Source organism: Lutjanus erythropterus, chromosome 3, assembly GCF_056507025.1.
Source record: "Lutjanus erythropterus isolate fLutEry1 chromosome 3, fLutEry1.hap2, whole genome shotgun sequence".
Classification (NCBI taxonomy): Eukaryota; Metazoa; Chordata; class Actinopteri; order Lutjaniformes; family Lutjanidae; genus Lutjanus; species Lutjanus erythropterus.
The window spans coordinates 12527997-12600085 of NC_139319.1; positions in this window are offsets into that span (position 1 = coordinate 12527997).

A 72089-nucleotide genomic window follows, 5' to 3' on the forward strand; every position below is an offset into this window, starting at 1 on the left:
CTGCCAACTGTAGGTGCCATTAGCTAGTTAGCGCAGTTAGCAATCCTATTAGACTGGGATACAGCCTGCAAGACCAACAGAGGCTGCATTTGATGAGTGGGAATACAGTAAGATAACGTGCAGGACTCTGACACCAGGATGATAAAGACATGGCAGATTTAGGGTGGGAATTGGAAGCAAAAAGCAGTTTAGGAGCAAATTTATAGTGAGTTAATTTGTAATACATCATCCATTGTGTTGTTAAGTTTGAAGTCACGTGTGAAGTCATACTGTGCCGAAATAAAGTAACAAAATGTTCAGTCTCCTCAGAATCAGTACCACTTTTGCTGTTAACATTTAACAAGCGGCTCGCTTCATGTCATTTGCATTTGCATTACCACTGTTTTTGTGCCAAGCCACGCCCGAGATGGACCTACTCTGGAGTGGGGCCAAAGTGAGCGCGCCCTGCCTCCAAGCGGGCTGCAGTGACATCTCACTGACCGTGGCTAACGTGCTGTGACAGTACTCAGTACTTTCAGTACTTCTGTAGCTTCAAACTGAATCTCTGCTTTGAAATGTAGTTCATCTCCTGTGTCGCTGTTTGTACTTTCAGGAATCTGCATTATTTTACTATTTCATATTCGCTTTCAGCTGTGTCGGGGTTCTGGTTAAGTTACTGCTGATGAACCCCAAAATGAAAACGTTACCTGTTAGTGCAGCTTCATAATAAAAGCATTTAAATAACGAAACACCACATGACTTTTATTGTGTAGAAATTGAGGAAACAGTGTTTATCCAAGAGATGCATAAGAACACTTTTTCCACTGCTATACAGCCGTTCGATTCGAGCCTCCTCGACCTCATATTCATTTAGAAGGCACACTTTCAAGTGGATAGCCATGTTGTAATGGAAATGCAAATCTCCGCCATGCTGGGCTGATGAACTGAGTCAAACCGGATCAAGACAGGCTAGCTCTGTGTATGGAAAAGGACCAAAAGCGTCACCGTGCAATTTATCTGTATGTCTTCATCGTATGTAATTGTTGCCTAGTTGGTAAACTACTGTAGCTGAGAGTTAGCCTGCCAGGCAAAATGCTAGCGCTTGTCAGTCACAAACACTAATGGTCAAAATGGCTCTCTGAGCTTATCTCTGTTTTCTGCTTCTGTCAGTTAGCTCATCCACAGTGAGAAAAATTCATGGTACCTGACTGCTTGTCAGTTAGAAAGTTTTCTTGGCTTGATTGATTACCATACAGTTCAAGAGATATTATTTATGGACTATCATCAGGATAAACAGATAGAATTGTGTGTTAAAGTTTATCAAACTCGAACCCCCAAAAAATAGGAAAAGAAAAGAAAAGAAAACAGTGTGCATTTCCATGGAAATAAATTGATTTCAACTCAAAGATTAGACTGATTCAAATGCTGGTGTCACCAAACCATAAAGATGCTCCAAGGAACTGCGATATTATGTCGATTTTGGAGGCCCCTGTGGACAGAGGTGGTAAAAAAAATAAAATGAAAAATAAAATTCTGAAGAAAAATCTCCTTCTGTCCCTTTTGCACTTTGGCAGGGAAAATTTAAACAGTCTCCTCTGGTCTGCATGCTGTAAATCATTTAATCTGATGACAGTCATTAAGAATAAATATACAGAATGAGCCAATCTTGTCACTGATGTTCTTGCTTATGTACGACATACAGACGTTTCAGTATTAAATTGTGACTGTAAAAAATAACCAGTTAAAAACTCTTTGTAGTACGTTTAATTTAATGTGAAAATTTACTGCTTACATTACAGTTGATGCTTCACCTGCATAGTGTTGCAATACATACCATGGTCTGGTTATGATGCATGTTTTCAGTACAGTGGGAAAAACAAAATATTTTTTCATTTATTTTGAAAAATGGGAAAACAAACAATGGCTTATGGGACCATAATTCTTTCTTAGGGTACTGTGTTTATTTTAGACTATATAAGATTAATATCCTGTACCATTACAGCCTAACTTTTTATACGAGGTACCTTTACTGGAATTTGTTACCGTGTTTATGTCCATATAAACAAACTCAACAGTCAAAAGATTGTTTTCTCTTTCGGCTGACACGCTCAAGGCTGTAACTGTGTGCTGTGGCACAGTCCTATACATTTCAGTTCAGACCACAGAATAAACAAAACAAACATACTGAGGGCAACATGCTAAAATGTGTGTGGTAAGTGATACAGGTGCTCAAGAATAGTTTCTCTCCTTGAGTGTCATCCAACTGAACTCTGCCATCTGCTGAACTCTGCCTCTGCCTACACACACTGACACTTAGTAATCACACACACACACACACACACCTATACCTGTTCTAACTCACTCTTAACCTTTATTATTCCTATTACTGTGCAGTCGATACCTGCTAGTCTGCATTTCAGTGTATTTGTTCTGCTGCTATTTTTGTATTCTCTACTCATTTACACCACTGCTGTGCACTGGCTCAGGTTATTATATTGCCTTTCTCAGGAACATATACTATTATTATACTGTATACAGTCAGTTTAACATCATTATAGTCCTATAATAGGCCATTTCCACATGTCACCACATAATAACTTTGAGAATTATGGAAAGTAACCTTATAGTAATTCAGAAAATATAAATAGCTACATTGTACAGCTGATATCATTATTAAAAAGACGTCAAATGCCTGTAACCATATTACAAAGTCTACATAACCTCCTTAGTTCTTTCTGTTATCATAGTCAAATCCTGAATGCTAAATCCACATAAAAAAACAGACCTTTGTAGCCTTTTTTTAGGGCATCAACTCTATTGTGGTTTAACTATGTGCTCAGTGATTGTGATCATGAAAATTAAACTAAAATTATAATTAATAGTGGGGAATTTGTTGTTATTAACCCTAAGCCTAGCCTATCTAAAGTTAAAGTGTAATATTCTGCATTTAAATGTCTAAAAACACTAGACATTTGTGATATATTTTCTTGAGTTGTGTACATTCAGAATTCCAACTAGGGATATTTTTAATTGCAGAATGTAACCAATTAAAAAATATATTAATCAGTAAGTAGTTGATGGTCTAGAAATGAGTAATTGTAGCTGCTCCTCATTTGACACCGTTTTGTGTCATTTTGTGTCATTTTTGGAATAAAGAAGAGAAAAAGGAGAAGGAAGGAAGAAAAAAATTGAAGAGAATTGTGCATTTTAGTTCTTATTCTTATTAGTTATTAATGACGAATCGGTTGTTTGTATTAGCATTTTCAACTATCATTGAAGAAAAAATACTCAAAATTAGCAAGCCTGATCCCAACAGTTTGCAAAAATGTTCAAATGCAGAAAAATCCATAATCTATTTAAGGTAATGGTGTATTTCCTGCTAGCGTTTGCTAACTCGTTGCTAGCTGCTATAACTTTGGGGCAAATACGTCCAGATATGTTAGAGAGTGAGGAAGGAAGCTGATGCACGTGACATAATCTGAGTAAAACTGTAATACTATGTCATCCATGGTTTCTGCCTGAGTCACATCAGATAGATCTTCATCAGCCATGGTTTATGTCTAAAAGTGAAGATAACAACTCCCATGATCCCATGCTACCTCACAATGTCATCATTGTGAGGTAGCATTATTATTGTTTTAACGTGAGAGAGACCCCTAGTGGCAGAGTTTACATGGTACATTACGCTGTTTTACATTGTGCATTTAAACAGTTATGAAATATCTGATGCAGATTAAGTAGCATTTAGCAGTGACAATGTAAGACATTTCCTAAACATGTAAAAGATCTGGCTAGTTTTGCTTTTCCCTGGACATGCTAATGTTTGTCTGCTGAGCTTTTGAATGTCCCAAATTTTTAAATTCTTCTTATTTTCCCTTTTAAACTAATGATATTTTGCAGCAATCTTCCTGTAAAAGCAATAACCTTTTTTTTTCTAGTTCCTGTTTGCTTTTCAGGTTCAGTCTGAGATGCTCATAAAACTAGCGTCATCGTGCTGCCTTCTGTTCAGTTGCTAGAAATACACATCTCTTCCACATTCCTGTCACAGATGGATTTGGAAAATTCTAATTTAGAAAGTGGGTTGTAGACACACACACACACACACACACACACACACACACACACACACACACACGTCCATGTGGGCTTAAATGCATGCATGCCTGTGTGTGTAGTGACTTCCACTATTGCTTGGTTTCAGGTTACCAGGCCTCCCTCTCTCGTCTCTCCTGTATTTCAGTCTGTCTTTTTCTTTGCCGGCTCCAGGAGTCTGGCTGTCTGCTCCCTAAATAGAGTTGACCTCAGTGCAAACTCGATGCTGCTACTGTCTTTAACTCTGCATGAGAGGACCATGCATATGTGAGACGTGTGTGTGTTTATGTGAGAGCCTGTGTTTGTCTACTTGTGAGTGAGTGTCCACTGTTATCTGTTTAATTTTATCTATTGTAGTCTATTCTAGCCTAAAAGACTCATATAGACATAACTCACTGCTTCACTTTGTGAAATGGGATCTGGTGTGTGCAAAAAACATACAATTGTACTAAAACAGAGCCAAACTATTCTTCCCTGCTGAGGTTTTCCAATGATGCAACAAAATGTAAACTTAGTCATCCTTACCACAACACGATTGTGCATCCTGACATGCATAATACTCACATCAAGTGACTCTGGATAAGCATCCAAACCACGGAAACCAACAGACAACATGCATATAAATCATATTTAGCATGTTTTACTGTTGTGTATACACACACGCCGAAAAATGGAGCAGAGAAAAACCAGAAGACCAGAGATAATTCAGAGTTACTGACATAATAATGTGAACAACCTGTAATTGTACTGGAGAATTCTGTCTCTTAAGAGTGAGACATTGCACTTTTCTTGCCAAGGAAAATAGCAGATGGAGACAGACGACTTTAACATTCAGTAAACTGTATGGATACATATTTTTCATGAGGCATTCAGAAGTCATTATGAGCTAAGTCATTTGACTTGGCATGTAAGAACTATTCCCAAAAGTGAAGCATGTGATAATTTAACATTAATACACAGTATTACATACATTTTAGGGTAATAACTCACTCCTGCCATCATCACCTCTACAGTTACAGGAGATTTTGCCCGGTCTGGAATAAAAAGGATTAAAGGGACAGTTCACCAAGTGCACCAAAATGCATATTTTCCCCTGGCCTGTGGTGCAATTTATCCATCTAGATGTTTTGATCTGAGTTGAAGGATTTTGGAGATATCGGCCATAAAGATGTCTGCCTACTGGCCAATATAATGGGACTAAATGGCACTTGGCTTGTGGTTCTCTAAGCACCAAAAAAAAAAATACATATTAAAATTTCAACACCAGTGTCTCTTTCCAAAAACCATGACCCGGTTACTCAAGATAATCCACAGATCTTGTTGTGAGCAGTTTCTTGTCAGAACTACTTTCCCTCTGCAGTAGAATCTACCAAACCACTTTTTTCTCTAAAAGTAAAGCTATCTTTCCATCAGGACACTCCTCGGTATTGGAGGCTATGTACAGTCCTGCTCCGGCCGTGTTCCCTGGAAGGCTGCCGAGCCCGGTTCTGTTGACCCAGAGTTGAAGCTGAAAAAAACAGAAAGCATTTCCTCCATAAAATGTGATCCATTCACCCAAATTAGTGAATAATATTCTAAACTTGGGCTTTGTTTTTTTCACAGTACAGTGTGGTGAGACCTCTGCAGCCCCCTGTCCATTGTATGCTCCATGTAGCTAACGTTAGCTAGCTACTGAAGCAGTCCACTGTACAATGCTTTGCACACAATCTGCTGTGATAGATATCACTTTCCCCAGAGCAAAAAATTGTGAATCATAATGACAGGAAAACAGAACAAGGTTTAAGGTTGTGAACACCAGTGCACACCGATGTACCAAGGTGTTGCTAGCTAGCTAGCCCATAAATCTAGCTCTGCACTGGTAAAAGCTGAAGATTGATTGACAGGTAGATGTCACGATATTATTGGTTGAAAATGGCTACTTCTAGCTTTCATAAGCACATGTCACATTTTGTTTTACAGGACAAAAGCATGATTGGATTTTCCATGATTTTTATGTTGTACTGTGAAATTGTCTTGTATTTTTTAGCATATCATGTTTAACAGGTGCACAATAAGGCTGGGGATGGGATTTAAAATGGTTAAAAAGGCATTTTTCATTTCATCTCAAGTGTGGATCAAAAGATGAAGGCAGGTGAGTGAAGAACTGTCAGGAGGATAAGATTGTTTTGTAAATATTAGATTAGTATTGATGGTATAGAACAACCTTTACTGAGTTCACTGCTTCATGTTTTGATCAACTGCCCTTTAAACCAAACTTTGTGTCCCTGAAAATTTGGTCATGCTTGAAAAATGTCAGATCATGCAAGATGCTCTCCAGCCTTTAGACTGTTTTCACTGTGGAAGGTAGCTTGACCTGCCAAGGCTGCAAACACTCCATCGCAAGTAAAGTCTAATCTATACAGCTGACGTTTGTAGGGCAAATGAAACAAGAAAGACAGCACACCATCCTCAGCCCATGTGAGTTCAGGGAAAAGGGGTTAATTAGGTTTAATTCAGAGGTGTTATTCTCCCCCTACCTTGGGAGGTGCTTATTCAGCACAACAAAGAGGAGAGGTGACTTTAAAACAGCTCTTGGAGGTGGTGGCTTTTAACAGCTGAGGACAGACAATAGATTGTCCTCTTTCAGTTCATATTACATGACTTTCAGAAGACAGACACATACATTTAGAGCAGACATGGATGAAATGTCATATTATCCTCAGATACGTTTTCAGGTGTAAAGACCTACTTAGCAGTGTGCTACATTTAGAAGTGTTATGGTTGCCATTAAGTTATACAAGCCTGTCATCATGTCACGGACAGGAAAAACTGATGACTGTGACTGGATTTAGACAGAAACAAAGACACTGAAATACCATCTGCAATGCATCTTACTGGTATGTTATATTACCATTTTCTATTTGACAGGCTGTCTAACTGTTACATCCCAAAAAAATTGTTAAAACAAAATCTATATTACCTATTACACCCCTCACTATATTCTAAAGCAGCACATGGACAATTCTGCCATCTTGACCCTTGAAAAGGGGCTGCAAAGGGCCAACAGCTGGTGCGACGGAGGGGTCACGGAGAAAGATCAGCCTCCCGTGGCTTCAGGAGTTCATAATTAACACATTTCCACCTGGTACATTCTCCATCCTTTATACCGTCAGACCACGAGGCTTTGAAAGCTCCGCCGAGCTTTGGCAGATCAAAGCTGTGGAAACAGGCTCCCTCAGAGTGAAAGACATTAACCCAATTACCTTTTAAATATTCACTCTACACATGTTACCAATTAGCACAGGCTGGAGTTGCTCCAGGTGTATTAAAATAAAGAAGGAATAAGCTTAAAACGCTCTATTTAAGTAGATGCACTGATAACTGTATTTTATAATTCATGACTTTTTTTGAATTAATGTTCCTACAGTACAGTCACACACGAAATTTAAATGAGTAGTTGAGAAATAAGCCTAATCACTGTCTTGTTGACAGTTAGATGAGAAGCGTGATACAACTTTCATACCTGTTTGTCAAATACTGGAGCTCGCGCCAGCAGCTTGTTAGCTTAGCTTTGCATAAACAGAATCACAGCAGGTTGTTTTTGTAGTACCGCTTATGTAAGGATTAAAAAAGAGGTGTTAAGTGTTAATTAGTGAGTTTGGTCAGTGTTTGCAGGTGAAAACACCTCTGGGCATTGGCAAGCTGTTTCTGCTTCAGTATTTATGCTAAGCTAAGCTAATTGGCCAGATATGTGAGCAAATAAGCGCATCTCCCACAATGTCAGACTAGGGGTAACACGTTAATTAGTGAGTTTTAGAAAGGTTTTTAGGTGGATTTGAGGATTGATTACCTTTGGGCAGAGGTATGCAACCTGTTTCCCCGTGCGTCAGTCTTTATGTTCAGCTAAGCCGATCAGCTGCTGGCTGTTTCATGTTTAAAGGACCAGTTTGCAGGATTTAGTGGCATCTAGTGGTGAGTTTGCAGATTTCAAACACGTTGTGTATGAAGTGCGTAGGAGAAACTAAGGTGGCTGCAAGACTCGTGAAAAAGCGTGAAATAGAGCCATTGTTTGGTTTGTCTGTTGTGGGTGATCTCTGCAGGAGAGGACCCACGACTCTTATCTTCAGGTGATTACATGCTATTGAAAATGTACTGAATAGAATATTTCATTTCTGCCACACTTTGCCAATAAATCCCTGTAAATCTTACACACTGCACCTATAATCATGCTCTCGCTGCCAGTTGGATGATTAAGACTGATTCCATTTTCATACCTGTGTGTAAAATACTGTGTAAAGCTGCAGTCAGCAGCCTTTTGGCTTAGCTGGTATAAATAAAACCACACTATATCATTTTTACACTACTGTTTGTGCAAGGATTAAACAAGCAAGGTGTAACTTGCTAATTAGTGAGTTTCAGAAGTGTAGTAGTAGGTGGATTTGATTACTCTTGGGCATATTTGTTAAGCTAAGGTTAAGCTAATCAGCAATATATGCACATCTCCCCAAATGTCTAACTATTCCTTTAAACTGTAATATTTAAATGTGTATAGTGCCAAGGATGGCACACTAGACTATACATATTGTCAAAAAGCTACAGCAGATTGTTTATTTTTCACAAAAACAGAAAGAATATTCAGCTTTTTTAGTCAACTTGTCATCTGAGAACAAATTGTTTTCCATTTCAATTTCTGTCCAAAAAATAAGAACCGCAAATGACAGTGTGTTTGTGGGTGTAAAAATGTTAACAATAACAGTGCAGTGAATGGAAAACAAAACGAGATGCAGCAATAGACAACGGGAGGAAACAGACGACAGAGGGAGGCATTTTTGGGGGGGAAATATAAGTTGTGCCGCTGAGGCATGTTGACATTCTGTCTGTGATCACGGATGATTAGCAGGACTCTGTCCCTGAGGAGCTAAGCCCACATAAAGCCCTTCACTCTCACTCCTCCTCCCTCCTGTACTGAGCCTCTCTGGGGCAGGAGAAATCACTCAGTGTGCGAGAGATGTGCCAGCGTGCGATCTGTGTGTGAGAAATGGATTTTGAATATTTGGATCAGAAGAGGCTTCTGGGTGGAGTAATGCCTGATAACACTGTCACTAAGGTAATCACCCGTGACAAATTCTTCCTCGGCGGAGAAGGGGGCAGCCACAGATGCCGAGGAAAAGAAAAGTTTTTTTGGCTGATTCTGGGAAACCTGTCAAACCAGCAGTTACCAGTGGTGAGCTTGGCTCCAGCGAGATGCGGACCATACAGACAGACTGTCTCTGGAACCTTCTGGTGCCAATTGGTCACTGTCAAAGCAGAAAACCCAGCAAGATTTTATTGGCTTCCTTTTGTTCTCTTCCAGCTATTAGCTGCCTTAGTCTGTCATTTACTGTTCTGATTTTTTATTTATTCCTCTCACAATACACACGCATCTTGAATATAATTGACAGTGAGTTATTAAATTAGCTTAATTAAATAAGGCTAAAGGGGTTAAAATAATAAAGGCTAAAAGTCTGCTGCCATGATTGGTGAGGCTGTAGTTACACTGATTGTAAAGCCCCATAAGGCAAATTTGTATACTATATACTATATACTATATATTATATATAGTATACTACTTATACTATATATAATATGGCCCAAAAAGTTACGATGTGGCCACTAAATATTCCATGTAGGTGGCTCCCTTCGGCCACCAATTTAATCCATATCGTGAGCATTCACCAGCACTTCACCAGCTACTGAAGTGTGTGTTTTACTAAGCCTGCTCAAACTGCAGTCATGATTTTTACAGAAGAACCAGGAACACAAAAGGCAGATTAATTAAAATATTGAAATGATGAATATGACACATTTCAGGATGTAATGTACTGTGATGAGTGCTGCCAGTTTCATGAACTAGCTGAGAAGTCTAGCTTGTTTTTCCACTGAAAGCATCGCCTCTGGAAAACACCACGTCGCAATTTATGGGAAAAGCGTCACAGTTAAGGAAGGCTGTGTAAGGTGGTGTTAAATTGTCAGCAAATTAGGTAGCTAGCTCCATAGCTAAACGAGCTAACTAGCTAATGCCAGCTACAGATAACAGGAGACATAGGAGGTTAGCCTATTTTAGCAATACGTACATTAGCTATCCATCAGGTCACTCTAAATGACAATGACAAGTCTAAATGGTACCAATAATCATGACACCATTACAAAAGCATTTGACAGTGTAATAAAAAAACTTTATTCCAAAATGTACCACTTTGCTTGTGTTCAAGGAAAAAATCATGACACATTAAATATAACTGTATAATGTGATGTTAAAACATAAAGCTAAGCAGTCAAGTTGTCAGACATCTCATACAATGTCAACTTTGCATTAAAGATGACTTAATTGACTGACACTTAATGACAGCGATGACAACAGTCATAAACACTCAAACACTGTCACTGGATGATAATGACAGGTGTCGTGACATGGTCTTATGCACAACTCTTCAAATAAAGTGTCACCAAATTGTCTTTTCTGTATTGTTTTTACACAAGTTTACATTTGGGCCACCAAAAGGTACTTGACAACCAAATATAGGGTTTTTGGTGACCGATGGAGCCAGTGCTTAAAAATATTAGCATCCATTCCCAAATATTATTGCAATCCATCCAATAGTTCACACTTTAAAAACACAATTGTAGCTAGGGGAAGAAAAGGGGGCTCACCAGTGTCATTAGGACTCAGGGAAAAAATTGACTGGCAGCATCCTTATTCTGGCATGCTGTTTTTCTATTAATTTCTCAAGATACGTGTGCCTCTTGACTTAATTCCCCCATAGGGCAGAGGAGTATTACAGTGATTAATTAAATTAGCTTATATTTTAATAAAAATCACCAGAAGCAGCGCTGCATGGAGCGCAGAGCTATTCAGTCTCTGAATTTGTGCTGTGCTTCATGCATCAGACACGTTGAAGGTTACCACTGAAATTCACTGCAATATAATAAACTTTTATTTGAACATGGGAATAAGATTTAGATTTAAGTGTGGGTGAAAAAGCAAAAATCCATTTCAGAGAAATATTTTTAATTAAGCTCAATTAACAAAGCAAATGTCATCAGCGGTTTGACATTTACCTCGGTTTACAACTCTGTGGTTTCTGTCAGAAAAGAACTTTCTTGAATGAAAACAGAAATCTGGTCTAATTTACCAGAAATGAGAGTGTACAGCACACTCTTAGAAAACAAAAAAAGGTTTTTCACAAAGGGCTGAGGTTCCACCCAGAAACATGTGCTTCTAAAGAACCTTTTTCTGAAGAAAAGGTTCCTCAAGAGGTTCTTTGTAAGGACTAAGTACTCCATTAAGAATCATTTTCATCCAGAGAACACTTCTTGGAATAAAGAGTTCCTCAAGGATTGTTGAAAGAGTTCTTACCTTCTGTCTTAGTGGAGCCCCCAAACAGATTCTCGATAAAAGCCAGGGAATATGAAAGGGTTCTAGGCAGATACCATAGATATGTTCTAGATAACACCCCTGGAATATAAAAGAGTTCTCAGTAGGACTTGTTGTTTCTATTCTAGATAAAACTCTTGGAATTTACTGTAAAAGGGTTCTCGGTAGAACCCCTGGGTGTGTTCTAGACAAAACCTTTGGAACATGAAAAGTTTCTTGGCATAACCCTCAGGTGGGTTCTAGATAAAATCCATGGAATATAACAGAATTCTTGGTAGAACCAGTGGATGGGTTCTAGATACCACTCTTGGAATAAAAGAGGATTCTTGGTAGAACCCTCAGGTGGGTCCTAGATAAAACCTTTATATATAAAAGGTTTCGTGGTAGAACCCCCAAGCAGATTCTAGATAAAAGTCTTGGAATCTTTAAAGGTTTTATGTAGAACCCACTCAGGGGTTCTGCCAAAAATCCCTTAAGTATAAAAGGACTCTCGGTAGAATCTTGTGGTGGGTTCTAGATAAAACCTATGGAATATAAAAGGCTTCTTGGTAGGACCCTCAGGTGGGTTCCAGATAAAACCTGTAGAATATAAAAGGGTTCTTGGGTCTGCTCAGAGTTTGATGTAAGTGTTGTATTTTATGGTTATAACTGTTTGTCATAGTTTTATCCATTTTTTTCTTCCCTTTACTCGTGTCGTGTAAATGAAATTGATAGTTTCCCTACTAAAGAGTGTAATTGTGAGAAGTGGATGTTTGAGCAGAGTGCTTCATTATAACTACACTGTTTAATAGAAAGAAAAAGAAAGGCAAAGCTCCACCAGAAGGACTTGAGTTAAGTGTCTAGACTTTTGTATTTGTGCTTCCACCAGGGAGACCTTTCGCCAACTTTATATTATATGCTTCTAAACCCTCAATAAGGAAGGGATTTCGTTCTTTTCTCGACACAGATTCATCATTTTGTTGGAAAAGCAGTTGGGGTATAAAGTCAGATAACAACCACATCTCTAAAACATCTTTCTTTGTTGTGGCATCTTATTTATTTCTCAGTAGGTTTCTCTCCACATTTACAAATTCTATATTTAATTACACCTTGTCTCACACATCTGCTTTTACTCGCGCCACCCTCTGACACTGAGCCTCCGAGGCAGAGCACAAACAACTCATGCATTAATTGAGACGTTACAAAGGAGACGCTGCAAGTGACATAATTTATCAAGTTTGGGTTTGATGGAGAGTGTAGCTGCCTGTTTCAGTTTAGTTTAAATGGTGCAGCAGGAGAATAGATGGCAGCATAAAAGTGCTGCTTTGATTATATTGGTTATTTTGGATAACAACTTTCTCGCGTATCATTCGGCTCCAAAACTTTCGGCTTCTTTTAAACTTGCTGTCTGTCAAAACATACACAAATCTGGCATAGACAGATGCATGATCAGCCTTGTGAAACAAACAAACACTCTTCAATAAAAAGGAATCAATTTAACAAACATTGCAAACATGTTGGCGTTTCAGAGTTTGACTTGGAGGCAACGCGCCGCTGCGACCTACGTGTATTGATAGCAAGTTCGGTTTACTTTTGAACAGTGTTTTCTGTTTGTAGATAATCCAAAATTCAAGCAAATACTCACTCACTTTTTGTAAACTGCTGAGGTACAATTGACTGCTAAAATCCTCACTTGAACAGCCATTGTATGATCATAGCTTACCAACTCTGAATGGGCCTCAGGCACGTCGAAGTTTGAATTTCTGCACATGCTGAAGTGATATGTATTGAGCTGTGGTAAGAGCAGTACCTGGTGTCCAAAGAGTTTTATGGTAATTTAGGTGCCTTTCCAAAACCAAAATCACATGAGCAAAACTGGAAAAAAAAGATTAAACAGTATTTTTTACTGCCTTAATGTAACCTGCTAATGGTAGCATGTCCATCATACTTATGACTAGTCAAAGAGCATATAGCTAGCCAATTATTTAATTGCAGATTACACCAGAAAAGGCTCTGTTTGGATCAAAGTAGGATGATCACAGGGTAACATAAGCAGTTCTTTTTATTTTAGGGGGCATTTTAAGCCTTTACAGAAGAAAGAGGATAGGAATGAGGGAGACAAAGATGCATTTGGTCCATAGACTATAGTCCATAGTCCCTTTCTGGCATCTTGAAGGGGCCTTCACATGACAAGTAATTTGCTCTTTGCTCACCGCCAGGTAGGGCGCAGAGGTGCTGAGTGGACGCGGTGGAGCTCAGGTATATGTCATCAACAAGTGCGAGCTATTCACCATTGCTAGGCAACACCCAACAGTACTTGTCACTCCGGAAAGAAAAAGGACGAGGAGGAAAAAGCACACTCCTCTTTTGCAAAGACAAACCACAGCTCTATGTAATGACATGATGGAATTTACTATTGCTGAGTTTAACGACAGTTTATAGCTACGAAGTACTGATCCTGTCACTGTGTCTGCCTGGAATAGTGAACGTATGCAAACAGCTAAACTAACGTTAGCATTGTATTTAGCTTAACGGTAGTTCGAAAACTCTGGTTCTCATACGTGGTATGATTTTAATGTGGTGTTATACAGTTCAGGGAACTTGGAAACACAGAGATTGAGTTTTTCTTCTATTTTCTCTCCCTCTTCTGTTTGTATGTGTCACTTCTGGCTACGTCACATAGAGCTGTTATCTAATTGGTTGTGCTTCGAAAGGTCAGCGGCAAACAAGGTCAAAGTTCAAATAATTTGAACTTCGGGCGCTGCGGTGAGCAGCAGATCCAAGCGGTGTGCCATGCCAAGGGTAGCGGTGCCGCTTGGTTTTACCGCTGATCATGTGTAGATGCCTTAAGGCACACTACAATATTGGCATTTCTGTCCTGCTCTTTAGTTGATTTTAAGAATTTTGCACTCCAGGAAACCAAGCCTTTTGCTAAACTCATCAGTTAGTTGTCAACTTTAGCCTTTTGTCTTAAATGAAAAATATTTGAAAATACAAAGCAGAATATTTTATAACATTGTTTCAAACAAATCAGAATCTTAAGCCAGTCATCTCACAGCTAGCTAGTTACAGCTGATAAAATCAGCTTGCAGTAAGTTAGTTAGGCTTGTCCCCTCTGTCAGTAACCTCTGCTGTTACTGTTTTGCTCCTTTTAAATACAAACTTGACTCAGTTTGACTTGGCATGTCAGCCCAGCACAGTGGAGTCTGCACCCACTTGAAGGGGTTTAATTGATCACACGCTTGTCTTAAGTCAAGCATCTGTAAAATGGCGGATGTTTCATTCCTTATCAATTCAATAAAAGTCCCCTGCACTTGACTCCTTTTTGTTGAAAGCAGTAAAACAAGGCTGATATCTTAAAGAACAAACAGTGATGCCGGGCAGAAACTAAACTTCAAACCACAGAGATTTAGTTAGAAGCAACAAAAGTACTGAGACTTTGCCTGCCCTCCTGCATAAACACAAGCTGAGTCTCTGCTTTCCAGTGCACATTAGAAAAGAAAAATACTACGGAAAGTTTGTCTACTGGCAATGGGAAAATTGTCTTTTTTTTTTTTGGCAGGTTTAGCCACATTTTAAAAACCTGCATACGTGTTAATTTTGGTGTAAACTGGTGTAAGCAACATTATGTGGCATGCTAGGATGGAAAGCTTAATTGGCGTAGCTGAGGGAAGGTCAGTTAGGCTCTGTGATCCCAGCTGTATGTGGGTGTCATGTCCACAGTGGGCCAAAAGCCGGTGTAATGTAATTATCATCACAGGTGCCACCAACGGCCATGTGCCAGATGAAAGTGGTGAATACAAAAACTTCACTTATGTTACATAAACAGAACTTTTATCAAGCTTAGGGCAAGGTTTTTGCCACGGTTAAATATAAAACTTCACTCGCAGTGGAAAATGTCAGGTCACTCAGTGCATCACAGATGAGAGAAACTGTTCCCTGCCCATCCATCACTTCAATTCCAATAACCTCACTTTTTTTTTTTACTGCTGTTTCAATATGGAAACGCTGCCCTTCCTTTCTGTAATTTTTCAGTGGTCTGAAAGCACATCTCCCCAAATCTATCCCACACTTCTTGACACAATATGAACTTTCAACACATTAATCATACCGGGGTACCATGAAGGAAACAGATCTACTCAAAATACAAAGTCTACTGAGTCTTTTGCACATGATCACTGAAATGAAAGCATATAATAAATTAACAAAACATCTGTCTATAGGGAAGTTTTTTTATACACAGTCATAAGATTAATACCTAAAAGAGAATACACTGCAATGGATAAAACCTTATGTGGGCAATAATGCAGTACTGAATATTGCAGAATGTGTAGCATAAAGACATCTGAACTTGATAAAACATAAAAAATGAAGTGATAAAAACTAAGCACACCAACAGTGCAATATCTGATTTTAGTGACAAGTAAAAGACACAGAGGAATAGAGGGGAACCAGAATACTTACACAAAGAATAGGCAAAGTAAACTTATGTACAGTCTTACTGTCTTATATCATTATCCAAATTAGAGCAGCTATAGTTTGCACAGTATGTGGGTGGATGATAGCCTATTTTGTTGGTGGGGTGCTACGACATACCAATTATTGCCCCAGTTTTGAGGAGAAAAGTTTGCCTTTAAAGCTACAACCTGTAACTTTTCGCATTTGAAATTATAGCTAAGTAACTGAAAACAAAGCAGCAGAAGACACAAATGCTACCTTGTATGTGGTGACCTGCCATTGCTCATTGAGGTAACATGGTCAATAGCAAGTTTCCACCCATGACGCAAAATTTTATTGTCCGTACAATTGATCAGGACTGTTAAAAAGACATGAAAACTTTGTGTTCAGTTGACCCAAACACTTATCCATTGTGAGATTGGCACACTTTTGTGTTAATGTTGTTTTTAATGTTTATTTTTTGAGTTCAATTTACTAAAATTTATAAAGATTATTTGGCCTAATTAGTTCAAGACCAATTAAAGCCACTAAAGAATTTATACAGTCAGGTTATAATGGTAGTGTATCTACTGCCACAAGCATAACCATAATCTAACATCAAAAATAAAACTACATTCATTTTAACTGGCTAACACACGACTCACTGTAACATCACCTGGGAAAATGTAAACACAGGCTTGTTTCATCTGATTTCAAGGAGAATCCAACCTGGTGGCAGCCATTCAGAATATAAAATATACAATATGGAAATAATCTTACAAATGGTCTCATGGCGCAACACATTAGCAGGCTTCCCAGCATGCATTGCGTGACAGTTAAAACTCTCCTGAGAGCTTTCTTTTTTATGGCTTGAACAAAACATATGGGAACTTGCCGTGTGTCTGCACTTGAGTCATGCATGGTTCTTACATTTAAAATTCAATAAATTCACTGGGAGCAGTTTCACAGATTGTCTTTGTTGCTGGAAGTAGCTCCAAGTTCTTTGTGTGAAATGAAGAAGTGACTGTTCAAACTGAGAAAAAGGGAAGGAAGGGAAGGAAGTCAGATTTGTTTGTTTGTGTGACTGAACAGTTGTCGGTTCAACTTAACATCGCATGTTTATTGAACATGTTTTCTCAAGTTCAGTTAACTTAGCTCAATGGATTTTTACAAAAGACTTTAAACTCATTATTCAAACTAAGTTCAGTTAACTTACATTTTTAAGTTAAACCAATTCAAAAATTATTTAGAGTGCATGTCAAATTTTTGTGTGCAAGCTGTTTCCAATAAACTTGAGTGAGCAAATTCGTATTAGTGGCAGCATGAACAACAACAAATTACAACAAACACCAAACAAACCCACCAAATTATTTATTTGTTTATTTATTGCAGCAGAATCAGGACACAGATTAAACATGCTTCAATTTTTTCTCAAAGTTATGATTCAACCTGATTTCACATGGTTTGCTTTGCTTCTTTTGAACTTGTCTGACAGTTGACTTGACACATGACACGCCTTGTGACTTGCATGAGTTCAGATGAGTGATTTATCCGACTAGTTCCATTCATCATCTCTGGACACTGTATACAAGCGTGTATTTTTCACTTGTACTGTACTCATTACTGTGAGATAAAATCATTTTTTGCACTGCAAGGCATTCCATCTATTCAGCAGAGAAAATGAGCATTGATTGGCTGGAGGAGCATCCATTTGCATTCAGAGTGCCCATGATTTCCAGTTCTTACCCATTAATCACTCACTTTATCCCTGAAACCCAAATCTTTTTCTCAACTTTGGCAGAAATTCACAAGCTGATATGTGATTAAATAAATGATGTTGACTTTTTTCCCGCTATCATCGCATATAGTCAGAGTGTATTTATTTTCGTCTATTTCACATCATCTATATGAGGAATAATTGCTCTCTTTCCCTATATTTGCCTTGCTTTCATTATCTGTGTGGTACTGCTGACATGCCATTAAACTGAGGTAATATTACACATTACATATATTTTAAGCTCTAAAGCGAGCCCTTTTATGCAGGACTGTGAATCACTGAGATGATGCCCCTAGTTCAAACTATGAAATGGGATATGATCTTCTATGTCTATCTTAAAGGCATCATAAAGGCAACCTGTCTTAAACACACACACACACACACACACACACACACACACACACACACACACACACACACACACACACTATACTTTGACCTTAATTTCATCCCCATCTTTGCTGTAAGAAAATCTTCCTCTGCAGTATGAGGTAATCACATATTTGGCTCAGAGGTGTTCCCTGACAAATGTCACTAAAATAATTATGAAATAAATCTTGGGTGAACATGCATACGGTAATTTATCAACTTGATGTTGAAATAGAGCAGGACACAGCATATAAATGAGACAAGAACATGCAAAACACACTGTACATTTGGAAGACAGAGCAGTCGTGGCCCATCTGTGTCAACTATGCAAGTGAATTCATGAATTGTGTAATTTTCCAAAATTTCTGTATGCATATGGTAGAATTTCTAGAGAAGAACAAATAGTAAAATACACTGCCAGTGGGGCAAAAATGAGCTGCTAATCCGTGCTCAAGCTACTGCATACAGTTTTGCTATAACAGAATGCTGCCTGATCCCAGGTTTGCTGCGAGGTAATTTGATTTCATACATTTATTTAGGAATATGCAACATAACTGAAATAATTAAAGTCTTAAAGGTGTAGGTTTGGCAGAAATGGTATATAATATTCATTAATATATTTTCATTGGTGTATATTCCCTGAAAATCACAGTTGTTGTTGCTGCTACCTTAGAATGAGCTGTTTATATTTACAGAGGTTTCAAGGAGGCAGCCATGTTTCACTGCTACAGTAGCCCTGTATGGACAAACCAAACACCATCGGTGCTTTTTCACACTTGGAAAGGAAGGGTGAGACCAAGTGTTTGCAATATGAAAGATCACTGTTAGATGCTTACACACTGGTCCTTTAAAATGACATTAAAATACATCCAAATTGTTTTTTAGATTGTGTTTACACCGACCAAAGACCTCCAGATGTTTTAAGCTAGATCTGATGACAATCCAATCATGAAACATTTAAAACTTGCATAAACATGTATTTTTCCTTATCTGGGTAACTTATCTGGACACGAATCACATTTTAACACCAGGTGTAAATGGGGTGTAACATATAATAAAACAGGATGCAACTTAGAGCCGGTGGGATCAGGTACCTGTGAGTATCTGCTGGGTAACCCATAAAAAAGTTGTCTAATGAGTAAAAAATATATATGCATTTGTATAGTACCTTTCTAGTCTTTCATCACTTCATGTCACTTTTGCCCATGCGGTTTAAATTGTAGATGCTGCCACTGAATGTGCCTCTGCTCTGCTCATTCACACAATCACATATTGAGGTCTATGGCTTCAGGCAGTATCTTGTCCAAGGATATTTCGACACGCAGACTCAAGTGAGTCTGGGATCGAACTGCTGATCTTCCAATTAGCGGACGACATGCTCTACTCACTGAGCTACAGCTGTTTAGGTATGGGTAAAAATAAACTTTCTGAGCTTGGACAGCGGGCGAAAACAATAATATAACATGTACAATACAACAATTTGTTTAAAATGATGTCATATTTTTAATATTTAAATTTACTAATAATTTATCAGGTTTAATCAGCAGCCAAGATTTTATTATGAGAGCCTTCAACATAACCTTTGACCCCACATCTTGTTAAATAATGGGATATATGATCTGACAGTGATCTGATAGCTAAAATGAATGACATAAAAGCAAAAATTGCCAGTGGTTAATACCAAACTATGGACGATCCACTGGCGAAGGCCAAGTTGGACATTTAGGAGAAATTTGGTGATGAGAGACTGAGAATAATGCTGTCAGTGGCTTTGCTCCTAAGAAAAAGTGCCAACAAGTATTAGCTTTCGATAGCTGCAAGCTAGGCACATTGTTGCTGAGAAAACGTGTGTATGTGTCACAGGACTTATATTAACAGTTACAATAAATTTGACTTGCAGGCATCGGGTCAGTTCTGGTACTGAGATTTGCAGGTGCAGTTTGCAAAACTGGATCAGTGCAGGATCCTGTCCCACCTGAGGCCCCCATTATGTCATTTATTGTGCTTTAGCAGCGCGTAATCCTAAACAAATTAAACAAATTTGTATAAACCAGTTGACACACAGTAAGCCCTGAGGTTTTGGGCCCCTGGATACTGATACAAAACCCAGGGAGAGCCTCGCAGAGATGAGAAGTGTGAATTTAAATGAATCATATTCACATCCTGATATCCACGGACTGAGCTGCCAGGGTGCCCAAGGATGTTAAGTATTTGTCACTCTGAGCACAATTTGCCCCATTGCACTGGTTTTAAGGTCAAACAGGCACTTCTGATTTGACTTTTCAGTCAGATAAACGTAATGAAACACAATAAGAAGACCACTTATCCTCAGTTTTTATCATATTCCAACAGAGTCCTAACAAGCAGCTCTGTCAAACCTATAACCAGGGGATTTTAAACCGAGAAATAATCCGCAAAATAGATTTTCATATCGCTGCTATCTCTGATTTATATGTACCATACATCAGTGACTAAATCGATTAAGGTTTTACATTTGCTATTCTAAACACCTGCAATATGAGCATCTCCCATCGGTCCCTTGTCATTTTGATAACATGGAGACATAGATGATTTAATCTGCAGTCAAGCAGAGCTCAGGAGTTGTCAAAACTGTCACTTACAGCGCGTCATATAGAATATTAGAAATATTGGTAATGACATGAGTTCACTTTGTTTGTTGAATCACAGCCTTTTCAATCTGTTGTTTGTGGTATAAAAGGTAAAGAAACCAGGAGCTGTTTTGCTTATGATGAAAGAAAACAACAGTAAATTATCAGTGACCTGTTCTCTTCCTCAGCACTTCTCCTCTCAGTCAAGTCTGCCTCTCGCTGCTGCAGGTGTATTAACTCAAGGTCACTTACTTCAACCCCTCCGTGTCAACTCGTTTATCCATTTCAAGCCTGCTGTTACACCTCTATTGGTGTACAGAATCCCATCAAGCAAACTGGCGCCTACCACCCTTTCTAATTTTGTTCAATTTGAACTGGTATTTGCTGGGATGCCCTGTAAAATGTGTTCAATTTAAGGATATTATACTTTTATTAGAGATGGTAGGAGCGTACAGAATTGAGGAATGGGGGGATGCAGCTGGCCTAGAGGGACCTTTAGCCTGGTGATTTTATTTCTGAGAACACTTTCATTTATCATGATCTTTTTGCTCTTGGAGAGCTGCCGATATAACACAGCCGCCAACCTTGAGCGTCTTAGCATTCCACAGTAATGCTAACTTGCAGGAAGTCCTAAAGTATGCTTCTCAAATTATAAAAATATAATAAATAATATAAGCCTTCAAACTGAAGTTGTATGCAACTCAGAGACCCATCTAATCTTGCAATGTTCATGTTGCATTTTTAGATGGATAAGTTAAGTCTGTCAAGTATGAAGCTACAACCAGAAGAAGTTAGCTTAGCATGCCGAAAAGACCAAAGAGGGAAACCACAGACCGGATATTAAACAGCAGACAGAGCCTCTGGGTCTGAAAAGTGAAGCCAGCCTGGAAGTGCCGTAAATCTGCCTTCTTCCTCACGACCAGCAGGGGGCGACTCCACTGGCTGCAAAAAAAAAAAAAAAAAAGTAATTATATGTAAGCTTATGGCAAAATGGGTCTACTTCTCACTTTATTTATGACCTCAGTAAACAGTTTCCTAGGGAGTTTATAGTCTCAATTGCTAGTTTCAAGTCTTTATTTTTTAAATTATGGTTTCTTTTAGAGTAAAATAGATGATGAAACAGTGTTTGCTCTAGGGCGGGGCTAACATGTAATTGACAGGTCAGACTAGGCAGTTTTGATCAATTTGATCAGTTTTGAGTTTTATTTCAGCAGTATCAGCGCTACACTGCATATAGCACAATTTTACACACCAAGTGGTGGCTGTGTTGTTCAATCCATTCAGAATTTTGAGTTGGAGTTTTGACCCTTTAAGGTCGCTGTAGCTGGTCAGTGTGGCGTGTTGAAGACAAAGTAGCACACATGTCATTTAACATTAAGCCTGTGAAGCATGTGGATAATATTACCACGACTGGGATGTTCATTTCTATTAGCACATTAATGGGAATTCCCATTATGTGTTAGCACTGAGCTAACAGACTAAGCAGTAGTTATGTATATTTATGAAAATTAGATTCAGCAATCTAAAATTGATTATGAAATTGTAAAAAAAAGGAATCGTGCAAATTTCATGCAAAACCACTATTTGTTGTTTTATTTCCCTCTTGATTTAAGTGTCAATTAGCGAGCTTTAGAAGTGCCGGTAGGTGGATGTTGTTACTATGGATACATCCAGCCTGGCTGTTTCCATCCCCTCTGTTTTTATAGTATGCTAAGCTAACTGTGTCTTGGCTGTAGCCTCATATTTAGTGAACAGAAGTGACAGTGGTATCAATCTTCTCATGTAACTCTCTGCAAGAAATGATGTGTTTGGACCTATTTTGGTAAATACCACACTGAGCATATGGACAGCTGTGAAGACGGTTATGCAGCAGTTTGAGAAGTTCACTACTTTTCTCCATCATGACAGCCACCTTTCAAGTCTGTGGGGGGTGAGGGTTTTATTCTTGAAGAATAGATTCTGGGTGGAGTACCACTTTAAAGCTGTTTGCGCACACCATGGGTATGATTCACTGGGTTTGTGCAACTACCAAGGCAATTAAAAAAGAGTGATAAAAAAGGCTTTGCTGGCCAGTGGAGATAAGCTTGCACACCACTGTTATCATACAGCCATTTATCACTTTTTTTCACTTTGACTTCTCTGCTTGTTACCAGTCTGCCTTTTCAGATTCGAGTGTTGAAAGACCCAAAAGTGACTGTTTGAAGATCTGAATTTTGTTGCCTCTCTCGGTTTGGAGAAGGCTGCATCATTAAAATCTAACTTAATTTATATTCTCTTCATATCAACACTTAAGCCCCTTAATGATGTGAGTGTTTCTGTTAACAGACACATGGCTAGACAACAAGGAGGCAAAAATATAGCCCAAACATCAAGAAAATAAACCATATAAAATATAAATATGTCATATCTAAAAAAAACAAAAAAAAAAACAATCTTGTTAATGATTTTTTCCAAAGCCCCATTTCCTTTTTCTCTCTCATCATTCTCCTCCTATATAGCCCCCATCTGGTTTCCTCTTAGTCCCTATAATAGCCTTGGTCAGAAATTGTATTAATTACGCCACACAATAAACTGGAGAAGACAGGCAAAATTTTCATTAGTTGTTCCAAAGAAAACAGAAACATGAGACAAAGTGCTTGCTTTACAAGTTAGAACTAATTAACACAGACAAGCGCTGTCCATTTTGCATCTTATGATGGATCCGAGAATGTTTTTTTTTTTTGTCATGAAAACTTGTGTAACGTGTGTAAAAATTAACACATTTTAGAAGATTGAATGTGCTTCAATTCGGTGACCCTGTTTTTTTCGTTTCACAATTAACTCCCTTTTGCCACATTTCCTGTTAACAATCAACCAAAGCCATCAAGGTTATTCAACACATCTGAGTAAATCCACAGAACAGAATCAAGTGAGATAAACAGACAGAAATATGAATATTAACACCGCTAAATGTTTGATTACGTCGAGCCACATTCACACACACCAAGTGGCAACAAAACTGTGCAGAACAAAATTTGTGGCAGCGTCATATAATGAAATTACCAGTTAGCACAGCTGAACAACAAAATCACACTGTCAGCCACTTTCTGGGTGAAAGCCACTGTTGATGTCAACACGATAATGAGGCGTTACAGGAGCAGCCTGTGTACACACACAATGGATTGCAAACTGAGTCATGTTAAACTGATTTGGTAAATCAGCCAACAAAGTAACCATAACAGACTGACTGGTTACTCCACTGCTGGTTTGTATTCAGTCACAGAAAATAAAGTTTTAAGTTAATTTACTCAACAACGTAACATTTTTTTAAATGTACAAATTAACATTTCTTTTGCAGATGATGCCACCCTCTATGTACAAAGGGTACTGAACATAAATTGCAGACCTCCATGTCTACTGCTTCATGCCTTAATGTTACTGGACATCAGTAAGACAGCATTATGAGCAGGTACACGTTTTGGAAGCATATGTACAAAGACGCACACATCATACACTCTCCTTTCATGATATTTCACTGACAATGCCACAGACAAAGAATCGTAGCAATGTGCCAACAAAGGCAAAGAAGAAGAAGACTGCAGACAAACAAACACAACACATTTAGGTGAGAAACACTAAATGTAAACATAACTTTGTTTACAAAAAACTAAATAAAAATCCCCAAGGTCACCTTTAAAAACAGTGGTAATTTATCGTGGACATCTTTTCAATGCTTTTGAAAGCTTGATAACCACAGCAAGATGTTTGTCAGACACAAGTAGTAACAGTCTGTTGTTCATGCTTTTGTGGATGTAGCATTGTTCAACTGTGACAATTAGAAACCACCCAACTGCAAGTTGTGGGGAAAAACAACAGCAACAAAACAAGCCAAGACCACAGACCATGTATTAATTAATGGATGAAGATTCTGGGTCTGAAAAGTAAAGCCAATGCAGAAGTCCCTTAAACCTGCATTCTTTTTCACTGGCCCAGCAGGGGGCGACTCCACTGGTTGCAAAAAAAAAAGTCAGATTGTATGCACCCCTTGATTTAGGACCTCAGTACTCAGTTTCATAACGAGTTCCAATTCATTGTCTCAACTCTTCAACACAGCATGTTGTTGATTTTGTAAATTTTGGTCCTATTTAGAATAAAATAGATGATAAAGCAGGGTATGGTTTTGCTGTGTGACTGACAGGTCATTGTCTGTGAGACCATCCATCTGTAAACCATCAAAACACAGGGCTCAGATCAAACTGTCAAATTACATTCCATTACTAAATTGCCCATTTCCTGCTTAAAATGTTTTGTACAGTATATTTTAGTGTACTGGTTAGCTGTAATACAAGTAAGATCACATCCTGAACAAGACCAGACTGCAACCACTGTTGTAATACGAGACACACCTGATTATTTCCTGTTGAATGGAGCCAAAACCGAGTACCTCCCAAGTCACCGTACATCATCCAGCAGCTTTGCACTGCAGATGCTCTGGTTGCAAAAAACCCAAGATGACAACTTTGTGATTGCCAAATCATAGGTGTGAAATCAAAGGTGTGATCTGATTCTGACTGTAATTGTTACGACCCCAAGTTGGGCTAGGGGATGAGGGGTGCAACATTAAATAAATTTACCCGGAGAAAAAGGAAGGAAGGAGAACTGAGACAAAGATGTAAACAAAAGTTCTTTTATTAATAAAGTGTGTCAAATTAAGTTAACAAATTAAACTAACAAAAGGGTTAACTTAATTAAACAACACAACACACAAAAGACAAAGTGTCCATGCTAGCCAGGGAAGCTAACAAGAACACAAGCACAAAACACAACAAGTGCCTTTGCTAGCTGGCGGCACTAACAAAGCACATGGGCGTGCCCAAACGAGTGCCCTTGCCAACTATGGAGGAAACAAGGCACAGGAAACACAAAGACAAGTGACTTCACTAGCTGAGCGCGCTAGCAAAGCACTTGTCAACCGCCACAAGTAGTCTAACCTGCTGCTGCAGGATTAGACTGCAGACTGTAGTTTGCCGAATGGCCCACTGGCCCTGATCGGCTGCACTCTCCAGGCTTTTAAGCACCAGGTCCTGATTACAGAGCAGCTGCACCTGATGCCAATCACTGCAACCTGCAGGGAGGGAGGGGCAGAACCTGGACACAGGAGATCACAGCACCTCACAGACACTGTGGCACCTAAGAGTAATACATGATCTTATTTAAAACTATGTTTAAGAGTAAGGTTAAAACCTTTTTTGAAGATAATTAAGTTTCAGTTTTGTGTTGTTTTTTCGTTTTTTTTTTTTTTTGCAAGGGACAAATAAAAGAATAAAAGAACACTGACAGTTGCATAGGCTGTGTAGGAGCTATTTATTTATTTTTTTTCTTAAAAGGTGTCGCAGTTTCCTTAGAAATGACGCAATCACCACACGTCTGTCTCCACTAATAGACACAGGTGTGTGACGAGAGGATGCAGAGAAGATTTTATTTTTTAACTGCTTGCTCACTCTCACATTAAGTTGCTTTTGTGCTGATTTCTGACATCAAGTTGTTTTTTGAAGTACGCGAACCACTCAGCCATTCACTCATTCACTGTGCTGCAACCTGCTGACCTTCATGTTGTGAATATTGTTTGGAAGTGCGTTGAAGCAAATCTGTTCACAGGCGTCCGTGAGGCTTAATTTCAAAGCTGTGACAGGCTGTGTCTGATACTGTACTCTTTTATAGGCATTTCCAACATCACTGCCCTGATAGGCCAAACAATTGTTCAAATCACATGTCGAGGTGTAAAATCTTAAAAATCGGTCCATATACTAATCAAGGGCAGGAATAACAACATCCATGACAACGCACAAACAAAAACAAACAAAAACACAAAACATGACAAACTCAAGTACACAAATGAAAGCTTACCTACCTGGTTAGTGTCATGAGTACAGTTCCCAAGGATTTCACTCTAGAAGAAAATGTTCTGAATCTGCTTTAAGTAAAATGAAAGGTGAGAAAAAAAAACATTGCATGCATGAAGGTTAAAGCATCTGATTTATTACATGTTTGTCAAACTTTAACTGAGTGTTCAAGATATCTGTACTGTCTCTAGGTCAGTATCTTTTATCCTCACTTTAAAAGCTTTCTGATTGAGAAACAGAAAGAGAGAGAGTTTATTTGACATTCAGTGTTTGGCAGAAAGTGTCAGGTCAGTGTGGCATCTCGCTGAAGCAGTGAGTTAGTTTGGCAGCAGCATCAGTGGGTGTTTTTGATGCCACAAAAATAACAGTATCGTCAGCATAACATAACATATATGCTAAACAACAAAAGTCAAAGCACTGACTCAAGTGGTATGGCCTTATTTTTACTGTCACGGCGTTCAGATTTAATATGACCAGTGGCGACCTGACGACTACTGTTTCTCAAAGAATTAAAGCATGTTTTTGCTTGAGAGGGGAATTAAATTTATTTAATTTGGACGACAGGATGCCATTATTGATAGTTTGAAGCTTTTCATTGATTATAGCAAAAAATATAAATAACAATGAAAGGCTGTGTATCATGTAACATTGTACCTTGAGCTTTGTTTATCAGAACCAGTTTGTCTGAGTCGAAGTGGTAGTTTTGTCTGTGTTGAGTTTAATAGATTGACATTAATAAAGTTATAATCACTCCAGTGTGTTTAAAGACGAGTGTAAGGAAATTAAAGAGATTGTTTTTGACTGCTTTGTTCATCACAAGCTTTCTTCTAATATCAAATCAAACGAGACATAAACGAGTTTGACAAAACAACAGAGACATGTGTATGTTTTTTTGTTTTTTTTTTAGCCTTGAACAAAACATTTTTACTCTCGATTTGCCACATTTCCTTTGACAGCTACAACCCCGACACATTCAGTGGCAAATTGTGTTGTCATTGTGAGTACAGCTCCCACCATGATTGATTTCACCACAACATGTAAACAGTAGTGCTTTAAACAAGCCTTGAGGTTTCCTCCAGCCCACCAGGCTTATTTTGTGTGTTATAGGCTACAACTAATCATCCTTCAGGGCATTATTGTCTGTATAATATTCACTTGTTTATCTCTCCCCATAGATCTGGATGAAATATTTTCTCCCAGTAAAAACTCTCATTGTTATTCAGTGAATGCGCCGAGGCTTTGATGCATTCATGAGAGGCTCTACAGATAAGAATTCAGTTCCATTGCAACCCCAGTTAATAGGTTTGAGAGGAAAGGAATGACATTTTAAAGAACATAAACAAATAAAAGATTTTTTTTTTTTTTTAATGCCGCTGCACCTGACAACCCCCAGAGTGTTTGTCTGTGTGATACACATGCCGCCTTTGCACAAAGGTCAAACCTGAAAAAAGGTTACCTCTTAGCTTGTGTCACTGGGTAATAGACTCCAGAACTGGCATATTTATGATATAAGGTAAAATATGAAAAGAAAAGGCCATATTTTATTGTGGACAGTATGGCAGTATGAGGTTTTGTTTGTGCCAAAAAGGTGTTGATGGATACTGTTTTTGGATTTTATAGCATGTGTTTCTTTTGTGGTTGTTTACATGTCCTTGCTGAGGGGGAGTGCATCAAATCAACAGTCTTACGGAGCCGTTCTTGATCAAGGATAACATGTTCAGTATAAGCAGAGGTGCCGTAGTAAGAATATATGAATTATTTATAATGTAATTCACATTGTTTAGTAAATAAGGTAATATCTGTTGAATTATGCATGTTGTATATATTTAAAGCTGCTCTAATCAATATCTCTACATCAACAATGAATCAGATGACTCTGGGATATCAAAGAGGTGAGGTTTACCGTCTGACTCTGCACACTATACACAGCATTTTAGTGTCTTTCAGCTCTTTGTTTTGGTTTGATGGTTTCCTCTCCTAACATGCATGCCTTTAGGACCCTGGGGAGGACAGGAAAAATGCAGGAACACCTGTAGTTAGCGCTCTCTCTCTCTGGTCGGCAGAACAAAGAAGTGCGGTATTGTAGCACTGTATTGTAGGTGGAGTGGGAAAAGATTATTTGGGGACACAGGTCTTTCTCTCTCTCTCTACTTGTCCACCAAACATTAAAGTGCAGTAGGGTACAGCACGTGTGGATGCCAAGTGTTTGTTCATGTGTCCAGAGCGCAGTAGCTGAGCGGAAGAATGGTTGCTGGCACGCTGTAATCACGCCTCCAGTCATCTGCCCACCTCAATCCATTCCTCCGCAGTTAACAAATCAACTGGCGTTTTCTCACTAAACTTGGGACGTTTATGCTCTCTAGGTATGTAAATGTAGTCAAGGTTTTGCAGCTTTGTTTGCTGGGCTGCCAACTGGGTCCCCATTAGAGGTGGTTCCCTGGGACAGGATCGGGTAGCTGCGCTCTTAATTGTTCATTGGCTGCCTTAAGCTGTAGCAGCTGCTCCATGACAGCCTGCAGATCTTCCGTTCTCCCAGCGGTTCCAGTGGATGGAGACGGTTGCTGAGGTGGTGGTCAGCTTGACCTGACCTGTCACTGTTCTTTTTTTCCACCTTACAGTACACTAATTAACAGGGCCAAAAAACAAAATAGAAAAAAAACCCAGCAAAGTAAAAAAAAAAGAAATTCAGCCTCCAACCCTGCTCACAGAAACAATTATGCAGTGATTAAAATTATGTACAGGTCAGATTCTCAATCTGATACACAGGTTCGTCCAGAGTAAACAAAACTGCAAATGTTAAAAATTACAAATCGCATACACATACACCCAGGAGATAACAGGTAGGTAGAATAACACTGTAACTCATGTTATATTATGAGCAAACAACCAGAGGTCTCTAAATCTGAGTTGAGCCAACATCTCCTGCAGTCTTCCATTACTGCTTCACTGTTGCACATTGCTGGCCAACAGTATGTCACACTGCCCTGTAATAATATAATAATATTAAAGAGGATTTAAAAAAAAATAGGAAAGCAATAAAAAAAAAAGGCAAGTTCCTGAACCAAATTCTAAATATGAGAGGAAAAAAACAGTGACAGTAAATACTGCACTTTAAATCATCATTCACATCAATATTACAGCAAAGAAAATAACCAGTGAAAGCTGTTTGCACTGTTTACTACTTAAACGATCAAACAACAACCACCAATTTATTGAAGTATTTGTGCTGGTCTTTATAAAATGCTTGTTTTAAATGGGAAATAAATATTATAGGGCCCTTTATGAATCTACAATGGAGGATAAATGGATATATTTTTGTAAAGTATGCACACCAGGTTGAGTATCCACTGGAGGAACTTACTTCACACACAATAAAATAATGTTTTTTTAATTTCAGCTAGCAGGTTGGCTCAGGTACTCTTTGCAAAACTGGAACCGTGCAGGATTCTGCATGGAAATATGTCGTCTGTTAAATGAAACAATGTACCAGTGGGAGCGGACGGCACTTTGCTTAGCGATCTCAGTGTCTCAGTAACAGATTTGGCGAATGTGTCACACTATTAACTCGTGGTTAATGAGAAAAGCATTGGCTCAGTGGTCACTGCAGCATTAACTGACTATTGTACTCCAAACTGCTTAGCCGTGGTGTTGTGAAGCAAATACACTGCATCTTAGAAATGTGTTATCTCCTCCACATAAAATACAGCAGAACAGCAGGAACAAGGATGCTTTATCTTTAATTTTGCCTCTCAATTCATGGCCTGTCAGTACAGAACAGTTAGTGTCTCTCACAACACTTTCTGGTGTCCTCTAGGACATTGTGTTTGACATTATAATGCCTGAGGGACATTCCCAAATAAAAGAAAGCAAGGACAGAGGATAAATAACAATTCAGAAGGTTCGCCTGTAAACCAAAAATGAACTAGATTATACTGTGGCTATGTGACTGTTGATCGTGGATTTATTAAAAAAAAAAAAGTTCATCAGAAATCTGAATATCGTCAACTTTCTTTCCGATGAGAGCTGCTCACCGAGCACATGTACTGAAAACTTTTCACCCAGCTAATGCATGTTCATTGGTGTCTTTGTCTGGCTGAGCCCACTGACTGATTAGTACGACTGTGGGTGGATTTAATTATATATTGGACCTGAGTGCTCAAATTGTCATAATTGCAGGAATCATTTTTTGAATTTGTGACGCTTAGGAAATGACATCTTGAGAGCCCATAATGTATGATTTTTCTTTTTGTATTGAACATTATGTGTGAGAAATATTACTCACCAGGAAACGATAACTGATTTATGGGGTTGTACATTTATGTATAAGTTTTCTCTAAAGTTTTGAACCTATATACTGATGGATGAATTCACAAAGACTAGATTGCGGCTGCTAATAGTCGATCGCTATCACAATCTGCTGCTTTGATATTACTGCATCAACACAACCATAAAGTTTCAAAGCTGAGTTTTTTTTTTAATCCTTGTTTTGTGTCTGGTAAATATTTATCTGCAATTTTCTGTAGTGCTCTAATATTTCTTGTTAAGGAATACTGATGCAGCATAACTCATGACATGGTTAAACTATACGTTTGAGTCAAAATGTTGAGTCCCTCGTCCACGTTAGTCACCACCAGCCCTCTGAGGAGGCAAATAATTATACTCTGCTGTGTGTGGTGTTTGTGAATCAAATTTTTTTGCAGTGTGGCTCATTTGCATAGAAAGGGACCAGAAGTGAATGTATGCATAAAACCTAAAATAAACATAAACCCCAAGTTCAAAAAAGTTTGAACACTGTAAAACATAAATAAAAACATAATGCAATAACTTTGCAAATATTTTATTAATTAAAGTATAATTGGATGCCTGCAACATGTTTCAAAATGTTTGGGACAGGATTATGTTTTCCTCTGTGTCACATCACCTCTTTTAACAACACTCAGTAACCCTTTGGAAACTGAGGAGGCTAATTGTTGAAGTTTCAAAAACAAAATTCTCCATCATTGTTGCTTGATATACAAGGTGTTCAACAGTCTGGGGTCTCTGTTGTATTTTGTGCTTCATAATTCACCACACATTTTCAGCGGGAGACGCATCTGGACGAGTACCTGAAATCTTTTAATGCGAGGCCACTCTACTGTAACACCTGCAAAATGTGTCTCGATGTTTTCTTGCTGGAACATCACTGAAAAAGATGTGATCTGGCTGGCAGCATATGTTGCTCCAAAACCTTGTGTGCGTTTCAGTGTCAGTAGGCCTTCACAGATATGGAAGTTACCCATGATGCCATGGACACTGACACACGCCCACACCATCAGAGATGCTGGTTTTTGAGTTTAGCGCCGGTAACAATCTAGATGGTCTTTTTCTTCTTTAGCCTGGAGGACATGACATCCATGATTTCCGAAAACGGTCTGAAATGTGAACTCAGCAGGCCACACTGCACCTTTCCACTAAGGGTCAAAGGTCAAGGGCATTCAGTGTTGTTTTTCAGCCTTGCTCCGTCTGTCCAGAGATTTCTCTGGATTCTCTTTGTAGGTGGTGAAATCCTTGGTTAATTCCTTGCAGTTTTGTGTTGAGAAACATTCTTAAATTGTTCAATCATTTGCCCACACAGTTTTCCACAAACAACTGAGTCTTTCAAGGATGCCCTTTAATACCCAGTCATGATGCTATCACATGAACATTTCACAACTTTCCCAGTCTGTTGTTGCCCCCGTCTCAACTTTTCTGAAACGTACTGCAGGCATCAAATTCAGAGAGCTTGTATGTACAAAAAAAGTTGAAGTTCATTAATTTAAAAATTAAATTTCATGCCTTTGTGAAGTATTAAAATGAAAAGTTTTTAATGTGAAAAAAAAAAAAAATCATCCCTACCATAAAACACCTGCTCATTGAATTTGGTTTGACATTCTGCCCACTTGAAAGACCCCCAGAATCAGAGTGTATTTTGATGTTAATAATTCACATAAATTCAGCCACTACCTTCTAATAATGAACCATGTAAACCTTGAGCTAAAACCAACCTGTTTTCTATTTTCTCCAGGAATGAATTTCACAACTGTCCCTTTCTAAGTTGTAATGAGATCTGCGCCCTTGGTTTACAAAAAAAAAAAAAAGAAAGAAAAAAAAAAACGGCTGGACAGATTTTTTCACAGCATATTTTTTGGACTTCTAACCATTTGCCATGCGTGGTGATTCGATTTCTAGTTTTTATTAACAGTTTCTCATTCGATTTTAAAAATTAATTGCCACCTTCTAATTACACTTGTAGATTTTTTTACCTCTCCAATTAATTTCACTGATCCAATGAATGTAACTGATTTAACTGTAGTGACACACTCATCTCTCAGCAAGGTATTCAACAAATCAAACTTTAAAGCTATATTTTCAGTGATACATCTGTGTGCATTCATTATGGCGCTAACAGAGAAAAAAAAAATCCTTGTATATAAATAAAACAAAGACAAAGATTAAGTAAACCGCTGAACCTTTGTTTGGCTCCTGCTTATAAAATGAGCTGATGTCTACATCAATGGGCTTCAACTGACTGTGCAAGCGGTGTGTTTTCGTCTGGATCTCCCATCGTTAAATTAAATTCTCTACTTATCAGCCATATTCTCCTTCCAAACAAAAGCCAGAACAAATGATATTCTGCTCTCTCTCCCTGTCAGCCAACACAGCTCAGTTACAATTTAGGTTAAATGAGGAGGCATGGGACACAACTTAATGAGAATTTGTTTTTGCTGCTCTGCCAGTAATTAGTTTGTTAAAGCAGAACGAAACGAGCGTGTCTCAGGAAATGTAAAATTGAATATTAATTAAATTACAAATAGAAATCATGCTTGAATGCTAAGAGCAGTCATCAGACTGTGGTTATTTATCTGTTGATATGTTTTTAAATGGAAACTGTTTCATTTGTGGCTGAATTTCACTAAGTTATGCAAGAATTTTTATCTTCTTCTCTCATGTGGTTTGTTTTAATATTGTTAGCGTCACGCAGGCTTGTAAAGAAATGTGTGTGTGGTCAGAGTGTGTGAACTCTGCCTTGCTACTAATGCATGTGAACAGGATCTCAGTATTGTCTAAGCACAGAGTGACAGAGGACTAGATGAATAATTCAGTGTCCTCACTCCATGATCTCCACTGTGCAACATGCGCTGCCTGTTTACAATGCCTGTGAGCGTGTGTGTGTGTGTGTGTGTCTTTGAGTGTGTGCTTGTGTGTGAGTGAGCGGAAGAAAGAAAGACACTCACCTAATCATGCATATGATTATGTTTGTGTTTGTTTGAATTTACATGTTTAGGATCAGGTAAAACCATCGCTCCAGGGGGAAATTTATCCGAGAATCGGAGCCGCTGCTAAAAGAAACACCGGGGCAGCTTTAATAGATAGAAACTCAACATAAATATAAATGCAACACTTTTGTTTTTGCTTTTATTTTTCAGTTGAAGTAAAAAATCTAAGACTCCTTCCGTGCACACAAAGGGGTTTATTTTGATCAAATTTTGTTCACAAATGTGTTAAAATCTGTGGTGAGCGAGACGTTGCCAAGACAATCCTGACAGGTGTGGCAAACAGAGATGCTGATTAAAGAAAGTGATTACTGCACAGGTGTGCCTTGGACTGGTCACAATAAAGTGACACTCTAAAATGTGCAGCTTGATCTTGGAAAAAAAGACATTTGCTAGGCACTAAATTATGTCTATTTCACATATAGGGCTACAGATAACACATATTATAATCATTTTTCCCCAATTCTGCCTACTCTGACTCTGTCTGATTGGTTTACCCTGATATTTTTCACTCCTCATGCATGAACCGAACCAGCCTAACTGAGAAAGGCAGCAAGTACCAGCCTATGTGAAACAGTCATAGTTCAGTGCCTGGCAAGTGTCAGCTTTCAACATAAAACTGCACATTTCATTCAAGACAAAGTCTGACCTCAAAGTGTCCCAGGTGAACAAACAAGCAAACAAACAAAAACATGGCTGACCATGACAAATTTATAAATTTCTTTGGCAAGTGGACACGCAAATGCACCCTCAGTGCAGCATCCTTGTATATAGGCTATATTGTTTATTGTGAAAAGGATCCCCATTAGCTGCTGCAGGGTTGCAACTCTTCTTCCTGGGGTCCACATGAAAAACATAACAAAGACATACAGCATACATTGTACCCATCATCCAAAAAAACAAACTAAAAATAGAACCAACTCATTTTCACTGTGAAGAAAGCTCTTAATAGAAGGTGGAACAGAAACGGCGAACAAAACAAGATCCCTGAGACGGTCCTCCTAACCGTGAAAACAGCACAGCTATAAATGACACAGAGGAATAAAAACAAAGCATGAGGCAACAGACCCCATTATAGATTTCATTTTTCTCTTATTTTGTACATTTTATTGGTCACATATTTTGACATCAGTTTACTTGCAGGTAAACAGGTTTTACCATATGATAGTGTGTATTATTGCAGGCCTGTGTGATGTCAGACAGATGAAGTCAGGGTAAATAAATTTGCCCAAAGTTTACAAGTAGGAGCTCAGACATTGAGTGTCATTGCATTGTACTTTCTCTAATCAAAAGTTGGTAATAGCTTGTGTTCTGGAACGCAGCTTTAGAGCCTTTTATGACCAGTCCAAAGCACTGTTTAATCAGCATCTCTATGTGCCACACCTGTCAGATGGATGGATTATCTTGGTCACTAACACATTTGAACAAATTTGAGAACAGAATTTAAGAGAAATAAACCTTTTGTGTGCACAGCGCAGCTTTGGAATTGCTGATTATTTAAGACCTTCAAATGGATACTACAAATGAATTTTTCTGGCAGCCTAACCTGTATGTGGTGCCTCTGAAACGCTCGCCTGAGGGGGAAGCTGGTATCCTGGGTGGAGGGTATGTGACGGGTCAGGGATTATTTTCTGAGCCAGTCTGCAGCCTGACCACTGACTCTTCAATGGCCTGAGGGGTTCGTGCTGGGTGACTCCCGCAACCTACAGAGCTGTCTGCACCGGGGGACATCCTCTGTCTTCTTCCAGAGGTGGACGTTGCACAGACAGAAATGATGCTTATGTATTGTAACCCTGGCTGTATGATCACACTGGGAGCCCTCAAACAAACCTCTACAGATTTAGACACTCGCCACAAATTTACAAACTGTATCCACCCGAGGGTAGAACAGAAGCTGAGTGGTTAGCTTTGTTGCCTCACAGCAAGATGATGCTGGATTGTATTTTGTCAGACTGATGGGTTTTATTTGAGTGGAGTTTACATTCTGCCCATGTGACTTACAATTGCCTTACATATACTCTAGTTTTACACATAAGCATGGCATAGGTGGTACTTTCATTTTAAATATGCACAATAATATTCCTCTGTTTTCACCTACACTGCTGCAAAGATGAGGGCCTGTGTTTGCGCACGGATATTGAAAATGCTACCAGGGGAAACTGCAACTCCACCTCTCTAGTGTTAATGGTATAGAATATGACAGTATAGCAATCATGTGCAAGTACAGAAATATTCTCATGTCATATAACCCAAGTATAGTTTTGAGTCTCTGAGCAACAACAACACTCAAAGTTTTTGGTGCGCTTGAGAAAAAAAAACAAAAAAAAAAAACAGCTGGACCACGATCGCAGAAGGCACCCAGGATAACAGCTAAGAGCTAAACAACAATGAGCCACAGTGAGAGGCATCATCGTCGGCCCACTTTGATTCTGCACCAGCCCAAATCCTCAAACCCCTACAGAACAAATGCAGATGTATCACACAAGTCTGACTGGAGGCAAAGTTACTGCAGCAATAAGCTAGCATTAGTTAGCTAGACATGCTAACATTTGCAGCTTATTATAGTGCAGTCGAAGATGGAGTTAATCCATTCAGTTTAGCAAAAGGTCAGTTCTAAATGCTTTATCCACAGGAGGAAGGGTGGGAGGAAACAACTCGCTTCAACCACAAATCGTACATTAAATATGGATTCTACCTATTTAATGCACTGTCTGTGGCTCAAGTTCACTACATGGACTGCAGTACTCATTTTTGAATTCTAGTGTGTTACATACTGCTCCTTTAACTTAACAGTTTCACATTATGATAACTATAATCTCTCTCTTACTGAGAGTAAAATATAAAACTAGAGCCCAGCTTAGCTTAGTTTAGCTTAGTGTAAAGTTTGGAACAAGGAGAACATAGCTAGCTTGGCTCTGTCCTGTCCTGTCTTTAAATTTCACTCATTAACACAATATCTTGTTTGTTTAAACCATACAAAACTCAAAGTGTAAAACGGACAGGTTGTGGGTGTATAGGCTGCACTGTTTCTTGGCCAGGCACAATAATTGTTTGGTGATATCAAGCTTATCTAACTCTTGGCAAGAAAATAAATAAATTGCATGTCCCAAAATGGCTAATTGCTGCATCAAAGTGTCTGAGTGTGTTTCCTGTCCAGTAGAGCTCCCCTTGTCCAAACTGGTGGCATAGGCATCAGCTTCCAAGGACCTCAGGATAAGCAGAGAGGAGTTATATGAATTTATGTATGTATCTACTCAGCTAAATAGATTTAGTTTATTGATCTCTGTGGGGTTTGCTGCTATAAAAGGGTAGCAAACTCCCTACTCCTCATTCACCAAAGGTTCAGTGACATATCAAAGGAACTCATTAGATGTCTGTTCCTGTGATGCAGATCTAAGGTTTTATTATATAACCATAAATCTATTTCACACTTGCTTCCACATTCAAAGAGAGGTGAACAAGTGCAACCCCTGTCGTGACACTGACGAGACAGCGTGGCGTTAAGCCTCATAACAGGTCACACCAGAACAAAGCACCGCATTCAATCTGACCAGGCTGCACAAGCACAAGGCTGAGGGTTGGACTGTACCATACGCCGGGACAGAAGACCCACTGGCTCCTGCTCTGTGGGTCAGCAGGTGAAAGAAAGCAAAGCACCTCCAAACTGCTATGGGGAAGGTTGGAGGCACAACACCATCAACACATGCTAACTGTGACCAAGCCCACTATCAAAGGTTAAAAATAGAGGGGGAAAAAAGGCAGAAAGAGAGACCTGGGGCACAAATTATGTATCCAGACTGCCGAACAGAAGGTGGAGGGCCAGGATATTAACACCTAGTGTTAGTGGAGGACTGTTGCACAGTGGTCTCCCACACCTACAGCTGCTGAGGTGAGAAGTACCCCAACACTAAAGTCGACTGCACAGTGATCTCTTCCATCCACAGGTCTCTTTTTAGATGTAGACACAGACAGAGTGTTGACAACAATACCAGATTAATCCACCACCCTGTGCAGTCTTTATGCTAAGCAGGTGGCTGCAGAGAGGAGGAGGGTAGCAAGTCAGCAAATGCAGGTCTAGACACTGACAACACTGCAGAAATGTAGCATAATTAAATCACACATGAGTCAAGAGGCATTCATCCTCATTCAGTTCTTGCTTACAGAAATGCTGCACGAAAATAAATGTTGCAACATCCCTCACGAGTAAAACCAAATACATAACAGGTGTTTTGTATGGGTTTAAAATCTATCTGTCAAAGTATGATTCAGCAGGTACCCCTCTGTCGTAACTTCTTGAGGCATTCCTTTCACGTCATGTTTTAATGTGCCGTCGAAGTCGGGTGAAGTGGCAAAAGGTGGGGTGGATGGATCACATGTGGAACCGAAAGTCAGTGTCAATTTGTTTTTAAGTTATGGAATGTAAGTAAGTTACATAAAGGTACTTATTTGAACAGAAACCATAATCCTTTCTTCAACCTAACAAGTTGTTTTTTTAGTTCTGAAAGTGGGAGCATTGGGAATGTAGGGGACAATGTGTGCAAAATTACAGTATGTATACACTGTAGGTCAAAGCTGAACCAGGAATAAGTCTGTAAACTGTTGTATACTGTATGTCTACAATGCATATTAATTTTACAATTTTCCCTCTTAGCCTTGCTTACTTATTTAAAAACTTATTTAAAATAGAAAGCTAACTTGGGAGTTTATTAAAAAAAAGTCATGTTGCGAGGTTCTTAGATCTAAGGAATATATTTGTTTGATACAATGTTATCATTTCTTACAAGAATTACGGAGGAAGAACTATGAAAATAAGACCAGTGTTGTAAATAATCAGATTTCCCTTTGAGGATTTGATAAAACAGGTAAAAGTAGACTTATGATAGCAGTGCACCCTCAAGAGGTGTTTCTAATTACCCTGACTAATTAGACATCTAAATATTAAATTTAATATGAACTTAGGATTTTATGCAAAACATGGTTTTCGTTGTCAGGACTAATAGCCAATCACAGCCAGGCAGCAGCTGGCTCTAAAAACTGTGCCCACCTTTTGAGGCTATCGTTGCCCTCGTGTGCATGACATCAGGGTAAGCCGGGATCAAGTCGGACGCAGATCTAACCAGCATGCATTGTGCTGATCGATTCTGCACGGGCCTGGCTCATCTCGAACGAGCCTATTAATTTGAAGCACTACACTGACAAACAAATTCAGAATGCCATCGGGACTCTATATTTATGTACTCATTATCTTTTTCTTGTTTATCCTTCATGATGTTTTGTAATCTGGTACTTCCCAAATAAAGACTGGGAATAAAAACCTTAATGATGAGTTAATTGTCCCACTCTAACAGGTGGTGTAAAGCGGAGGGAGGGAGCTGTCAGTCAAGCACACACTTGACACACCCACACATTCCTGAGAGGAGGTCTAGTCAGGTAACGCTAATGTAAACACCTGTGTGGGTGGACTATAAGTGTGTAGGTGTTCAAAATGTTGCATATTGATTTACCATCCATTTCTTAGACATCTGTTTGTGAAACTCCAAGTATCACGCAGCCTAATTAAGAAACCCATCCCCAGGGAATACACAGCGAATTTTAAGAGAAGAGGCAAATAAGGACATCATATTTGGTTTCTGTTGTCAGTGATCATGTACAGGCTGTTGTATCTGTTACGTCTCAGTTTATTATTTGGTTACACCGTCTTTGTTCCAGAGATATGCTTAAGTTTCTCAGCCTGTTCCTCTGGGTATCTCTTCTACACTCTATTTATACTAAAACCACAGTTTGTCACAACAACATTGTTAACAGTTTCCCTGCATGTGTCTGTGTGTGTGTGTGTGTCTGTGTGTGTGTGTGTGTGTGTGTGTGTGTGTGTGGATTGATTCGGCTCTAACCTGCTCAGTCTTTTCAGCGGGCTTTTTTATGAAGCTGTACACAATAGCAGCAACTCCGCATTACAGAGTTATGGAGGGATTCATTAGCCGATTCCCCGAAGAGAAACGCTGCAGGAATGTCAGCTCATACCTCTGTTGTAGCTCTCTCACAAAGTCACTAGAGAAGCCCACACATCCATGTGTCTTTGGTTCTTTTTGTTTGTTTATTTGGAGTCTTTTTTTTTTGACAGGATGTCAACACTGAACTTTTGTGTTCTTCGGCAAAGCTCTTGAAGAAGCTGTTACAGGGAGATCAAAGCGATATCACTTACAAACCTTGTTTTGTTTGTGTTTTTATGTTATGTGTTCTTCTCGGAATATATATTTTTAAAGAGTCACTTTGGGGCTCCATGCATCGGCAGAGGCACAAATGCAGTCAAGCACAAGTATTTTTTTTTTCTTTTGCATTTGAGGCTGCTTTGTAATTTTGCAGCTACAAAGGAACTCCCTTGCACCAGTGTGGGCGGAGTGCGACAGCTGATGTTGTGTACATGCAGGTAAGGTAAGACACGGTGCAATTGTGGAATGAAATGATGCCTTCATTTTGACTGTTGAGACCACCCTCATGACAAACGACGCAAATGGAAATTCAGAGGTTTAAGTTGGTGGAGAGACACACAAAGACCAATTCAAGCTGTAACTGTAACCTACCATTGTCATCTGAAATATGTGTGCACCTTAAGGGATAGTTCAGATCATTTGATGTGTTAGAATATTTTCAGGAAACTTCCATTATAATAACTAAATATTCCTCTTTCCATACCAACCAAACTCCATGGGCGAAATCGATAATTTTACTTCGCAGAGCACAGGAGTTACTGGTCTACTTCTGCCTCGGTCTGCTTCTGTTTGTTTGTGTTATTGTGCGGCTTTAGTGAATTCGGACTATCCTTTTAAAATACTGAAGACACACAATAACACAAACAAACTAACAGATCAAAGCAGCAGTAGACCAGCAACTCCCACGATCTGCAAGGTAGAATTAATGAGTTTGCCTATGGGGTTTGGTTGGTTTGGAGAAAGTGATATTTGACTCATATAACAGTTTTTTTTTTTCCATTAACAACAGTACATTTCTTAGCTTCCATGCTGGTAGTCCTCTCTGCTTCTTCTTCTTAATGCACATTTTTGGTTGTTATGTTTTTATGTTTGATGATTATAACAAGGGGAATTTCAGTGTCTCATCTTCCAAAGAAGGGACATCATGCGTCTTTGGATACCATTTGGACTGCTTCATGTCATTATCTGAAGTGCTGTGTTTTTGTATTTGTGTTGCTGTGTGTTTGTGTAAAGAGACTGTGTGTCTTTTGAAGAAAAAAAAAAAAATTGGAGAAGTTGGCCTGGAGCCTTGTGCAGGCCCGTCAGGAAAATGCTTTAAAAAGAGGATGAACAGAGCAGATTTGTTTGGACATCATTAAATCTCTTTTTAATCCACCTTTTCTATAAATCCTGACATTTCAGGCCAATGGTTCTCAACCTACGGGTCGGGACCCCTAAGGGGCTTGCGAGACAATTTCCAGGGGTTGCCTGTTAAGAATGAAATAAAGTGACATATTGTGAAAAGCAGCATGGGAACGAGAGCCAGGAAGCAGCTTGTAGCTATGCCAGCTCCTTAAAGACATTCAACACAAAGGACAAACGCTCAAAAATATGCAAAATACAGCTGATGGTTAAAACAATAAACCAGCAGTAAAATGACAATTACCAACACAAGTTGCCACATTCAAGACCTGCTTTAAGGACTGGTCACACATATGCGAATTAAGGGAAATGTCTGTAAATTCATGTCCTTCCTATGCATCACCTTCAACTTTGCTGAACTTTGAGGGGGCGGAGTCACAGCCTCAACCAATAGCAGATACATTTGTGTGTTGTTCACTTCAGCAGGCGAAGGCCACTCCCTCACTTTTGCGCAACTGTTAACAGGGCATTAGAAAACAATGTGGTCATGCTGATATGTGGAAATACAAACAGGCCGAAAAGGCCAATGTCAAAATGTAAATGTGACGTAACAAAACAAAATATTTCTCGAGGCGTGCCCCACAGTTAATTTTCTGGCCTCATCTTTTCTGTCCATATATGCTGCCATTAACCTCCAAAATTCACAAATGCTTCCGTTGTTTGGAAGATGACACGCAGCTCGGCATTTTGGCTTTATCCGATTCCGTGAATCCTGCCCACAACCTTGTAATTGCATTAACTGGAAGTATTACAATAAAGGTTGGCTCAAAAGTTTTCTGGTGTTACATGACGACAGAACAGAGATTATGGTTCTGGTTGAGCTGGTGGATTAGAGTCCATGACTATCTACAGAGTCAGGTAGCATGCGGCAGTTGCAGAAATCTGACACAAGCTGCTGCTCAAAGCATTCTTCCATGAAATATGTTTGCTAGTAGATTTGTGAGATTAATGGACAAAAAAAAAATGTACCATGTGCTTGTTTGATATGCTGTTACCCCACAGGGCTGGTGTACACAACTTTATATGCACATGATGTGAACTGCAGCAGCACGACTAATATTGCTGTTCATTATGATTTTTTTTATATATATACGACAGCAATTCAAAAGGTGATTCTTTTGGAGACTTTGTTGTAATCCGAGCAAATACTTATTCTGGTTATAAGGCAAAGAAATTAAGAAAGAATATCTGTTAATATAATTTACCAGGCTGCAAAATATATTGGGCTGTTTACTGCTCTGGAGTAAAAACATGCAGGAAAAAATAAATACAAATGGAACAAACTTATATTCTAGTTCTCACTGCTGTAAACTGAAAGTCTCACTGATCATCAGACATCAGAGAAAGCAAAGAGCCGAGCTGTTGTAATCTGAGTTCAGAGTTAAAATGTCAATAACGCAACAAGCCCTTCCTGTCTTCACTTTCTGGGCTCCTGACTAAACTGTCAGTACAAGTGACAATCAAACAGTACTTTCACTGGCTGGTATAGTGCCTCAGTTGTGTGGTTGAGCACGGAAGCATCTGAAACCAGTTCAACATTGGCATGAAAAGACCTAACCTTAATGCTAACCCCACTCTCTGTCAAGGCAAGTGTCCCAATTATACCTCTCAGTGCAGTTCTTTGTAGTCCAACCCTGTGGTTGGTTTGAGTGCATCCCATGTGTTCTGTCTGAAGGCTTTCCATCAAAGGTTGGTATCAAAAAGAGAAAAAGTTCAAAAAGAAAACCCCACATAGACCAGTGTATTTAATAGTGGACAGGTGTTTTATTAGGAAGAAGAATTTAATATTGTAGGCATCTGTGTAGCATTTAACTGACACCCAAGAAGCCAGAGGGTCTCAAAGAAAGAGCACAAACAAATCACGAAAAAATATGAAAATATATATGTCCATCTCAACAATGACTGCTCACGTTTCCTTGTGTCCTTATGGTGGCATGGATTTTAGGCAATAATTCCACTAGATGGCGCCACTCACAGTCAAACGGTACCCCAAAGAAAAAGATAAGTCAAAGGTTTCTGACAACAACAAACGTGATGCTGGAGGAGGTTTTGATGATGTACCTCTTGACAAAGAGGCAAAAGCGGTGCCAGGTGGCGGACGGCAGTGGTCTGTACAGTGATTAAAAACATTGTGACATGTGGACAGAAACAGAGGGCTATGGACAGAACGTTTACATAAACTAGGATAGACAAGCAGGAAAGGTGGGTGGAATTTGATTTGAACATTGAAAAGTGGATGTTACATACCCTGACTGCTGCTAGCTAGCTAACTAATGTATCTTAGCTCTGTGGCAGTAAAAGTTGGAAACTGATTGATCGATCGATGGATGTTATTACATTATTGGTTAAGACTGATTGGTTCAAGCCTACATAAGCATGCAAGTTTTATAGGAAGAAAACATGACTGGTGAGTGAGTTGCTGGTTTCAAGTCTTCTTCAATACAGCACGAAGTTCATTTCGTAAATGATGGTCCCATTTAGAGTAAAATAGATCATAATGCTGGTTATGATTTAGGGTGGGGCGTCCAAATGATTGACAAGTCATTCTCTGTGAGTCCGTTCAGTGCAACGCTCAGTACAGACAGTACTGATCAAATGTGGATCAAGATTCTGTTATCACATTGGCCACTTTTTGTTTGATATCTTTTTAGAAGCATACTTTAGTGCGCTGTTTAGTAGTGATACAAGAAAGATCACGGCCTCATCATGATTTGCGAAACTTTTGTGAGATTTGTTCGCCTTGTTTCGTCATTATGCACGTACAAATTAGCTATGTTTTATTCTGTAACAACACGGTGGTTAAGGTATCAGCAAAAAACACTCTGTTAGGGTTAGGGGAAGATCATGGTTTCAGTTAAAATGATCCTCACCTGAGATCTTTCGTGGGTCTGGGGTTAGTTCCCTGGACTTGAAACTGACATGAAGAAAGACCATGAATTTGCACTTGTCTGACCAGGAGAACTGAAGACACCTGTGGATCTGAGGAAAACTGAAGATAGCTTGTGCATCATCTGATTTCCCTCCCTTGTTACTTGTTGTTGGTTTTTACCTCTTTCATTCTGAACTAAAGTGGTGAAGCAGTTCCTGTGCTTGGGCTTGCTGTGGAAACAGTGGCTGGAGGTCAAGGTCCTGCCAATCTGAGGGAAGCAGAGCCACCCCGCTTACCCGCTCCTCTATTTGGTCCAGTGAAGTAGCCACAGACTGCTTTCAACCACCATCTCATCTTTGTGGGTCCATTAGGTTTATTTAACTGCAATCATTTAGGAGGATATAGGACAAGACAGGAAATAAATAAATAAGTGAAGAGAGATAAAAAGGTATTTTTTTTTTTGTAAAGACCAAACAGTGGAGGCAGAGATGGGAAATTATTCCATTAAAAGAGGTCAATATGAGGTACCCCTTGCAGAGAAAGCTTCTCATTCTGCGATGTAAGATAGGTACTGACTGATGTTCTGATTGGAGTGAGGAGGGTCATTACAGCGCTGAGGTACAGGAGGGAGTGGAGTGATCATTTGTGGCAGAGTAGAAAGCACTGGCTGGCCCGGGGACAGATCTCTTCAAAGCCTTTAACTCAAACAGGCATTTTGAAGTGCAGCAAACATGGAAGAACAAGTCTAAAACTGAGGCTGTTGCTTCAAACTAACTGTTAATATCACGCTAACATGCTCACAATGACTAAGTTTCACCAGTCATATGCATGTCAACACGTTAAACTGAAGGAGTGTACAATAAATGAAGAGTCTACAGCTCTGTGAGGCTTTACTGAGGTGTGGTGGATCCTGTTAATTTCCAATATCCGGTGCAATATTACTTTTTATTAGTTTTCAGTGTCACTACTAATATAACTTTCAATATCAATGCCAATGCTACTCTTCTATTTTAGTTTATTTTGCTTGTCTTTTTTTTTTTACTGAAGTTATCTCACATTTGTTATTCTAGTATCACTGTTTTTTGCATTCAAGCCCTATACACTTCATATTTATCACTGTTGTTTTTCTGACATTATCATAATTCCAAGCACAGGAATTTCCCTCTGGATTAATAAAGTTCTACCTTATCTTGTCTGGTTTTGAGTTAAATGCTAATGCATGCATGCTAATACGCTCCAACCTGTTGTAATCCCAACTTATCACACGCTGACATTTTGTCAGTATGCGGTGTGTCACACAAGCACGCAATGTGCCCTTTAGTGGCTGTATCTGATGCTGCCAGAAAGACTTCTTTTTTTTTTAACATGTGGTTAGGATAGGTGTAGGCACGAAAACAACTGGGTAGGTTTAGGATAAGACTGTGTTTGGGGTTAAAATGTAAAACGTAAAAAGTATTACGAACGTGACATTGCAAAAAACACATGAAGCGACTAGCAAGACGAAAGTCACATTACGAAAGTCACGTGACTCTTGTAGCTTTATGTGCGTGAAAACTTTTCATAATGTTTTGGTTTCACGTGGGAAAGCCCTGTGTTTGTGTGAGCCGTCATCCACCACACCTCCTCCACATGTAGACGGCTCCCTTTATATACTATGTCAAAAGCCTGGTGCGTCTCATACATCCACGGATGGTTTTTACTTTGAAGTCACTTGAAAGCCTGGTGCGTCTCTCCGAGCCGCTAACAGGTACTGTGTGCATTTGTGCCGTATGAGTTGCAGAGAAGCGCTGACAAAACGCTGGTATATGACGAGTTCGTAATGACAGCGAGCTGTATGCTCACAATGACAAAGCTCACATGATGTACGATGTTTACCTTGCCAGCCATTTTAGCTTAGTGTGTTTGCATGCTGACATTTGCTAATTAGCACTAGACTCAAAGCATATCTGAGGATGATGGGAATGTGAAGTTAAAATATTTACCCGACAGTGGCGCTAGACAAAAGGTTAAAGAATCACCAAAGTTGTTACAATTAATCCGCATGCAGGGTGCAACAAATTTCAATTGCCATGCAGCAGTTGTCGAGACATTTCACTCAAAACGGTTTCAGATTCATTATCTGGGATCCAGGAATATCTGTATAAAATTTTAAATATTTAATTCTGGTTCACAGTGGTGGACGAATAGACCAACAGACTTAAACAAATGCTCAGTGAAAAATCCTTGAGAATAAATAGATTTTTTTTTTTCCAAATTTACTTTCCCCAACTTACATTACATTTTTCACATTTAAATAATTCACAGTTTCTCATCGTGATGATTTTAGCACAAAATTAATAAACTTTAATATTTATGCAAATCCTTTCACCTTCCATTTTCTTAATTATGCTGCGTTAAAATAACCATGTGTCAAAATGCTCACTCTTGATGAGTAAAACTGTGTCTGACGTAGCCTAAGTGCTACTCGAAATATGATCTGCATGGTAATTTGATATTCTAACGATTAATTATAAATGTGATACTTTATTTTTTCACCCGTGTGGAAACCTGTGTTTGGGCTGCGTCGGACTTTCATGTTTTCCTGTACTTCCACTCTATTCTACTCCCATCCAATTCTATTCCATCTAACCATATATATGTCAGCAGCCAGTTATCGTGTACCTTTTACACAGTGTACAGTCACAATAGCAGCCAGAGCCTGAACACCCACATTCCTCCATCAGTGTCACTATCTGTAATTGGTTTGGAAACTGATTTAATTGTCAGGACGACTGTTTCGCAAACTGGGCAGATACTGCTCTACCTCTGGTTATTGTATCTTCTGCCTGCTCGAATATATTAATATCACTACAATATTTCACCAGAATTTCATCAGTTCATCCACATTTACCACCAATTTTTCTATTTAATTGGATATCATCCACTCCATCCTCCCCGCTCAGCCCTCATGATGACACACACACCTTAAGACTCACTGACAATTTTATATTCCTGTAAGTCGGTGTCAAAGAGAACGGATGTTAATGAAATTCCTGTCAGTTCCTCATCAAGACAGTTCTCAACAGAATCTCTCTAATGAGTTTTAGAGGGATTCGTCGTGGCCTTTGACACACTTCTTTCTTGTCGGCAGGTGGTTAAGTGTTTGTAGTGGAAATGATGTACAAAATGAAGACATACAATACCCTGTGCAACAGCCAGGTGGCATAAGTGGGGTTTCTAACTATCTGTGAATGTAATAAATTGCAATAATAATGACAATATTGGCATTTTGATAATTGCAAAATGCTGTTTTTCAACACCTTTGTAACCGGTTTCATTCAAACTAGTAGGGCATTATATGTAGTCCAAAAACATGTGCCCAAACCCCAAAAGAGCCAGAAATGTACTATCCACACCTGAAGTGGACACTGACTGAGAAACTGAGAAATGCACTGATTTCATGGCTGACTGCTATGAACAAGTTAATGTTAATTTACAAGTTGTCCAAACAAAATTTTGTCCCTGTGCCTGACCGTTATCCACATATCCTCCACATCAAGAAGTAGGCAATAATATATTACTCAGACATATATTACAATAATATTTTTCCAGTAACAAGTAGTGCAAAAGATTCCAATTTCCAAAACAGTAATTATATTATAGTTATTATCTCAAGTAACTCTCCACAGGTGGTACCATTATCATTACTTTGAGTTTGTTTGGCTCCACCACGCACTCAGAGAGGTCGACTTAGTTTCCACCACAGCCGACACCTGGACAGATAACTAACAAAAGCTTCCTGGTGTTCACTGGTTCAATTTTTGAATGCAACAAGGTGTAGAAGTAATATAATCATATCACAAGTAATGTAACTTATTACTTTTGAAGCCAAGTAATAATGAAAGTAATATCCTTCCTACTTTTTAAAGGAGCAATATGTAAAAAGTAAGTTATTGCTCTTCCTGAGTAATTTGCCCAACACTGTTGCTGAGAAACTTAAACACATCCATGTTTTCTGTTATTCTTCACTTGCTGATTGAAACAGCACGGCTAATCAGTTCCTTATTCCAGCTTCCACTCGTCCACTCGCTGTCACGGTGACAGATGACGTCTCGTTCAGAATCAGCTTTGTAATTTGGCTGCATCTCGAATAATAAGGATAACTTTGACTGCGTGCCCTTTTGAGCTGTTATAACGATTGCTTGTTTGTTGCCACGGCTCCTGAGCAGGAGGACTCATTCATGCGGGTCATTCGGTACCACCTTGTGCTCACAGATGCACTTTGTTCGATCATAATTAACGCTGTCTGATCACAGAATGGTCTTCTCATGCTAATAGAACAGAACCTCACGTGGATACCAGTATTGATGTTAATCATGGAAAAATGTCATATTGATATCACGTTAATAATACACATGATAAAGTTGTGTAAATAATCTAGCACCTCTTAAACATGCTGTCTGTACATGAATCATTTTTCTGTTCACACACACACCTTTCCCCTACCCATTAATTGAACATTTTGTATGCTTTTGTACAGTTATGGCTAATTTCCACCAACTGCTGCCACTCTACACAAAGCTCGTGATTCCACCAGCAGTGCCTCAGTGTCGCCCAGAAGCGTCTCTGCTCTGCTTCAAATACGCGCCAAGTCTATTTTTGACGGGTGTCATGTTAATTAGCACAGAGCAGATTGAGCGGGCAGGAAGTCAGACAGAAAAAGTAGAGAGAATCTGGTAAATTTTCAAAATAAAAGACCCTGTGCAGACCTGCAACCATAAAGAAAGACAGAAAAGATGCTATTTAACGACACAGAGTGTTTATCAATGGTAGAAGCACAAAGAGCAAAGAAAGAGGACCAAATCGACTAAATCTGAGCAAACAAAATACACCGCTGCAGAAAAGCTTCTGAAACGCTGCTTGTGGGGGCTACGGATGTGTGGGGGGGAAAGATCAAAACGGTGGTGCAGACATGCCGTGCCTGATGATTCATAAACAGATATTGCAATATTGTTATTGTGAGTTCTTATGGAAATGATAATCATGCAGTGAAAATCTGACAGCATGAAAGCCCTGTCATGTGCTTGGGTATAACCGATTATAAGATGTGCTGCTCAGTTTTCTGTAAAGTTAAAAATGAGCCTTGTTTTAATTTGCTGCCATCACCTGTCAAACATGGTGTTAATAACTACACTGACTACACTGCAAGAAAAAGTAACAGTATTCATTCTACCTTGATTTACCGCACCGGTGACAGTTTATAGGCAGGTGAAATTATTACTTATAGAGGATCAATTATTGCAGTTCAGACGTTTAGTTGTTTCTAAATCATCCATCTGTGATTTATATCCTTGTCCTGCTCAGGGTCACAAAGTGCTGGGGCCTGTTGGAGCACACGTTGAGGCGAGAGACAAATCGACAGTCTATCACTGTCTTAAAAAAAAACATCACTAGACAACCACTCACACACACCTACAGCTCAGGAAATTTAAAGGCTCCGGTTCGGCTGACCTGCAGGTCTTCAGACCGCAGAGCAAACTTAATATAGAAAGAACAGTCGAGCCGGCTGGTTCAAGAGTAACAACAATAACAGTGTATATTTGTGCTGACATTTATTATCTTTTGTGTTATGTTTTAACATACAGCTATGGTCTCATATTCCAGACTATTACCAGTGGAGAGGTGGAGCTGCGTTTCCCGTTGTAAATGTATTCAGTATTCACTGTGCAAACACGGGACCTTATCTTTCCCAGCAGTGTAGGTGAAAACAGAAGAATGTTAATGCATTCGTATTTGAGATGAGAATAGCGTCTGTGCTACGGCAAACCGTAACCTTTGGGACACCAGTGCAGAGTACTGTAAGTCATACAGCCAGTATAACTCATGATACACTGTTCACCTTGTTCCTGGGCAAAGCAAATATCATCAATCCAGCATAAATAAAACATTTCTGGAATTGATGAAGTGTGACAGCATTCTCTAACGACGTATTTGTCTTGTGCAATTTCTGATAATGATTGGGGAGGGTGATGTGGAAAAATGGCTCACTTCAAAATTCTATTGATAAGCCATTTCAGTTTTATTCTCTTATTGATAATGGCATCCCATAAGGAGAGAATGTGCGTCTGATCGTTGAAGCCTAATGAAGGAATAAAATTGACCAGACTACAAGTCAAAAGAAATCATGGAAGTCTAAAAGTTATAAATAGGGTTGGGTAATGTTAATATTTCAAATGATACTGGTCCTGGTCCTGGTCCTTTTTCCTGTACAATAGCAAATGTAACTTCTGTTGTTAAAAAAAAAAAAAGTCCAAACTCCTCAATGTCAACATTATTTATTTCGAGCATTTTGTTATTTACGTAGGGCATTTACAAAGCCTACTTATTCATTGTAGAAGCACAAAAATCAAGAAAAGAGGACCAAGTCAACAAAATCTGAGCAATTACACATAATCAGGCAGGTAAAATGCTCCGTTTCTGAAACACTGCTGGTGGGGTTTGCAGCCATGTGGAGGATGGATCAAAACTGTGGAGCAAACGTGTCATACCCTGTGTAGTCAACGGGTTAGCTTTCGGGCTTACTCAGTTGCACTCGTATACACTGTACTTTGCATTTGGTCAGATGCATTTCCCTCACCAGCTTTGTATTTCACAGGACATATATTTCAGTGGGTTACGTCTGTGTCGAGCTTTAATACTTGTGTTTAATAATGTGTTTCCTGAGTTTATCAAACCCCAGAAACGTGTTACTAACCACCCAGCCAAGTTTGAATGATTAAAAGATGATCTAAGTATGTAAAACTAGGTCTCAAAATCATAAAAAAAGCAAAGCAAAAAGCAGTTTTCTATGCTCTGTAACTGTTCTGCTGTCTCAGTGTCATAAAGCTGAAAACAACCTGAAACATGGACGCTCTGTCTCGTAGTTTAATTGGAAATTGGGACTTTTTTTTCCTTCTGTGTCGTTTTGTTGGAACTGAAGTGAGCTGCTAGACTGATATAGATGGAGAGACTCCCCGAGGGACATTCATAACTGACCCATAGGGAGGGTGAGAGCAGAGGGATCATGGTTTCTGAACGCAGAAATTGTGGACAACAGTTCAGCAGTTTAATTCTAAAATTCAGTACATCATAGTTCTCAGTCTTTTCACGTTTTCAGTATCTATTTTCAAACATGCTTAATGTATTTAGAAGAAAAACTCCCTTTTTCCTCTACACAGTCTTTAAAAGGTACCAAATTCAGTCCCCAGCCCTCGTTATAAAAGCAAGAGTCGTGTTATATTTATAGCCTGTTCACATATATTCATTGGACCCATGGCACTCATGCCAAGAAATTAAACTCAGAAACTTAATCAAAAACTGAAGTCCCTTTAACAGATTCATTTACATTTCTGCTGCATCTCAATAACCCCACAGATAAGGTAAATTAGACCCATAATGGATTGTGTTTGAGACATCATTTTCACATGTAATGAGAGAACTACACAGAATCACTGTATTGTTCTTTTTAATTTACCGTGGTGAGGATGTGATGTTTGAATCAGTGCTGGAAAGGAGACGTGCAGAGGTGGAAACGAGATTGAAATCAGCAGAAAGGCGAGACATCTGTCTCCAAAGGGGTTTATGCTTGTTATTACAGGATGTTAGCAGACCAGAGGAATTCCAATATAAGGCAATCTATCAGGTTCGTCAGTCATAAAATGTAATGTTGCCTACAAGCTGCACTCAAATGTCTGCCTGAGCATGCCCACACACTCTCACTCACAGAGATATCTCTGTTTTCATCAACCGAAAAATTCACAGAATGATACATTTCCATATCAGAAGCGATATGGAACAGCTCGTGATTTTCCCCCTCAACTCACAAATGGAATTCAGATAAAAACGAATGCCTTATGCAGCGACGTAGAAATGAAATGTGTCGTACCCATGTTCCCATTCATATTGTGCCATAAAGGTCATACAGCACAGTTCTGCCCTGAAGATGATAAAATAAAAAATCCATAATTCTGTATATAATTTTATTGTACTGTCCTTTACAGTAGAATGTAAAATATGTCCTTTGGCTTCTGGTTTACTGTTAGAGCTTGTGTCAGTCAGAGAGAGGAAGAATCAGATTCCGAGTTGTTGTTTGTTATCGTCAGCTGCCAAAATCTCACCATCGGCTGACACAGAGCCACGGCACACCTCTGCATTAGATCTTTCCGTTTCACACACGCTACCTTTCTTTCCTTGTGGAAATTAACAAAATATGAAAATGAAGGTTTCAGTCATTCACATTTATCCAGACAAATTTAACGTGAGATTTGGTGAGTAACAACCAAACCAAAGCTAAATGAAACAGTTTCCTTTGGTCCTGACAAACTTGTACTCGTAAAACCTTTTTAAATCTGTTTTTATTTTTTGAATGTCTAAATTGTGCATTGTTCACATTCATTTTTATGCATCCTAGGCATGGACTGAGCTGTAAAATACCATCACCTTAGAAACACTTCCATCCTTGAAAACCTTTAAAGGTTTAAAAAACAAAATGCCCTGAAGGGAACATGTTGCTGTTTTACATAATCCTTGAATTGAGGTTTGCTGGTAAGGCATGTGCTTCTTTTCTTTTACCATTTTCCTTGTGTGTGTGTGTGTGTGTGTGTGTGTGTGTGTGTGTGTGTGTTTTAATATATTGTATGTGTATATGTGAAATTTTCTTCCATGTTTAACTGCATGTGCAGCCGTCTCGACCCGGACTTCCTGGAAGAAGAGATCTAGTATATCAATAGGATACTTTTGCTCTTAAAGCTACTGATGGTCAGAAACTCCACATGGTACCAAAAGGTGTTTGTGAGTGCATATTTTTTAAAGTTACACGCCTTTTGCTGACTTTTTTTTCTTATTAGCCCCACCCTTTTTGAAGTTGCTTCCAAAGCAAAACACAAATATGCATTATGCATTAAGAACAAATGTTTGTCTCTGTTGTGAAAAAGAGTTAGTGGACAAACATATAAAGAATCCAAGGAAGTCTGTTCTGTTCCAAAAATTTAAAAAACCTTTATTGGTCTATGGTTTAGTCAAAGTAAAAAACAAGAATAATAAACAGAGTGATTGACATGTTTCACCTCACAAGGGCTTTCATCAGCTTCATGCAAAGGTCATGAAAATACATGTCATAAATATATAGCATTATCAATAAGCAAAGATATTTAAACAGAAGCACACACACAATAAAGAACACAATATATGAAATAAGTACATATCAAATAACTAATGGTTTACATACCAACGCTGCTTTGTCACCCCCCTCAGCATCTCATAAGGATACACAAGGTACCCTTTAGCATCTGTATGACACCTTTCTGCCAGAAAGCCTTTTTCACACATAGACAAACTATTTGGTTAAGTTAAGAAAAAGATCATGTTTGATTAAACATCATGTCACATCACGTCATGTTACTTTACATTACGTTAGTCCCAAATACAACCAGTAAAGGGTTAACAAGGTGGGTATGTGAAGTAGTTGTGTTTTTGTTGGAGCTGTGATCTGATTGGAGGAAGCTTGTCTGAGTTACTGATCAGTAACAACGTGACTCTTTTCATGGTGGGAAAGCGGGAGTCTTTGCTTCTTTATCTACCTTCAGTTCTGTGTATTCAACATGGCCGACCACAGATGAATACTCACTCCACTATACTGCACAGTGTCAACTGCTGGTTTTGATAGTCGGCTAGTAGAGTATTCTGTGGAACCTCTATCATCCACCCTTCCTCCTCCGTCTGCAGACTTGCCTGCTGTTTAAAGTACATCACCTGACACAGATGGGTTTTCATTGAAGGTACTTGAAAGCCTGGTGAATCTCATACAGACGCTAAAGGCTTGTCTGTCTGTGTGAAGAAGAAGGGGCCTGACAAAATGTCAGTATTTGAAAATCTGGGAATGAAAACAGGCTGGTAACCCTGCCGGTAAAAAGAAAAAATAAAAAGACCAGAAAAGACTCTACAGTATGTTTCTTCACGCAAACTGAGCAAAACACCACTGTTGTTTTATTTGTCTTACATATTTGCCGATGTAGATGAAACCATAAAGATAAAATCTATCAATCAGACTTTAATTATGTAGCACTTTTCAGACAAATCCAACGCAACACAAAGTGCTTCACACACACATACACACATAAAAAAATCAAACCCTAGTATAAAATGATTTCCAATTTGTCCGCAAACTTTATAATCATGTTCTGTACGCTGAAAGTTACACTGGCAGAGCTGGTGATCTAAAGTGTCTTTAAAGTTAAAAGAAAATGTACTACCACATGATGCACATCCTTCTCCTAGCATCAACTGCTAGAGCAATTAACCCACAGTTAATTAGAAAATTTCCCTTCCTGTAATTCAGTTGGATGAGGCTGAGGTGCAGGATGGTACAGTGGATGATTCATGGCCCACTGGTAATCACACAAGAGCAGGAACCGGGATACTTGAATTAATCACACCTTCATTTACTTCACAGAAATTGCCCACCACGGCTTTATGATTTAACTGTGTTTACCCACTGAATATATATCTTCCAAACACATCCTTCTTGAGCTATTCAGTATGCTTGTAGAGTCCTAGTTTAAACAGTTCTGAAGCAGTTTTTAATGCCTCGGAGTATTCAGAGGCACTGCTGAGTTGGACGTGCATTATAATGGCAAAAGTTCTTTCAAATCCTCGCTTCTGAAAAGAAACCATTGAGCTTTCGTTTGACTTAGGTCAAGGGAGGTTAGAAAACGGTGAGAATGTCCATGTCAGACATCTTCCTTTCCGTGAGTGTACCGTATCTTTGCATAAACATCTCTTTTCGGTCAACCATCTACCTGTGACCTCTGAGAGTTTGTCTGAAAACTTGTATTCTAACAATGACTGAAAATATGCAGGTTTTGGTTTCAGTGACCTAAATTAAAACAATGAATTCCTACTTTGTAATTTAGCTTCTAAAAGTTCACACATGCACATGTACCTGTTGAAGAAATAGATTTTAAACGTTGTCCTTTTTTGTTAAATTTCCAGACTTTACAAGGGGATTCAGTGCGTGATGGCTGGCGTCAGTGATATTATCTGTTACACCCATGACTGCATCAACCTGCTTGGGGGTTCGGATGTAAAAGGGATCTGTTGGAGTCTTATTAATGAGCCATTCCTCTCATCCTTTGGAAATGGGTTTCTATGAAAGAATGTATCTGACCCTTCTGCTGCTGTGTGTTAAAACACCTAAATCCTATACAATATACTTCAGGACAAAACTGAACTGGAGTTCTTAAACTAGATTATGGCGGAACCAGACCAGCAAAGATTGTGCACACAAACTGCCGATGTAGATGAAACGATAAAGATAAAATTGAAACCGATCAACAGATCAAACTTTATTCATATATCCCTTTTCAGAACAGAAAGAACGCAAAGTGCTTCACGCAATAAAAAAAATCAAACCAAACACCCTGTTCTTCCACAATTATATTTTTTGCAGTGTATAAAATGATTTCCAATTTGTCCTTAAACTTTAAAAGCAAGTTCTGTTCACTGAAAGTTGCACTGGCAGAGCTGGTGACCTACAGTGATCTAACCTATGAGCTACGCCTCCACAACCTTTAAAGTCCGCCGACAGTCCCCATCATTATCCTACAAACACACACACTCACACACATTAAAATGGTCCATTTAAATGTTAGGTTGATACTTTGTGAACTGTAAGATCATGATCATGAAATCCTTTCTGTAAAGCGTTTGCATTGTTCTAAACACTGTGTACAGATGCTGTATTTCATATTAAGTTGCTTAGCTGAGCCTGCTGTCGCTCACAGAGAACAAATCTAGATGAGAAATGTCCTTTTTTTTTTAAAGCTCTGACCATTGTGGATTTGAGGATTAAGCTACCTATTCCATCATTCTGAACTGACTGGTTTAAACTGGCTGTGAGTCAGCAATTTTTCACACAAATACGCACAGATGCACATGCGGCTCCCCAGCTCTCCCAGCGGACCTCTGTCACCGCCGCTGTGAACACCTTGTCAACACTGGCTGAGCAGCGAAAAGAGCAGCTGCAGTCCTCAGTGAGTGTCACTGGATCATTTCAGCCACAGTAATGCCTGGCAATCTGAGGCACTTTGACAGAGCTTACAGCCCAACATACAATCGTATAGGAACGTGTGTATTTGATGTGACGTGTTGACAGCTGCATCGGTTAAAATGGAGGCATATCTGTTCCATCAGATGTAGGACTAAAAACATTCAGCTGAAAGGTGAGCGGCGACGACACGCAGGGTTGGGAACTTTAAAAATACATTCTGATACAATTACTAATTATGACATGTAGACAGAAACATAATCCAGGTATCACAGTGTTAAAATAACAAAACCTGATTACTTACTGATTACCTCATTATCAAATCTGGCAAAATTGTTTATCTTAATAGAACATTTTCTGTTCATTGTTTGGTTTATTTATTGTTTGTGCAGCTATTCCATACTTTGTTATGCACAATCACACATTTAGATTAATAGCAATAATCATGCACATTTTGAGTTCACTTCAAGTAAACTGTCATAAACTTTTTTTTTTACTTATACAGCATCCTGGTCACCACCTACAGTAACAAAATATTTTTCAGTAGTAGCAGTAGAAGTATTGGCAGGTTAGCTAGCTAACTGGATTTATTCTTTTCTTTAAATTGTTGTGTTCTTGTTCTTGTTCTTCACTATCTTTCACTAGAGGATATGATAATTAATTGGCATCTGCCTTTTTTCGAGGTGCTTTTTTTGCAGGCATTCTATTATATATTATATTAGATGAGGACTCGTCACCCTGTTAACCAAGAAAATGAAAGAGAGTTTGCCTGTTTTTCTTTTTCCTCCCACTTTCTGTCTGATGTGCGCTAGAGAGCCATGTCTTAATTTCTCAGTACTTTTGTAGCTTCTAACTGAATCTCTGTGGTTGCTGCGGTCACAACAGCGGTCATAGGAATTTTCAAGATATTGTCGTCATGGAAACAAAACCCATTTTTTTGTTTTGTTTTGTTTTTTTAACTGCACAGGTGCTTCATCCCAGGATTCTGCAGCGCCCTGCCAGCAACTTGCTGACAGAAAAAATGCTGTGTGGACACAGACCTTAAGATATGCTGTGGTTTAAGTCAAGACAAGTAGGTGCTGTAATGTGTGCACATGGTAGCGTATCATTCATTATGTCAAAATTTGTTATTTATTGTAGTCCTGCTTAGATCACCATTTTTACTATTTTTTCTGTAGCTGTAATGGAATACAGTATCTTCATTATGTAACCCTGTTACATGGCATCTGTTACCCTCCAAGCCTCTAGACACGATGTATTCACAACCCCAATTGCAACTAACAGAAACATTTTTAACTTTTCATCTGTTTTTTCCTGGTAAGAACTCAGTATTCCACAACACACCATAGCACCAAAGTTAAGGTGAAGTTAAGAAGAAAAACTTCTCCACCTGCAGAGATGTGGTACATCAATTTATTCTGAGCATATCATCCAGTCATGCTGGCAATGTGATTGTACTGGCAGGAGTCTAACTCTGGCATTAGCTTAATGCTCCCAAATGGTGGAGGAGCACATGTTAGCAAATACTGTGCTAAAGCCTTGACATTTTTACTTCCACTCAGCTACCAGCAGAACTCAGTTATAGTACATCCATTTCTCGTGTCACCAACAACAGTGAGAGAACTGATGGAGTGTGATGGAAGTGAAGATTTTACACATATACCTGATGAATCTGAGGTGTCTCCTTTTGATTGGCATGACCCGACCTGCACATCTGAGTCCCAGTGCAGATACAGAGCCGGACTGTCGTACAAGTAACCACCGGTGGGTTGGATCTCTGCTGGCAGCTCAATTACCACGCGGCTAGAGAGAGATGGTATTTCAGTCACTTATCAGCTGTTCGCCCATGCAGGTGACTCAGAGTGAACTCTGAAAGTAAAAGAGGAGACTCCAATTATCCATCTGAAAAACAACCCAACCCAGCTCTTCTCTAAAACCACTGTACATGTAATGGATAACAATTATCCCTCAACCATTGCTCACTGGGTCTGAGAGATATGCCACACTGAATTTGTTAATAGTGTAATTTATCCACAGCTGGTGTGACATTAATGCTTTTAATAGGTATATGTGTGGTGGTGCTGCAGAGATAAGACTGGCAGAAGTTACTTAAGGATGAAACCTGTCACCTTTGATGACTACGTGGCAATGGTGTATCATATCAGCGCCCCATATTGGCACTTTGGTGTTATTTTTAGGATTCTTATTGCTTAAATCCTCTCCTCCATATCACAGGATTAAAGGATTCCTAAGGTGTGTGTGCGTGTATGTGTGTGTGCATGTGTGCGCAGTTGGATTTCTACCAATACCCTCGAGAAACAGTACCTTCACTGTCTATCTGGAGTGTCTGTACCATACTTGACATACATTCGCTTGTTCATGCTTTTTAACGTATCAGCATTTACTCATCTACTTAGAAACTTCAGACATCTGCGGATGACCTTGAGAAATGAGAACTGATGACTCGATATCCGCATTATCAAATACACCTGGTAAGTTTTTCATTAAGTAGTTGAGCATATTAGTGCTTTCAAAGCTTTTTAAAAGTAAATGAAGTGCGTCCACTCTTCTGAAGTCATCTATTAAGAAATGCTGATTCACATAATGCAATATGTTTGGTTAATTAAACAGGTCAATTCAGATGAAGCATGATTCTCACATGGTTTGAATTATTTTAATGTTACATATGACAGTATGTACTAAAGACGGGACCAAGTCACAGTTTTGCGAGTCACAAGTAGTGTTGAGACTCATGTGTTAACTATAATTCACACTAACATGTAACTAATTACTTTACTCAAAGTGACAACTTTACAACAATTAGAATTATTGAAATTCAAGTTCTATTTTTACCTGACAGCAGAGGACAGCAGCCAAATACAACCTATTCTCCAATCCATTCATATCCAATCCAGCCATTGCTGCCCTCTGGTGTTTGGGAGTATTAATAACTCATATAATTGATAATGGGTACAATGATAGATAAAAAATTTAATAGATGTCACTAAAATAATGTAGGTACTCTAAAATAATTGCTAAAATAAAATAATAGAACTACACTAAAATAATATAGCTAAAAAATAATCTAACTTATATAATTGGAAATTGTAATTGTTGCTAAAATAATATAGCTATGTGTGCATTAGAAAGAGAAATAAACCAGAAATTTAATGTAAGAAAGTAATGCAAAAGTTACTCTCCCCAGTAAATTATTACTTTTATATGTAGTAATTGGTAAATAAGTAATTCAATTTCTTTTTGAGAGAAGTAACCAGTAACTGTAACTAATTACTGTAACACCAGTTAGTTTCAAGTCCAAAGTCAAGACAGGCAAGTCCTGGGTCAAGTGCCAAGTCCTACCCTTTGGGTTTTGAGTCCTAAACAAGTCATAATGGACTTTTCTGTTCTTTTGTATAACCTCAAATGCTGAATGAAGTCAGAAGTTGTTGTGTCTCCCACATTTTGTATACTGCAATTTGTGGGTTTTTTTTTCCACCACTGCATAGATTTGTACATGAACAAAATACTTTTTGGAATAATTTCTTCAACTGTATCATCCAATGTAATGTTAGTTCTTCACGATTGTCTCCTGCAATTTGACTGGATGCTGTTTCCACAAAATGAATCTAGAAAATTAAGTGTTGATTTGCTGGGAAGGAATAGTGTTAATGTTCACTGATTCAGGAAATAAAGGGAAATGCTTATATCTTTGGCTTCTAAAATAACATACCTTTTCATCTTAAGTCTTGGTGGAAGGTATCAAGTATTTTCAAGCCAAAAGGCTCAAGTTTGGGTGAAGTCCTGATTCATTGGTGTTGAAGTCCATGTCATGTATCAAGTATTTCTGTAGTTTGTTTAGTCGAGGCCAAAGTCATCAAATTTGTGATTTGATTCTGATTCAAGTCCAAACCATGTGACTGGAGTTGATGCCTCTGTCATGTACAATAAAATCCTAAATAACCGTTCTGCTTCAGGATAACCGAGACACACAGCTGCAAAAAAGCTACAAAGCTGAAGACTGATCTGATGATGTCCTGGGATAAGCTACACTTATGAACTACCAACTACTACTACTAAAACTTGGTGTTCATTGCGGAGAATCCATGACGGGTAAGGATGTGTAGAAACAAGACACCCCACAGGTTCAGATCAGGTAAGCTGTTTCTCTTAGTGTTGAAGTCCCTCAGCAGAACCACAGAGTCCCCAAACAGGGACCTCATCAGGGACCCTGTTCAACACACAGACACTGACAACAGACAAAACATTCAGGCTCTCAGCTGCATATAGGCGACCTTCATGTTCTCCGGGGAAAAACTCTAACGCATCAGCGCTCAGCTGGAGTCTCATGAGTGTCCCCACAGGGAAATAACCAACATTTGTTCATAAGCTTTGAAGTGGCTAATTTGACTGCACATCAACCCTGCAATATGCATTCTGATTTAAAACACTGTTGATGTTTGTTGAGTACAGTAAGTTGAGAAGTCTTAAGTCTGTGTTATCCTGGTTGTATATAATGTCATCAAATGGGTTTGGTCCTACAACCTCTACAAAATTGGCTGCTGAATTTTCCAAGCCTTGTTAGTGGGATCTTGAGCCTCAACAGTCATCACTTTATTCATAACTTCATCCATCAAACAGCCCTGAAAATCACAAAAGAAGAAACTGAATGAATATAAAATAATGTCATGTCTTACATTTTGGCAAACAGTGGAGCAGCTAACAGGGTTTTCTGAATTATAAAGTGTTTTAATTTTGTAGCTAAAAAACACCAGGTATTACAAACTGTGGGTGTCATGACCACCTGAACATTTGCCATGGTTGGTGTTACTGTTAATTGAATGCATCCAAATGAATAACTGAATAACTTCTGTTGACACTGGAATTATTCTAATGAACCTTTTTTGAAAAATATCAAAGCAAAAGTGATATTAATTTAGTGGCAATGCCATATTTGTTTGTTTAATTGAACACATGTACCTTATAGTGATTGCCAGCTGACTCTTGAACCACAGAGGATGGTGCTTTCCACCAATATACGAATGCTCCTTTACGTTGTGAGGCAGCTGGATTTGTGAGATCACGATATCAAGCAAGAATCCATCTTGCCAGACTTCAAGTTATCCATCTGAGTCTGCACCAAAAGTCATGCAGCCAATCAGCGTCCTAGGAGATATTGCAGGTAGTTATGGGTGTAGTTTTAGGTGTGATGACAGTGAAAAGCATCCTGAAGAGGTTAAAATGTTAGCATAGTAGCCATGTTAGACATGATAGACAGATGGTTCATCCAATCACCTGCCAAGTTTTTCCTGAAAGTGCTTGCCCCTTTCCAAACAGTTTCTAAGAAAAATGTTCCCGATGGTTCTGTGTAAAAAAATCCTTTGGCACGACAGATTAAATGGTTCCCTTTTCTTTTGCACTGGTACCACCACTGTGGTCATACCTGCAAATTACATTTCCATCATTCTGAGCTGTACTTTGTATTTCTCGTTTAATAGCATGGTAATATGCTAAACTACATGGTACACGGTAAATGTTATGCATGCTAAATATCAACATGCTAGCATTATCATTATGAGAACTGCTGCTTTCACATGGAACTTAAAGCTCGTGGTTACAACATGGGAAGCCGATAGCTTGGTGTTCAAGTGGTTAAATGGCAACATGGATGCCAATTATGTCTAAAGGCCACCAAGGCTAACAATTTAGCAAGCTAGCGAGTGGGTAATGTAATTCAGGGAACGTAAAGGAATGATGAAAACATGAGGCCACTGGGAATATCAACATTTTCCTCAGACATAAAGGTATGAAGAAAACGGCCTCCACCATTTCTGAAAACGTCAGCAAGCACATCATAACTCATGAGCTCAGAGCTTTCGGAAAATTTCCACTTCAGCGAGCGTCAGTAGGGGAGTGAGGCACAATTCTGACACTTTGTTGTTTTTGCTAAATTACTCAGAGACTGTCACTTACAGGCAAAATATTTCATGTCTAGTATTGTGGACATGTCTGCTCCTGTTCTAAAGTGCATTTTAAATCATTGAGTAAACAGACAATACATACCCTAATTAAACTTTGACATTATTTCTGCATCATGACATACCTTACAGCAAGGAAGGCCCTGTAAAATCTCACCCGAACAATGCCTGGATAAAGATTATGCCCATGTGCATTCTTTGAGAGGAAGCAGACTGTGTCATCATGGTCTGGGTTAAAAATAATTAGTCTCATTGAATCGTGATTTTACACAGGACTCAAAGAGCAGTCTCTTGAGTTAAAGTCCTGTGTTTGATCCATCCATCCACCCAACCTCCTTTGTACATGGACTTTAATGTCACTCTTTTAAACAACACCTGACTTCCAAAACACTCTCTGGCATGAACTGCATAACTACCAGTGCTGTTACAGCTGTACTGCAGATACCAGCCCCACTTTATTGTTCAAAAGTTGAACTTGCAGGGGTCCACAAGCCAGAGAGACTATGCTAAAAAACCATCACAAGTCTGTTCCACAAAAAAAGGATAGTTTTCAGCTTTTGAAATGATAAGTGGGAAAAGTTGTTAGAAATATTTCTCTTTCCTTGCACAAAAGTAGATTTTTGCAGATATGTGTGGGTGCATGATGAGGTCATAGGTACATGTGCAAATTTAGAAAAAAAATATGGGTGTCACAACTGTGCAGATATTACAACTCAGTAATATGAGTATTTAGCTCAAAGCACCACTGTGCTTAAGTACACATTTACAGAGCTAGCTAGCATGACTGTAGACTTTTAGTCCTTTTTCTCCCAATTTCTATCTCAGATAAGGCTTGACTTCTATATACAGATCAAACCATCACAATCACACTGCAGGCTTTCATAGAGCTCACTACTTTTAGAGAGATACAGGTATCAGATCACCATTTAGTTCAACAAAAGTTGAACTTAGCCTCAAAACTATGAGTTTGAAATGTTCTCATACTTATGGGGTAACAACAGACCTCTGATTCAGACAGGATTAACATTTGGTGCTGTAAAATTAAATTACCTGACCTCCCCAAGAGACGGTAATCCATTCCGAAAAGGGTTTTACACACTTTTTTCCTTTCCTCTGTCTTCCATTTACTATGCAATGAGATACAACCAAATAGATGGCTCAGTGATCAAGGCTCCAACCATAAAGTTACACTGGATGCACACAGTGTCTGCTCAGCACTTTTAGATTAACTCTTGGCACCCTTTGTGTGTTGCGTTGTGCCGTCAGCTTTAATGACCCTCTACAAACATGAGCACATAAATGTAGGGGTACAAATTGCCAGCTAAGTTGCGTACTACCATCAAATTGCTTTTAACCGCTACTCTAATTATTCAGAGGCAGATGAACAGTGTTGGGCTGTCCTGTCTCTTTTACTCTATTAACAGAATAAGAGTTGCTCACTAAAACCACCCCTTTCTCTTGGGCTGGCATACATCTCTTTAAAATATCGGACCCAGAGAACACAGGGCAGATTAAATGCTAAATAATTTATGCAGATTTTCTTGCAAATATAAATCCAGAGGTAATCTAGATCAGAATTTATTGCTTGGGGTGGTGCAGTTACTAATTCGACAAAGCATTTGTTAGAGAGATGCTAACTTCACAAGACCAACGTCAAACCCAGATTAATATTTCACTCTGCAACATTTTAATCAGGTGATTAGTGGACGGTCCTCTGCAGTGCTATGGGTGAGTATATATTTTTTTCTTCATATTTTTGCAGGAACCCCATGGCCACATTTACACAGTTAGACACATTTGGTCATTTTTCTTCCTCTGTTACTTCATGTCCCTGGAAGTCCATTTGACAACTAAAGGGAGGGAGGGAGGTGGGGCCCTTGCCTCTGGCCGACAAAAGCTTGGATCAAGAGCTGACAGTAGATCAAAGTGTTTAAAATGGACATATTGTGCTCATTTTTAAGCTCATACTGTTTCTTTTTTTTCTACTTGAATAGGTTCACATGCTTTCTTGTTCAAAAAAACATTATTTTTTTGCTGCAGCACCTTTACTCACTCTCTGTTTGAAACTCTTGTCTCTTAAGGGCTTTAGCCCGTTCAAAATTCTCTCATAAACCAGCTGTACATTAGACAAATGTGTTACATAGTGATGTCACCAAAGCTGCTTCACATTTGCACTTTGAACTGTGTCCTGAGAGTCATGTTCAGACATGCGTGTCCGAACGTGCCCTTTCATACATGCAGGGTGCATTAGGAAATTGTCTGCATCAGACGTGTTCGCATATGTTAGAAATAATGCGTGTAATTTAGGCGAAGGCTGGTGTCTGCAGAGCAAAGAGGAGAGGGACTCATCTGTCATGATGGCTGCTTTTGCATTGATGTCAATACAGTGGAAGCAGAGAAGGTTGATGGAAGTGGAGACTTCAGTGTGCCTATTTTTCCCAGGATGGTGAATTCATGTCCTCTTATGCCTTTGCCATCCTAGGAAAGAAATATATACTGCACAGTAGGAGAGACGCTTTCTGGTTTGTTGCTGTTCTGACTGTAATTTGATGTTTTCACATCACAGATGATGAAGAAAGGCATTCAAATGTGAGCTAAACAAATATTTGACTCATGTAGGCTAATAATAGGCAGAAATAGAAAAAAAACTGAAATCAATGGCTTCATAGGCAAGTAACTGCACACCACACAACATCATCAGCATGACCTCTTGATCACTCCAGACACTCCAGTTAAGTCTGGGTAGTTTTTAGATAATTGCAGAGTTGCAGTGTAGGTGTGAAAGGGGTTCAAGTAACAGAACTAAGGCTGGATTACAAACAAGGCTTTTCAGGCAGTTCAGGAGGAGTGTATTCTGTGGGAGTGAGCAACACCCCTTTGTATGGACCTTGGTCTTTGTTACATGCACAAAAAGGTGTATAACATATTAAAGGAAAAAGAAAACTCCCAAACCATAGCATGGCAGTTTTCCTGTACAGCACAAACAAACATCACTTCAGAGTTCTGCGACACGACCCCAGCTTAGCAGGTCAGGAAAAAGAGTATGGTTTGATTTTGGATTCGGGTAATTGAAACGTAGTTTCAAGAAATTGCTCTATCTAGCTGCACCGGTGTTGTGGGTTCATCTCTGTCATGTACTGCAAGAGAACCAGTGCACAGTGGGACAACAAGAGGATGGAGAATTGGGAGCTATTTGAAACCCCCAGTGATTACAGGAAGAGTGGGAATATTGAATAACCCTGTATGACCTGTGTTTGTGACTGTACTTTTTTTTCGCACATTGTTACTTTGAACCCTCAAGTTAAGATTGCAAAGAAAGAAAGAAAATGAGTTTGCCAGCCACTTTTATGCGGCCAGTCCTGGGAAATTATTAATTTGAGCAGGATATTGACTAACAGGTGGTGCAGATGGTTTATTGTTATGAGATACTATGGTGTCATGAGATGCTGATTGCCTGCAATTTATGCTTTGCCACTAAACACAATGGAAAATTATGTCGGTATTCTCACTCAGATGGTTATGATTTTTATTTGTCACACATTTCTTAAAAATTCATATTATTTTAAGCTGTATTTCTAGGCTGTATTTATTTCTTACATTGTACATCATATTAAGCATAGTGTATAAAACATACTAATAGCAAAATATATAGAGTGCTGCAGGATTGAGACCTAAAATACGCATTGAGTCACCATATTAACACTTTTAGTTCCCTTCTCTCAAACTCAATGGGTTTTTAAAATGTTTTTTTTTTTGTTATTTGCCTGAAATAAGGTCTGTGATCAACACACACTTATAAAGGTTTAGCTCTGTGACATAGTAGATACCTAGTCTAACTCACCAGATGCGCACTGCTAGTATAAGTCCTACCACTGGTTGTTTGCTCCAAGCCGAACCGCAGCATTTACATCTGCGTCTATGTTTTCAAAGTCCCCGGGAAACAACAAAAAACAGCAACCTACGTGGTGAAAATGGCAAAATAGCACCTGGGACACTAATGTATGAACATTAACAAGCTAACAGCTGTTACCAGAGACATAGTCATTTTGAAACCAAACATCAAACCTGCACATAACAAATCCTAATTTAACCCCCGGGAATAAACAATGGAGTGGCATCTGACACATGCAGTGGCATCTGACACAAGTTTAGCTGGATATAACATTACTGCAGGTGGTAAACTAGTCAGCAGGATGTGCTAACATTTGCAGCTTATGTTAGAGCAAATAAAGACAAAGGGTAAGCTATTTATCACACTGATGCTCTTCTATTTTACATTTCTGAAAGACTACTAAAAAGACACCATCCATATCTCTTCTGAGCCTCATTTGCATCACTTCAATATGAAGAGAAATGCAAAGGTTGACAGGCCTGCAGTGCCTATGACTGCTAATCTATGATAGGACAGTTCCTGTTCTGCGGAGAGGCTTAGTGAAGGGTCAGTCGTGGTACCATGTTTGCCTCTTCTATAAAGCACATTCTGTAATTTTCAAGACTAGTGTACTATATAAATATAGGAACAGCACAGAAACAGAAGAGCTGTTTACAGAACAGACAGGTAGATTAAAGTAGTCCAAACGTCACCGAAGTCAATCTGAGGATTTGATTTGTGTGGTTCAGATGTTTCTCGTGACAGACGGGCAGCGCACACAGATCGCAGATCAACATGTGCAGAACAAACACAGGCTGCAAGAGTACAAGCCCTCCATAAATTGGTTCAGATTTGGATTCTGATTTGAGTTGAATAAAATAAAGGCTTCTTAGATGAATGAAAATCTAATTATTTCTCATGCTACTGTTGCAGATATTTAAAAAAAAAAATGTAATGCAGAGAAAGCTAAATAATTTGGGTCAGTCGGTGGCTTTAATCGGATAAGAAGAAATCACCATTATGTTTTAAAGCAGGTCAATCCTAATCTGGGAAACGGCATGTATCCTTCATCATTGTATTCATCCTCTAATCCTCGGGATGACAGCCACCAACATTACCGGGACGAGAGTGTGCCAGACGACAGCCCTGCATTGTCAACTGCAACACCCACTGGGATTCTCAAGTATCCATATCCAATATGAATTAGAATGGAATTTACTGCAGGGATTTACAATAGATGCTTGGTCAGTTCATGACAACATGGTATGTTAAGTGCACCAGCAGGGAACGACAAGGCAGAGAGACAGCGGGATTACATCTCCTAACTGAATGTACAATAGATTAGTGTGTGCATTTATTTTCATTTCATAATTTTGTTATACAGCAGGTGAGCTGTCCTCGCTGTCTGCCACAGATAAAAATGTAATCAAACAGCGGCAATGAGTCAAATCTGAACTGATACTGCTCTTAAAGCATGAATTATTTTCAAATAAAAGTTTGAGATCCAGCCTCAGCTATTTTTTTTTTTTTCACCGTAGGATCTGTCTAACAGTAAAATATAATTCTTAGGGAACTCTAAACAGCAATGGGGTCTTTTTTAAATAACTTGACTTACCGTGTTCTTCTCTCATTTGTGACTCACAGTAGCAGAAACAGGAATATGATTTTTAAATTATTTTTTCATAAAATACTGAATCAAGAGTCATGAAGTTCAAATTCATCATCAAGCAAAACATGACTTAATTTTGAGCTTTGATTTTCTAAAAGGGAGAGGAGTGCTACACTCGCACACTAATGTTAAATTAAGCTTTAATAATAAGTGTGATGAATGCAACAGGCTGTTGGTTCAACAGTAAAGGTCAAAATGCAGCTTTAAAGGACCAGTGTGTAGGATTTTGTCGCATCTAGTGGTGAAGTTGTGCACTGCAACTGAATACCACTTTCACTTTTTCTTTTACTGATAGCTTCAATGTTCTGAATATTTCAAGAGTCTATAAAGGTTGATTTTATTTCAATAATTATTTCAACTTTATCTCTGAGAAATCAGTTTAGCAAGGAGAAGGGTTCTAAATACTACAATACCCATGAGCCTCGTCCACCAGTGCTATGGAGATGAGGCACAAATCAGAGCTGCGGAAAATTTAAAGGCTTTGTTGTTACAACATGATACGTTTTAAAGTGCACATACTTGACTCTGAATTTTTGTCAAATAATTAGATATTTTCCTACATAGTCGTTCATCTTTTGTACTGATAATCAAACCAGAGTTTTGCGGCCAATCCAGTCCCTTAAAGTGCTTCAACCTGTCACATAACATTGTTTTGGAAGAAAATAACTAACTCCCAGAACGGGGGTTGTTATTTTAAGGTGTGGAGGATTGAGGGTGCATCAACCTGGTTGGGATGCGAGAGGGGGTGCATGGTCTAAAACATTCAGGATCCCCTGCTATATATTATAACAACATCATTTTGCATTTTCATTTCTTGCTACAGTTATCCCAAAGTGGAAATCAAACAGTTAAAAAGCACAGACAGTAACAAATATTGTTTGGTGGCTTTGCTTTGCTTGTTAATCAGATTAGCCTCTTCAAAATGAAAACTGAAAAACACCCACTCATGTTCTGTTTTTGAAAAAATCTGGATTCTTTTTTCTTTTATTGTTTTTGTTTAAGACAAAATGAAATAACTGAATGACAGTCTCTCTAATGTTCAGATCTGCATGGCATCAAAGCGTGCTTTGGTTTTTTAATTCACTGCCTAGAAAGCAGTTGTTCTCTCGGTCACAAAAAATAACAAAGAGACATTCTGACATTGGGTGAACACCCTCTTAATCTGCTGCATTCACTTACTGTTAATCAATTCTGTGGATCTTACGAGCACAAACCTCTAACCTCGGCTAAACGCACCGTTGTTACAAGGTTAAAACTGTGGATTTTGAGAGGATATCACACAAAAGCCCATAATAACAGAGCTGAGCAGGTTTCAGTTGTTCCAAGTCAAAAACTCATTAACCACCTCCCAGATGTGAAGGGAAGAGATCCAAATTGCTCCAGATTTTTACAAAGGGCACAGTCAATTACAGACTTAATATGAAACTTGTCCAACCAGGATGTTTCCAACACAGGTGGTCGCCAACACAGGTGTTTCCGAACACTAACAGATGGTTCAGGCCTCAGAAGAAAGAATGTCTCACTGTGACTCTGTGTGTGTGCGTGTATGTGTGTGCCTAGGTGTGTGTGTGTGTGTGTGTGTGTGTGTGTGACCACATATATGTTTTTCGTTTTTGTCAAGAAAGGTTTGGAGCAGAAGTGAGTGAGATATTTTCAAAATGATTACCGGAGAGTAGGCTACACATTTCTCTTCAGTACAGAGTGGCAGGCTGGCAGGAGTGCAGGTGAGGATCCAGAAGCACACAAAAACAGTTGTAGTGTACACAATATTAAGGCGACCAAGAGAGCTTGAGCCTCATTTTTTTTTTAAAAATGTTCTTAAATTTATAGGAGAACTTGGTCTGAAGATTGTTTCTGACAATGTGTTCAAATTCTTTAAATACACTGAGCATAAAAAAAAAAAACTGTCACAGGTTCTGAGAAGAAAATTCGCAACTTGTGAACCTGTGAGGTATAAATCTTAAATTAACTTAGTGTTGACTGCACCTACCTTACAGCCAGCGAATATCACTTACGTAATGCAGCACTAATGAGGGTTTAGTCACAACCGCGGACCAAAAGAGAAGAGTAAACTTTTTGGAAGATGATCACAGTCATGGTCGAGGGGACTGAAGTTAGGCGACACGTATTATTTGGCCGACTAAATAGTGATTTGACAAATGTAAACACATCACTTGTATCTGAGTTAAGTCCTCAAACCTTTAATTAATAATTCCTATCAAATTTTTCATAGAGCTGATGCGAAGTTCACCAGGCTTTGGTGCATGTGCATCCTAAGCTGTAGTACTACTACATAAGGAAAATACTTCATTTCTACTTCAAAGTAAAATTTTATGAATAACTACATGATCAGATCACAATCGATTGTAAGTCTATTTTATAAATGAGGCCGCTTGATACTAAGCTGACTGAAGCAATGATATGACAGAGAGTGTATGAAAGGCCGGGGGTTCTTGATCCTAAAGGGACAGTTCACCCCAAAATCAAAAATCAGTAAGCCTGCAGTGCTGTTTATCCATCTATACTGTTTTGGTGTGAGTTGCTGAGTTTTGCAGCTATCAGCTGGAGACATATAATGGAACCAGATGGCACTAATCCTGCAGTGCTCAAAGAGCCAAAAACAAAGTAAAAACTCAACAGCAGTGTGTCTTTCCAGAAATCCACAGACATTGTTGTGAGTAGTTTCATGCAGGAGAAGGCAGACATCGAGGCAAAAAGAAAAATGTATTTTTGATTTGAGGGCACACCGTCAGAAACAAAATTTAAGACTAAAATTCAAGTCCAAACCTAAGAACTTTGTTATAAATGAGGCTCCAGGGATGAAGTACTGCTGGGTTGATGGGCTGCAGGTGAGAGGACTGGGAGTGGTGATGAGCTGATTGTACACAGGTGCTCAGAGCGGGGAGCCAGGAGGGAAGCCACGCCCACAACACACACACACACACACACACACACACACACACACACACACACACACACACACACACACACACACACACACACAAAGGACAGACAGAAGACACAGGATGAGAGGGAAAAAGTGAAAATCACTAGTTAGACAACTGGGTGCACAGCATTTGTATGACGTTACAGCTGTACCAGATTATCAAAGTGGCAGAGTGAAATGATATGTAAGTAGGTAATATGTCATGAACAATAGATTACCCACATGTAAATGCAATCAGTAACACTGTACTCAGGAACAATGCAGTCCAATAATAGAAATGGAATATCTTTAATAACTTTGTGATCATTTTGTTTTCAATATGTGAACGATATCACAGAAAACGGCGGCAAATGCTTTGTTTGATTGATTTGATTTCAGTATCTAGTGTGATCCCAACAGCAAAAATAACATATTCAGTGCATACATCTCTGTCATTCCCAAACAATGAAGAACTGTGATTTAAGTTGTAAGCTTTTTAGCACATAATGAGACACATTAATCATTTCTGGGATCTCCAGGGATGACTACCGGTGATGTATTGACTTTCAGTTTATTTTGCCTGCAGCCGGTCTGCAAGGTGTCTTTTAAAATACATTTTTCATGACAAATTTGTTGTCACGCATCGTATGAATGAAACAGAAAATATGCACGTGTTAGAGCTGGGGTCGATGCGCTGTCCTTCCACCAAGGATTCAACTGGAACGTAAGAGGATAATCCCTTTCTCTTGGAAATCCTTCATCAGAGATCCTTGCATATTTCCAAAATGATGTAATTCCCTTTTACTGGCCTCCAATGCCAAACGGAGCACAGCCAGGGACAGACCGACATGAGAGACCACGAAGCCTGAATATAGATCACTTCAAATGGCTCATAAATGGCTTGCATCCCATTTATAGCCTGTATCCCTGTGAGACGTTGCAACAAATCTGAGAGGACGGGGGTTCATACATGGATGGCTGGAGAATGGCAGTAATGTGAAATAATCATCAGTATTTTCAGAATGGAATATAGCATAAATGATTAGAAAATTACTCAGAAAAAGCACTGAACACATGAATTAAAAAAAAACACAGATCCGACCTTCAACAAATCAGCAGTGTTTGCAACGTGCTGCAGTTCTGTTTAGTCCTCTCAGTATTTCAGGAAAAACAAAAACTATACAATCAGAAGAATAATTGCATATTTCCCTGCCATCACCCCTTTCAACATATAGTAACCTCATTTAGAAACCTTGTTATGAACCCAGATGAACTAAAATTGAAACTTGGCTTCACACAAACAAATCCACTTTCATAGTAAAAGTGTTAATGCCTAAAAACTGCATGAAATTCTCAAGAGCATTAAACATCCTGGCGTGTTTTTTGCTTTTACTGGGACAGTTACATCATGTTTATATGAGAACATAAAACTACTCATGCAGTGAAATGTTTTAATATCATTTTAAAGAACTAATTTTTAAATGTATTATTATTTAAGATGACCACGGTTAAAGGTGG